This window comes from Protopterus annectens, chromosome 9.part0, assembly GCF_019279795.1.
Source record: "Protopterus annectens isolate FY-2018-M chromosome 9.part0, PAN1.0, whole genome shotgun sequence".
Lineage (NCBI taxonomy): Eukaryota > Metazoa > Chordata > Ceratodontiformes > Protopteridae > Protopterus > Protopterus annectens.
Window position 1 is genome coordinate 1,425,704,777 of NC_056743.1, and position 72,089 is coordinate 1,425,776,865.

At 39.7% G+C, this 72,089-nt stretch overlaps 1 pseudogene; it reads right to left on the reverse strand.

The window, feature by feature from the left end:
• Window positions 1-11,594: 11,594 nt before the first annotated feature.
• LOC122810693 lies at window positions 11,595-48,878 on the reverse strand (annotated as a pseudogene).
• Between the last annotated feature and the right edge of the window lie 23,211 nt (window positions 48,879-72,089).

Sequence of the window (72,089 nt, forward strand, 5' to 3'; positions counted from 1 at the left end):
GGCATCTAGTTCTTCCTGAGAGTGGAACTGAGACTCTATTTTAAAGAGTTTATGAAGGTGCCAAAATTGGCTAGGCTAACATAATCTGCTCCAATGTGACTTTTCCTTCCTCCTTCGTAAAGGCTTGAATCAGGTAGTCATGCAGGAAACAGTAAATATGGACTCTCTTTGTCCTTCTATAGGAGTGCAAAAATGGTGCTAAGCATTATTTTAATAGCTGGGGAGTAGTGGAAAGCACAAAAGTAAACCAAAAGTGCTAAGACTCTGGCAGGAACCTTAGGAACTTGTGTGTTCTTTTGCAGATGAGCATATGAATATAGGCATTCTTTGTATCCACATTGACCATGTTGACATCTGGTAACAATAATAGGAGCAGAGTCTGTAGAATTAATACTGTTAATGTCAGTAATTTGTTTAGTCTGGACAGTTCCAAAAAAGGACTTCAAAGGCCATCTCTCCCTGGAACTAAGATATGAAGAATTAGTGTGAGGATTCCACTCCTATAAGTTGTTTTTGGACAGAGGAAGTAAGCAGGGGATGCATTCTTTCCCCTTTGTTTGCCTCACATTTATAGCCATCAGCAAAGAAAGTAAGGAATTCAGAAATTCATGAATATAGTCAGGAATATAGTGTTGAACAGAACTCTGTACTTTCTTTTTTTTTTCTGGGAAGACTCTTTCAATCACATATGATAAAAGGAGCTGTCTACTAGTGGACTTTGTTATGGTAACTTGATCTGGGAAAACAGGAGGTATTATCATGAATGGTGGAAAGACCATGCATTTGATTTGTATCTGGAAGCAGTGACCTCTTTTACCAAGAGGACTGTGGCAAGTTTGAACCATCTGTGCCTGAAAAAAAATTAATTTTCCTCTTTGAATGGGAGAAAGTGATGAGTGATAGATGGAATAGGGTTATTCAATGAAAACCGAGAGGCATTCTCTTGGCTAGGAGGCATCCCCCCTGCCTCCTCTCAACTGGCTTTTTTCAAAGGCCTTCCTTTGTTTCAACTGTTGTGACTCTGACATTTTCCTAATAAAGGGTTACTGTTTAGTTTTAACAAAATCTGCTTTATTTTGGAAAGGGGAGTGGAAAACCTGCTTCACTGTTTGTATAGCTTTTTCCATTTCATCCAACGTACTGAAGATTTTTTGACATGCATCCCTAAATAACAGGTGTTGTCTAAGCTTTTTTCTAAAGTTACGTCACTACTTCTCATTAAGCTGCAAGTGGTCAAAGCTTCAGCTGGATAAACAAAATAGGTTAATCTCCAACCAAATGCAAATCACATAAAAAAAGTATTTTTTTTTTGTTTTGTTTTTGTAAGATCTCCCTCTGCTGTTAAAAAAAAACAGTGAGATGTATTTTCCTAATATAGGGGCTTTGCTCCCTTTTCTCCTTACTGCAACATATTACCCCATGGCCGCACAACTGCAGAAAAAAAGTCAAAGAAAAGAAAACCCAAAAAACTCTAAATCTATTATTTGGTACAATTTGTCTTCCACTGACATATTTGTCATTTTTTCGGGGGAAGGGGTTAAATTCATTATTAAAAGCTATTGATAGTACAATATGAAGAATAATAAAGATTCCCAAAAAGGGTACTTATCACTCTACAAATCACATGGAAGGCCCATACAAGCAGAAAGACTAAAGGCCAATTGCTTCTTGCAGGAAGAAATAAAACATAATAACATAACATAAAATAAAATATGAAGATGGAGTGATAGCTCTTCCCTATTTTCTTGCATAAGTATGACTTAAAGCTGTAAAATACTGAGTTGAGACCCATCTACCTTAGTTGGTGATGGTTCAGATGGATGTAAAACATCAAACAACACTTAGAAAAATGAACAGAGGGATTTTTATTAACATTTACATTAATTTTATACCATTAAAAAAACTTTAAATCAGTTATTTACATTCTCAGTTTTTTACAGTCATACTTATAATTATTTCAAAGTTATCACCACAAAAGAACTTAACAATTCTATTGCTTTCTTTCGTTTTTCTTTATCCCACATTTTTTCTTCCACAACCACATTCTTATTTCAGCTAAAATCCTCCTCTTCTTTTTTCTTGTCATATAACAAATTCCCACGTCTTCTTTTTCATATCACCTATATTGTCACAAACAATACTTTATTCCATTTATCAATATCATATTTCTGCATCATATTTTCTGGATATTTTTATTTTTTATTTTAACATTTGTTTACCAGGAAAGTCTGACTTGGAACGAAGCATATTTTCAGTGGAGGCCCGGGGGGAAACACTCCACATGCATGTCTTTGTAACATGGGAGGAAACTGGAGAAAGCAGAGAAAACCCACATGAATACAGGGGGGACATGCAGACTCCACACAGAAGGCACTCCCTATCTGGGGATCGAACCAGAGAACCTCTTGCTGTGGGGTGGCAATGCTACCGCTGCACTACTGCGCCATCCAGTCATACCATATTCATATTTATACATTTAAATAATTCCCATCCATACTCATTTTTAAACTTTACCCAATGTTTTACTCTTTTTTTAAATAAAAAAAAAGTTTTGTTGTCTATTCATTACCACATTTAAACACATTGGCCCTGATTACAAAAGACTTGCTCTTAGTGTAAGTACTGAGAGTATGCTGAGAGCAGGTGTTTTGGAATCTGGTCCCCATAGTAAGCCTGTTTATAGATAGGCCTTACACCGAAATAAACCACTTACACCGAGAGCAAGTCTTTCGCCATCAGTGTAGACTTACACAGAGAGCAACTATTTTAGAATCTATCCCATTTTCTTTCCTCCATCACTTAATGTTTCATATCCCCTTTCACTGCTAACTTGTTTAATAAAATTCTTGTCTACTTAATAAAACATTTGAAACCTTTTTCTTCTTTCTTTTGTTGCCTTTTTTCTTCTTCTTTTAATTCTCTGGCCATACAAAAAAATCTAAAATCATATTATTCTATTCTTTTCTTTTTATTTCCCATCAACCTCATTTACTTTTAACTTCCATAATTTCATTTTATTCCCATATTCTTATCCTTTGATTTTCACCTTTTTATTTTCTTCTCTATTTTTTCTTCCCATACATTTTTACATTTTTCATATAACATTTTGGCTGGTATTTCTTTTTGTCATTATTTTACCTTTCTCATTACCCAAAATAAATGCATAAATGCTTAATGCACCACTGTTTTTTTTTTTAATTCAAACCGCCATCATTTTATTCTATAGTATTCCTCTTCTAACCAGGTTCAACCGTGAGCCCCAAGTAAAGCCAAGCATATCTCTAATAACTATTTTTTTCCATTTGAGTGGGAAACATATATTATTCTCCTAAAACATAAGTATTTGGTATATATATATATATATATATATATATATATATATATATATATATATATATGTGTGTGTGTTTACCCTGAAATGATAAATAAAAACTTTTCCACCATGCTAACAATATTTTTATTTGTTCCAGTATCTATTTCCATTGACTTATCATACTTTCATACTTAGCAAATGTCACTCCCAAAATAATTTTCTTCTTGTGAGATATATTCTAGTTATTTTTTTTTATCTTGCCAAAACTTTCACATCTCATTTTGTTTAACTGTAGACCAGCTTTTTAAACAACTTTTTGACTTCACTTATCCATTCCTTGGTTTTGTTATTAGAACTAAATCATTTGCAAATGCCATTCATTCTAATAATATAATATTTAATTCTGTCTCCCATACTGCCTCTCTACATACAAATATACACTACTGAATTCATTACAGTATAAATAAGTACATATTTATTGGGCATCCTTGTTTTACTCAGCTTTTAATACTTGTTTTGTCCATCCATCAGTTTATCATGACATGTATCCATGAATTTTCATAATGTTTCTTTGTTACATTAATATTTTCATGCTATCAGTCTTACTTTTTATTTTCTTTCAGTATCATCTCTACTTCTTTAAATATAATTTATTTCACCTCTCTTCATGTTATACCATATATCCATTCTCCTACTACATCATCCAATACTTTTTCCATTTTTTGTTGTAGTATTTTCATAAATACTTTATAGTCAATATTCCCTAGTGTTATAGGCCTACAATTTTTATATATTTTTTTCATAATGTTTTTGTGAAGGCTGCAAGCCCAGCTAGCTGGAATTTTCTAAATAATTCTATACTATTTGTGAATAGTAATATGGTTTGCATGCTTATCTTACAAATGTAAGAAAACTGTATGTTATGTCCTGAGCTTCAAGAATGTAACCACAGTGTACCTTACTGGAAAACAGCAGAAATGTGTATACATTATATGCCTGTGCAAATGTATGTTTTCATGGTAGAAGTTGGAAAATAAAGAGTTAACTTGTAAAACTCTGAGAAAATAAGCTGAAATTGTTTATGACTGTGCTATAAAGTTAGTTAATGCAAAGAGACAGAATGTCTGCAGCTAGAAATTCTTTCTATTGTCTGGAAACAGAAATAATTACAGGTTTCAAAGGTAGAAGTATTTAAATGTTTTACACTTCCAGTTCCAGGCAAAAGTTCTAAGAGATAAGTATTTTTGACACAGAGGTGTCAAATAGTAATGTTTTCCAGCTAACCCAGCAGTAATGGATATTATTAACTTAAGAACTATCTCTCAGAGAAAGTCTGTGAATTTTGTATTTGTCATTGGACCTAGAAACATCCATTCAGCAATTGCATTTGCCTGTCTCTGTAAGTGAGATTAGGTATAGTGTTTCTCTTAGATATAGATAGGAATACAGTAAAGAATAGTTTAGATGTTTTCTGTATTTATGTGAGACTGTCCTGCAATGTTGTTTTAAAGTATTTCCTGTGATTCTGAAGTCTGTTGTCACTGTGTTGTGTGTATTGTCTTCCGCTTTTATTATTTATTATTAAATATATTTAAACCTTTTAATTGTGGCTGGTTTGTTTAGAGATATTTGAGCTCTTAGAGTACTTGCATATGTATTTGGTGAAACTGTACAGGCCACTCTTAAATAGCCTTAAAGTCTTGGACACACTTACCATTTGGATAACAGTAACATTGCACAGTAGAATTGGTCACCCTTTGTAAGGGTCTTATAGTAGCTGATAAAGAATTGTTGGTGGCAGCTGGTACTACCTTTTAGTCTGGGCAGAAGGGGGCATAGCTAGTAAACCTGTGCCAGCCTTTCCAAGGAGTGTGTGTGTGTTTGTATATAAATCAGATCTCAAAGTGTGTGTGTATCAGCTACTTGGGCAGGGACATGAAGCACTGGTTGGACAGAGAGGGTGCTGGAGGTTTTGGTTTGACCACTCGGCTGAGATCTTAACCCTATAGCTGTGCCAGTGGGGAGTCTTATTGGGGATCTGGAGAGAGAGAGAGAAACCACCCCCAGACTAACTGTGATCTTTGTGTGCTTTTATGGGAAATTGCACTTTACTGTGTGTGTACTTGTCATCCTCCGAATGTGCACGTCCCTCACTGGTGTTAGTGCTGAGGATTGAGGCTCCTTGATTACTGGGCCAGTGCAGGGATGTCACAGCTTCCATAAAAATTTTATGACTCCATCACATGTCTTTTTCTATTATATCTTCATTCATCTAGTATTTAAAAAATCTTTCATATTATTCATTTCCTTAGAATACTCTTAGCTTTTACCATCCAATCCTGGTACAGATTCATTCTTACTTTCTCACCTTCTCTATGTCTTCTATTGTTACATAATTTTCTAAAAGTTTTTTTACTTTTCTGATATTTTTTCATTTAATACTTTTTCTCTACAGAATTCTCTACTATCTCCATAATATCTTTTTGTTTGTATTGTATGTCTCCTTTGCAATCTACAGTAGCATTAATTCTTCCAGCTCTCATTTTCACTTCTTTTCCTAAATAACTGGAAATCTCCTCTTTCTTTCCTTTACTTTCAGGAAAAAAATCTTTGCTATATGACTTAATTTTTACCTTATCTCGGTTCTGCTCATACACCTGTCTTTCTATTTCCCTTTTAATTACTTTATTGTTTTTCTTCTTCTTCTTCCATTAGGGGTCGCCATTTCTTCCTGTCCTCTGCATCTTGCTCTGTCACACCAACCACCTGCATATCCTCTCTCACCACATCCATAAACCTTATCTTAGGCCTTCTTTTCCTCTTACATGACAGCTCCATCCTTAGCATACTTTTCCCAACATATACAGCATCCCTCCTCAGAACATTTCCAAACCAATGCAATCTCACCTCTCTAGCTTTGTTTCCTAACTGTCCAACCTGAACTGACCCTCTAATACACTGATTCCTAATCCTGTCTGTCCTTGTCACACCCAGTGCAAACCTTAACATCACCTCACCTGCCACCTCCAGCTCTGACTCCTGTCTTTTTGTCAGTGCCACCGTCTCCAAACCATATAACATAGCTGGTCTCACTACCCTCTTGCAGACCTTCCCTTTCACTCTTACTGGTACCCATCTGTAACAAATCACTCCTGACACTCTTCTCCACCCACTCCATCCTGCCTGTACTCTCTTCTGCACCTCTCTTCCACATTCACCATTACTCTGAACTGTTGATCCCAAGTACTTAAACTCATCCAAATTCACTAACTCTACTCTCTGCATCCTCACCATTCATCAATCCTCCCTCTCATTCACACACATATGTTCTGTTTTAGTCCTGCTGACCTTCATTCATCTCCTCTCTAGAGCTTATCTCTACCTCTCCAGGGTCTCCTCAACCTGTTCCCTACTCTCACTACAGATCACAATGTCATCTGCAAACATCATAGTCCACAGGGACTCCTGTCTGATGTCATCTGTTAACCTGTCCATCACAACTGTAAATATTAGAAAGGGCTCAGAGCTGATCCTTTATGTAATCCCACCTCCAGCTTTAACACATCCGTCACTTCTATCACAGACCTCATCACTGTAACACTACCCTCGTACATATCCTGTACCACTCTTACATACTTCTCCACCACGCCTGACTTCCTCATACAATACCACAACTCCTCTCTAAGCACCCTGTCATATGCTTTCTCTAAGTCCACAAAGACACAATTCCCCTCCTTCTGACCTTCTCTATACTTCTCTATCAACACCCTCAGAGCAAACATCGCACCTGTAGTGCTATTTCTTTGCATGTAATCATACTGCTGCTCACTAATCATCACCTCTTTTCTTAACCTAGCTTCCACTACTCTTTCCCATAACTTCATGCTGTGACTGATCAATTTTATCCCTCTGTAGTTGCTACAGCTCTGCACATCACCCTTATTCTTAAAAATTGGTACCAAAATAATACTTCTCCACTCCTCAGGCATTCTCTCACTTTCCAAGACATCACTAAATAATCTGGTTAAAAACTCCACTGCCATCTGTCCTAAACACCTCCATGCTTCCACAGGTATGTCATCTGGACCAAAAGCCTTCCCATTCTTCATCCTCTTCATACCTGCCCTTACTTCTTCTCCTCCTTTGGCCAACAGTAGCCCAATTTCCACCAGCACCCTGTTGGCTAACAGTAATGGTGGTAGTCGTTGTTAACCTGGACCTCAACCGATCCACTATTCATCACCATCCCACAACCTTTGTCAGCTTTCATATACCTTAAATGCTTATAGCTTCAGAGCCACTTTCTGTAAAATAGTAATATTAAATAATTACACAGAAGCTTTAGTATTACTTAATATATCAAAATCAACTTCACAAACTTTTGAAAAAGCTTGAAGTGTCGGATTTAAGGCAGGGTTAAATGTACTAGGCTTTCTGATATTGTTTTCTGGCCTAGAATTAATGACTTCAACTTGATTTAAAATATTTAACTTTCTAAAATACAGTACAACTTGAAGTCAGTAACTAGATTTGTATAATTAACCCGATTCATGGGTACAAATGAAAAACCTCTTGCCAAAACATCACTTTCTTCCTTTGAAAATAAATGTTCAGACAAATTAAAAATCAGACTAGCATTGTTCAATGCCCTCTCCCTTTGCTTCTTCCTTTCTTCTTTATGGCATTATTTGCTTGATGATTCCCTGAAGAATTCATTTTTGGTCTTGCTCCCAGATGAAAATAAGAAGATGAATTGGAACTCAATGGTTGTGTAAGCTCGACTACTTTTACGTTAGTATTCAAATTACTGTCATTTGTGGAATGTGAAATGATGTGTCCCTTATCACTGACTTCCTTGGTGAAATTTAAGGAATGAATAGAATTAGTTAGAGCAATGGTAGTCACAACAGTAACACTGTCTGAGACACTCCTTCACCTATTGATACACTCTTAACATGCTGACTGTTAACATTTTTATTACCAAGGTGTCTGACATTTTGCCTGTGGCTTTTCTGTATCACCAAGGTTAACTAACATTAATGGTGATTCTCCCCACATATATAACTTGATGAATGTCTTGATACAATACAACAGCATGATAACCAAGTAGATTATGATAAACTGTATGAGAATTATTTGTCTGAGGTGACTGGCTTTGAGAAGGAAATAAAGAACAAAAAGCTTAAAAGTGTTTAACCGAGATATGGGTGATGTTAAAAACAATGTTGTTTACTCTTGGAAGGCAGCAAAAATATCTGTTAGGTTCTCAAAACCTGCTAATAAACATTATAAACAAAAGCATAAAAGTAATAGATCAATACTCAAACCTACCAGAGCCATTGATTTGACTACTGGTTCTAGTACTTCTGATTTTTCCTCAAACCCCCCCCCCCCCAAGTACTGATACTGAGGCAGAATGTTTGGAGGAACAAATTTCACCTCTACATAAAAGATCGAGAGGTAGAATGGGCCCTTTAGAAGAGGAGGATGGAAACATCGGAGGCAGGCCCGGGAGCAACATGGAACAAATATTCAGGGACCTTACCAAAATGTAGAATTAAATGCTTACCCAGACACGGATGATCTCATAGTCAACTTACCTGACTATGTGTTAACACCTCTTGAAAAAAGTGTGCTTAATAAAGGATCTAGGTTTGTATCTTCTTCTTTTGTTTCTGAATATGATGTATGTCTTGATGTAAAACAATTCTGTAAGAATTTAAATCTTAGATTTTTTTCAGTAATAAATCTGATACTGAAAATGTTATTAATACAGCTGATTTTTTTGACACTTTTCATTTCAGAAAGTCTACTTTTCAGCCACTATACCATCCTCATGTCAAATTATTTGAAGATTTAGTTTTACATGATTTACATATGGGACAAAATTCAATATTTAGGGAATTTGGTGATAATTTAACTAAACAAGAAAGACAGGCACTAGCACGTCTCAAAAATAATCAAGATACAATAATAGTTAATGCTGACAAAGGGGGGGCGGTAGTTATTTGGCCTAAGACAGATTATTTGATAGAAGCTCACAAACAATTGAGTGATGTTAGAATTTATTACAAACTACCATTCAATCCTGCTATGGACTTTAAGAAAAAGATTGATGAATTTTTGTACACTGGAGTAACAAATGGAGATATATCTGATTCTTTGTGTAAACATCTGATAGTTGACAATCCAAAATCTCAGAGCTTCTACATCTTTACCCAAAATTCATAAACCATAAATAATCCCCCTGGAAGACCTATTGTATCAGGACCAGGGTCCTTGACAGAACCCTTGGCTGTTTATTTGGAACAACATTTAAAACCATTATTGGGGCTTGTCAGAGCTAGGCATAAAGATTCTAGTGACTTTTTGTGTCTTATGGATGATTTACAAGTTGACCCCGATTGTTTTCTTTGCACATTTGCTGTGCAATCATTATATACCAATATTCCACATCATAGTGGTATATCGGCTCTCAGGTATTGGCTTACCTTTTATGGGAAATATACCCAAACCCATATTGAATTTTTGATCGGATAATTAAGATGGTATTAGAATATAATGTCTTTTATTTTTGTGGAGACTGCTACCTGCAAATGAGAGGAACTGCTATCAGCACCACATTTGCACCCATCTATGCAGACCTTTATATGGGGTATCTTGAGTGACAACTTATATACTCAGATAAAAATGTTTTTAAGAAGGATTTGGTGATGTGGCATTGCTATTTGAATGATTGCTGGGGTGTTTGGTCTGGGAACTTGGAAACCTGGAAGGATTTTGTAAAATATCTTAACTCTAATGATTTTGGATTAAATTGTACTGATAGGATAGAAAACAGTGGCGGATTTAGGCATGGGCGCAGGGGCGCGCGCTGGCCCCTTTTTAGAGTTTTTTTTTTTTTTAAATGCATGTCTTACAGAGAATCCTGTCAGCAACGCGCCTAATACTGTACATTGGAGATGTGATTGGAGGTGCAATCAGATGACACGATCCTCCAACTGCATCTCCATTTTAATTTAGGCACATTGGTGACAGCTGTGATAACGAGTCAAAGTTATTTACCTTGCGACGGTCAGACTGTTCAAGACAGTTTAAAACCAGACAAAAGACTTTAAAACTGCTCTTCCAGTGTGAGGGAGTGAGCTGCATTGAGGTAATTTGCTATTTTTCATTGAAGTACCAATTATTTTCAAGGCGCCAAAAAAGCGGTAGCTGAAAGAGTGCTGCATTTGGCACGCTTACAGCATTAATTAATATATAACTCGCAGAACTTTATTAAGCATTTGTTAGTGATGTTTCTGGCCTCCGTGGTAAGACTTTAAATATAAAATAATGGTCTGTGCCACAGATGACCCAATGTTTGTTTTCGGATGCTGCAGACATCTGCAGAGTAACACCTGGCAGACACACAGCAAAAAAAGTAATGTGCACAATTCTGCAATGATCTGGCCACTCCATGCATGTAACCGCATCATTCGTTAGGTCCAGGATTCCTAAGTGTCAAGAGGAAACTAAGTGAACTCAGCAGGTGGGTGGTTATCATTCAACACTTCTTGCTGAAGGCCCGGACAACCATTACGTGGAAGTAGAGTCCCTAGGCTACTAATATAACACTGAAGTACACAAGTGACAATAACATCCATACAGCCGTTTTTAGTTAGAATTTCGCAGGATGTCCACATTTTGTGTCATATTTTTGTATGTTCCTCATAAAATGTGTGGTTTTCTGGCAAATTATTGAGAATTTAAGTGAGTAAACAGTGACAACTTTTGAGTTTCTGTGTTCATACATTTCAGAAAATGAGTGTGAATGCCAAACCTGTTAGTCTATCAACTTTTAAAATTTATAAGCGCAACATTTAAAATCTGTTCCTGATTTGGAGTCTTTGTCCTTTCTTACACTTTTTTTTTTGTTTTATCCTGAGTTCTTACTCTAAGAGGTTAATTGAAAGTAGTGTACAGTATAATGCCCAGGGAAGTCTTAGCCATCGTGAGGCTCCAAAGCGCCCTCATCCTGTCATGTACGCTACATGATTTGGTGTCTGTCAAAGTCTTACAGACAAAGCTGATATTCTTCAGAATAAGCTTTGCTGCAATGCCAAACTGTGTTGTTGCTTATACAACTTTAAGAATAAAACAAAATTACTTAAAATTCAAAAGCACCTGGGTGGTATTTTTTCCAACTGTTTTATGTAAAAGTTTACAGAATACTTTATGCTACTCTTTGTGGTTAGTGGGAAAGCTCATACATTAGCACTGATATCTAAATTCCTACCTGTCAAGAAGCAAAAAATTAGGCTGGGCTGATAAGGCTCCGGTTACTGGGATTCCGTCCTCCCATAAACTCATCAGTGCAAATGTCGCAGTCGTCAGCGTCTCTCCAGTCCCAGTAAGGAATGGTGAAGTTTTCATCTCCAGTCACTTTCTGGAGCTCGTGTTCCCAAAGAAGCAGTTAAGCTCTGTGCCATGGAAGGAAACCTGGCGCTTTGTGCACAAAGTCTATATTTCATCAGATACGTGATTTTTTTACGAATGTGTCCCAGTAAGAGTAGTAATGCATCCAAACAAAGAGATCATAAATGTTTATGTCCCGGAACATTGGTGTAGTTCCCACCTCAATAACATAGTCTCTACTAGGAGTGTGCTTTGCAAGACTGACATAGGCAGGATACTTGTCCTTTTCAGCTGTAGTAAGCTGTAGTATGTTCTTTCTAACTAGTAATTTCCACTCATTGCAGGTAGACCCTGTAAAGCAAAAGAAATATTCTCCACAGTTGGGTCTCATGAAGCTTGCAGCACATTTGCAAGTCCTGTTATAAAATACTGTTGGCCATTCTTCTCCATCATCTACGCCAGCAAAGGGGAAATGGGGGCCATTGATGGCATCAGTAAGAATTACATCTTGATAGGAACCTATTCCACTGATCTTCCCACAACGGGATCCATCCCCAGCCCAGACTGGACAACATTCCTTTCTTATAAACTATCATCAGAGCTGCAAGCTCTTGGAAATTGTTTGGAAAAAGCAATCAAGATTAGGAAAATGCAAAGAAGTAGCGCTAGATGCAGCCTCTGTTTCTTCTCTGGGCATACAAACAAGAAAGAGATGCAACCTTTCTTTAAAACTTTTTATTGCAGGAATTGCAAGTATTTTCAAATTAATATGACCATCACATGTTCAAATTATTTCAAAGGAGTTCTTCATCAAGGGAAGCTGCTCTAGGACATTAAAGTGCAATCGGGGGCAAGTAATCGCTTTAGGGTTATTAACTGTACTTTTTTTTGTGTGGACAGTCCTACTTAGGTAGTTTTATCAAAGAAACACACACTCAATTTCCTCATAAATGTATCATTCTAAACTTTATTAAATGAGACATATAATATGTTTAATTATAACTAAACTTCAATCAATAGCAGTTATTACTTTTACAAAAAATCTATATTAGCGGTAGTTATTTATTCTATAGCATAAAATACCATTCATTTGTGAGATGGGAATTTTTCATGCCCTCTGTAATAATTTTTTGTTCCTTATCCACTCACTTGACACACATACAGACACACCCAGGCACAAAAAGCAACCGACAGACAGACAGACAGGCACAAGTCTTTAGTCATATGAGGGCAAGGAGGAGAATCATTTGATTGCAAGATGTGCATGTGTGTGTGTGTGTGTGTGTGTGTGTGTGTGTGTGTGTGTGTGTGTGTGTGTATCATTTTAGAAGAAATATGGCTAAGTGTATTTATATGGTACGTGTGACTTTATAATTTGGAAATAATCTTCATTCTTCAAACACAGGGGTACCCCTCAGCCTCTTAGCGCAAGAAATCTAGACAAAGCCTAAAATAATAGGGGTGTGGGGGGGCAAAGGCCCAAAATATGAACATATTTTAGATAGTATTCTTACAGGCTTAGAAAGTTGCTAGAATAACAATATGTGTTAGCATGCATTTTCTGAAGGGCATGAAGCCTGTAACTGAAATGTATGTCATTATTTAGTGATTTCAGTCCTCAGTGACTTGCCAGAAAACCACACATTTTATGCGGACCAGACTGAAAATGTGAGTCAAAAATATACACAGTATGATGGAGATAAGGCCAGAACTCACAAGTGACATGGCCGCCAGTGAGATTGTGTGTTAATGCTGTACAAATGATAAATTACGAGCCCCACTTGGTATAGCATGATTGTTAAGTTAATGTTTATTACTTCATTACCTTTCTCCACAGACTATTTTTATGTAAGTATTGGATCACATTTTGTTTTCACAAAGTCCTCTGTTTACCCCAATACTGTATCACAGTCTCAGTCAAACTGAAACAATGAGTTTGAGGTTGATAATTCTCATTAGTTTTTTGTCGGCTGTGCTAGAGGGATTTGGAGTTGAAAACAAATACAATTTGGAGAGCTGTATACAACTTTCTACAAAGGCAAGTAATAAAGATAATATTTTCAAAGTTATTGAAATGAGTATTAACGCATACACTGAAAATGAATATAACTATATTTGGTATATTTTCAGCGATTATAAAAAAATACAAAACAGACTCGAGATGTTACGTTTCTAGTCAAATTAATCCCATCTCTATATTGCAGTGTGCACAGGTATACACACAAATGCATATTCACACACAAATACCAGTACACGTAAAGAGTAATGTTTTCACCGTTTATTAGGAGTAATGTAAACCACGTATCCTTTTATTAAATTTGTATAATATATCTTGTTTGCACATTCCCCCGATATAAACAATTTTAAATGAATATAAGTAATTCATCCTCTGCAGTTTTAAACATACACCCCATCATTCTGTATACAGATAAGTGGTACATTCCTTTTATTTTTATTTATTTATTTTACATTTTTTGACCGGGCTAGTCTAGCTGGATATATGTCCATTTTTAGTAGAGGCCCGGGGAGAAAAGCTCCAAAGTATTAATACATAGTTTAATAAAAAGTAACAATAAAAGTAATAACAGATATAATGCTGAACAGGAACATGTATTTTTTTTTTTTTTTTTTTTTTTTTAAGACTTGGGAGATTTATAACACAATAGTCTTACACATATGTGAAATATACAAACCCACATACTATGTGATGTGCATAACACAATACTCTTTCCAATATAATATAATCTAAAAACATTAATGTATGAGATGAAGATAAAGTGTGAAAGGAGATGAAGGAAAGATGGGAAAGGTATCAGAGATAGTATTGGTTAGGATTTTGCTATTTCTAATCCAGTACAGCATAGATACAGTTAACTAATACCAAAACAGACATATCTGGGCCTCCTTCCTTCTAGAGGTTAGCCTCATGGACTGACAAAATGGTAATCTTTCTTTTACTTGCCTGTAACTATGATGATAGCACTAGACTTCAAAGATATGCATGTAATTTGCTGGTTGTTCAATATATCTTCATTCCAGTGTATGTAGACTGCAATGTCACTAAGGATTATTATTTTATGTCTAGCTAACTATGAATAAATGCATTTTGCCAGTGGCTGTGCTGTGCAATTCATTCACGTTTTGAATGTATGTATCGGTGTGTGTGTGTGATACCTCACAACTGGTTAGAGTAAGAAATCTGGACAAAGGCTAACATAATGGGAGGACAAAGGACAAAAAATAGGGACATATTTTAAATATTGCTCATATAAACTTTGAAAGGTGCTAGAATAACAGGTTTTATGCTATGATGTATTTTCTGAAGGATATACAGTGTGCATCTGAAATGTGTGTCATTATTTAGTAGCTTCAGTAGTCAATGATTTGCCAGAGAATTACAAATTTCTTGAGGAACAGACCAAAAATATGAGGCAAACATCTGGACAGTCGAGAGATATGGTGTGTGTGTGTGTGTGTGTGTGTGTGTGTGTGTGTGTGTGTGTGTGTGTGTGTGTGTGTGTGTGTGTGTGTGTGTGTGTGTGTGTCTGTATTTGTTTCTGTGGGGATGTCCTTTATAATACCAAGGGCAGTAGTTTACCATTGCTTTTACAGGTATCCTCCTATCCCTCAGTTACTCAGTTCACATGGTATTAAATCCAAACACTGATGTGGCATTTAACTGTGTTAAAGTAGTCACAGTATGACCACTATAAATACTATAAATACTCATTTGTCAGACATTTTATAGGTTTGGTCTTGAAAGTGTTCTTTTCCTTGTTTAAATTAACTAAGTTATCAAGTAAATTGTGTATATCCCTACTACAATCACAGCAGGAGTGCAATATTCAATTGTGTTGCCCAATTGGTCAAGAAGGTGCAAAAATGATAAAAGGATAATAAAGGGAATAGACGCCACTGGGTATAAAACATATTTTCATTCTTTTTTTATTCTTGTTCTTCTCTCTTTCCTGATTCTTTCTCTCTCTTCTTCTGCTCTCCTTATCACTGTTACTGTACTGCCTTTTCTCTGTTTAATAACTCCAGTATATTTAAATTGTATACACAGCAACAATTACATGTTCCATTTCTTGTAAAACTTTGCCTGTTTCATGTAACAGTTTTTCAGTTATGTAACTGTTTTATATCTGTTTGAGACTTGAGTGCATTGATGATATGGCCGATTCTGGCACCCGACAAACAACTAACCGTGACTTTCTCCTTATCCAGCCTGGTGAGGGGCACATCTGTGTGTCTCACAATGGAGTCTCCTATGACTAATAAGATGGGTTTATGTTTAGGCCTTAGTGGCTGTGCAACACATGTGTGAGTACTATGTGTGGTGTGGTGGGCTGTGTAGTTTGCATACGTTTATGCCTCGGAAGTCTCTCTTGTTTGGGTATACTTTTGTTGAGGGCCTACGCATATGTGGGAGTGTGTGGTCTAGGTTTGGGTGGTGTTTGAGCTGTGGTATTCATGTTGCCAACATTCTCAGTGCCAGATATACTGGTTTGTGGGGGAGAGCGCAATGACACTAGGTGCATGACATATTTACATCTCTTACAAATTATGTTTCTAGGTGGTAGTAGTAGAGGGTTGTCCAAGTACACCAGGCAGTTGCTACACTACAACAAAGACCACTTGTACGGACAGAAACTGCACAGCACTAAAAAATGAATAAAACCACAAAAATAGCCAGCATGGTGGAGAAACCTGCATTTAATACAGTTACTACACTGTCTCAGGATGCCCATACTGATAAGACTGGCAGGAGAAAATGTAAGAAATTGTCCATCCATATTTGTCAGAAACTGAAAAAGCAAAGAGGGTAAAGGGAGGAAGGTCTAAGAGTAGTGCTACTAGATGATAACACAAATGCTACTAAGGGAAAACTTGAAGATGGGATATCTCAAAAGGGTTAAAAACAATTCATGTGTCTTTCCACACATGATGTCAGAGCTTATTAAGGTAATCTTTTCACAACCACCAAACTCAGTGTCTCACTTTCCCGCTTTCACCCAGTAGTCAACTAACCAGACTGCGCCCCCCCCCCCCTTTGCAAATTCCTGGATCCGCCACTGGAACAATATCGATTTTTTGGATGTACAGGTCACTAAAATGGTAGATTGTACTATTAATACTGGCCTCTTCCATAAACAGTTTACTAAGAATGCTATACAGGAGGCGAGCAGTTGCCTTCCGAAACATATTACTCATAATATACCGAAGTCGCAGTCTTGTAGACTTAGACGTATATGTAATGTACAAGAAGATTAGAAGACGGAATTGAACAACATGAGTGATAGATTTATTAGAAGAGGCTATGATAAACGTAACATCCAAATACAAAAATCGATGGCTTTAAACTACTCCAGGCTATATATATATATATATATATATATATATATATATATATATATGTATATATATATATATATATATATATATATATATATATATATATATATATACATATATATATATATATATATATATATATATATATATATATATATAGGTTACCTATCGAAATCTAGAAGTGCCTTCCATTGAAAGGTGCTGCAGTGCTGCATTGAAGTACAGTTTCAAAGGGGCTACACATCAAATGGAAATGTAGTGAATTGGCATCATCGAATATTGAATGACACATGTAATCCAATGGCCAAATTTCTATAACAGCGAATGTCGGACCACTGATATTTACAAGGTTTGACAAGGGCGGTGAAAAGATACTTTTATTTATGACATTCTGGTTCAGCAACTTGACCATTCGATGGAAGACACTTCCAGGTTTTAGTAGTAAACTATATATAGATATATATATATATATATATATATATATATATATATATATATATATATATGTGTGTAATTTCAGTGAAGCAACTAGGACCCATATATATATATATATATATATATATATATATATATATATATATATATATATATATATATATATATATATAAAGAGTACATAAATTAAAATTTATGAAACTTCCTAGGTAAAATAGAAGCTAAAGACTATAATCAGTTGGGATTTTGGAAAAGTATTAAAATAACTTTGATGGAAAGCAGAAAAGAAAACAAAAAAAAAAAAAACCTACAAAAGGAAAGTAACATTACATGGTATAGCTGCAGGAAATAAAGTGATGTAACAAAAAGGGAGGGTTGACTAAGCAACAAGAACAATGACTAAGAAGGAACAAGGAAAAGAGGAATAACCATGTGGATACTTTAAAATAGTTTAAGAAAACTGCAATTACGCAAGCATTTTACTAGAAAATCCCTAGACCACAAAAACTGTTGGCATCAAAAAATTAGACAGGAAAATATAGAAAGGTCAGTATACAAGCTTGGACATCTTAAAATGAGAAAAGAAAAGCAACAGAAACCATGAAAATTCTAAGGGAATGTTTTGGATGCTTATAAAGGGAGAACGAGTTGCAACAGGATAAACACAGTGGTGAGGAGAGGTTTAAGAGGAGTCTGCCAATGCTTTTAGAGGAGGCATGATGACTACAGTACAGGCTGCATTCATTAAGGTACTACAATGTCTACACTGAGGTTCAAGCACCCTTACATGATGCTGAACAGTCCTCCAACACAAACACAAGCACCACCATGAATGGGTGGTCCTGTGGCCATGCTGAATGCTACTGAGGCATTCAAAGGGGAGAGGCATATGCTAATTATCCAGAACCACCTCCAGGAAGGCATCTTCATGGCCAAGCCATTCAAGAAAACACTCATGTACATCTGAATAGCCACTTCCACCTCATCACAGTATGAGAACTGAACATAAAAGTGACAAGAAGGAATCACTAGATACCGGGGCTTACTTTAAAAGTGACATTATAGCTCTGACATTAAAATAGGGATGTGGGAACTACCAGATACTAGGGAATATTAGCATGGGGATCAGGAGGTGGGGGATATACTAGACCATTAGGAAATAAGTGCTGTAATGATACCAATGTTATTTTGGGGACTGGAGGAACAATCAGATATCAGGACTTTAAGTGCCATGATGACACCAATGTTACAATGGGGATTGTTTCAGGGAGATGCACTAAACCAGGCAATACTCTTGTAAAGTGCCCAAGGTGCCGACATCATAACTGGGATCAGGAGGTAGGGTAATACACTAGACACCGGGGGGATTCTGTAAAGTGCCATACTGGCACCAAATAAAGATCAGGATGGGAGCATACACTAGACCACCTGGGACTCATACATACCTGCCATAATGGCAGCAGTAAAGTATTGGGAAGTGGGGGGGCAACATTGGATAGTAGGGACTGGTTCAGGGACTGCAGTTTGTGTGTGCATTCATGTACCTGTGTGTTTGTGTGTGTGTGTGTGTGTGTGTGTGTGTGTGTGTGTGTGTGTGTGTGTGTGTGTGTGTGTGTGTGCGTGTGTATGCATGTGTGTGCGTGTGTGTGAGTAGGAATGCCACTGCCTGCATAAGCAGCCTTGATCTGCACATTGCTGTAGTAACTGTGTTTCAGGAAACATGCAGCTTAGACAATAATGAGGTCTTACGACTAGCATGTTTCTGTATCACAAATGGGCATGTCGCTCATAAGCCATATGGCTTTTGCTAGGAATCTAGGATCTTTAATGAATTCCCAGGTAACTTGTAAGGAAGTAAAAGTCTGTATTCATAAGCAATCAAATGAGGAAACTCCCAGTGAAGACTGGCATTCCTACTGATGGGTGGGGAAAAGTTAAAATATGGTTTGTGCGACGTAATAAAATGAAATGGTGAGGGGTACTAGAATCTTGGAAAAAAAACAGATGTAGTATTAGCAACCAAGGAAGGCAAGGGCACAGTGGACCCTGCCTTGTAGAGGCCAAGTTTCAATTTTAAGCCATGAATCAAATACTTTATGGATTCAGTAGTAGACAGAATAGCAAAGATACTGCCAAAACGAATGAATTTAGATCGATTTCACAGAGGGTTGGCAGACACTGGATAACATATTTAAAACAACAATGATAAAGAGAGAAACTGAGCAAAGGGGCTCCCCTCTCCTGCTAGTGAGCCTGACTGCAGAAGAAGCCTACGACAGTGATGGCAAACCTTTTGGGCTCAGAGTGTCAAAAATTTGGAAAATGCCTAGCCTGACTCTGCTGGTGTCCCCCTCCCCCCCCGACACACACACACAAACAAAAGAAAAACAATTCTTTGCAATATTCATTTATTTAAAAAAAAGTCCAATCAGGTGTCCTGCTATGTATTATAAAAGTAAAAGAAAATTAGTGACTTACAATAGAGAAAACAATATGCACACTGCCAAATGGGCTTAAACTAGTGCACCAAATAATCACCCTACTTTTAATAGTAATTTTCAATTATCTGAAAAAATATGAAATACACTCATTTGATTTGATTAACATCAATGAATTACTTTTTTGTCGCTTAGTTTTAATACATAAGTGCAGGGTCACATATTTCTTGTATTTTTATTCATTCAGTTTCCTTGGTAACTTGGGTGTTGGTGAACACTGGTGTATCACCCAAAATATCATGGAGAGCCATCACTGGTCTATGACATAGTCTACCGGGATTAGCTTGCTATAAAGGTATAGCAAATGCTTTAGCAAAACATGGCTTATCTTGTTTAGAATTCAGGAAGTTCTCATTTTTTGCACTGGACCATGATCACAAAAACTTTTTCCGGTGACAGTTTAGAAGTCAAGAAATTAACTGGCAGCTTTTATTAAATGCCAATAAAAGTCCTAGGTTAAATGAAAGCATAAATATAAACAACTTACTAAAGATACAAAGGATATAATGTTTTTTTTTCTTTATTGGTGTTTCATTCATTGTACTTTTAAATAGTTGTATGTGAACTTTTTATGTGAATGTTTTTTTTTTTTTAATCTAGAGGATTTTTAAATTTGGTATCATGTGATTGATTATGTAATTAAGTAAACGTAGAAGTAGAACTAAGTGACTGTTTTGTATAGCTCTGAAGAAGTTCATTAAATGCTTGGACGATATAGCACTTGGCTTTGCAAAACTGGTTCGCTTACTGTGTGTTCTCTTAAAGTAAAGGGCAATTGAACAGCTATCAGACTCTGGTATTTAAACTTAAAAGTACTTTTATTGTATGTGCTTTTGAAGAAAAGGCCAGTTGAACAGCTATGAGACTTTGATACTTAAAAGTACTGTTGCCACGACTCAGCACTGTGGTATTACAGCAATTGCTTTTTTTGATTTTATGTTTTTTAAGCACTGTTCTGGGTTTTTGTGAAATTTGCACAAGTAATTCTATACATTAAGGAGACTGCAGAGGATATTTACTCATCTCGATGTTCCATACTGGAGATGCAAAGGTGAGGGACAGATTTTAGGGTCTCATCTATCTACTTACCCTACACATAATAGACTTCAATCCAGCTCTTCAGAATTTAATGGAACAACTGTTTCAGGAACAGTTTATATAACAAAGGATATAATATACCTGAGTTGGGTCACTGACCTTACAAGATCCCAGATAAAGCAAAGCTGCACTGCACATGCTGATTATGGCAGCCAAGAAAGCAATGAGAAAGAGATGGAAATCAAGCAGTAACCGAACAAATGTAATAAACTTATGAATACATGGCAGGTTTTAGAAGCTAAACCAATGAAAAACTGCAACAGTAAATTGCATTATAATAAATAGCAACTCTGGAGCCAATATAACAAGCACAACCGCAGCGTCAACAGTGAAAAGGCCCATCTCCTAAAAATTACTGCAGGTTTGATTGATAGGTAGATTATAAAATTATTAACTATATAAATTGACTACAGATATGTACGCAGTATATGGAAATGGTTAGGACTTGCTAGCAGATTAAAAAAAAGATGATGCCTAAAGCAAAAAGGTGACTGTATTATGTTTGTAGATTTGTTATGAGGACAGGAATGGATGGATAGATCTTGCTGTTGAAAAACAATGTTTTGCCAGTCAGATTTGATATTTGCCTAAAAACAATTAGTTGTGTACTCACCATAACGATAGATGTATGTGGTCCATCTCGCCTACATTTATTACTGATGGGCTCGGAACCGAGAATCGGCTCCGACTCGGCCGCTATAACTAGCACGAAGTCTCTAATTGGCTGGGCTAAGCCTGTATCCCAGGATGCACCATGCCCAAACCCCCAGATCTTGTTTGCCACAATATAATCATTACACATACATAACCCCACAGGAACACACAGCAAGAAGAGGGAAAAATAATATCCTCAAAAGGGTTTAAGAATATAAATTTCCTCCAAGTCCACCAGGAAGGGGGAAGGTGGGTGGGTATGTAAGAATGTATGCGAGATGGACCACATACATCTATCGTTATGGTGACTACATAACTAATTGATGTAATGTGGTCCTATCTCGCCTACATTCATTACTGACTGGACAGCGTCCCTAGCACCTATATACCCTGGGAGGCTCATGGGAAAACACTCCTGAGCACCGTGGAACCAAAGGAACCCGGCCTCTAGAAGCCACGTCCAGCTTATAATGAGAAATAAAGGTGTGTGGGGAAGCCCAGGTGGCTGCCGCACAGATTTCATCCAAAGAGAGCCTAGCATGTAAAGCCACTGAGGTAGCCATAGCCCTGGTAGAATGCACCTTAACCAGGAAAGATAGATTTCTACCCGCCGATATGTAAATAAATGAGATACAGTCCTTAATCCACCTTGCCATAGTGTCTTTGGTCACAGGGCTACCAATCCTGTTCTCTGAAAAGGACACAAACAACTGATCTGATTTCCTCTCTTGTTTTGTCCTGTGCAAATAAAACCTCAGTTGTCTATGTACATCCAATTGGTGAAATTTGAATTCTGCCTTGTTTGAAAAGTGTGGGAAAAACACCGGTAACTCAATGGATTGGTGAAGACAGAAGGTAGAAGAAACCTTAGGAAGAAAGGAAGGGTTGAGTCTCAAGGATACTCTATCCTTATGAAAAATCAAATAAGAAGGTTTAACAGAAAGGGCTTGAAGCTCTGATACCCTTCTGGCTGAAGTAATAGCCACCAGAAAGGCTGTCTTCCAAGACAAATATTTTAATTCACAAGAGGCTGCAGGCTCAAAGGGAGAAGAAGTTATGGCTCTAAGCACCAAGTTTAAATCCCATGGCAATACTGGCTGTGAAACTGGGGTACAAAGTAACCAGGCTCCTTTTAGGAATGCTTTACACAGTTTATGGCCCATGAGGGAAGGCTCATATGAAACGTGAAAATTAGAAATTGCCGCCAGCTGAACCTTAATAGTGGAGGCAGCAGAACCTTGTCTGAAAAGAGTAGCCAAAAATTCTAAAACTGCCGTCACAGGGGCTGTGAAGGGATCTAGGTTATGTGACTGGGCCCAGATAGCAAATCTTTTCCATTTACTGGAGTATATCTTCTTAGTGGAAGGCTTGTAGGAAGAAGATAGGATATGTACCACTTTCGGTGTAAAGGAAAGCTGTCTGACTAAGGACAGAAGTGGAGAAGCCAGGCAGTGAGCTTGAGGGTTCGCAGGGATGGGTGGAACTGCCCTGACAGATGAGTCAATAGGTCTGGAACTAGGTCCAGAATCCAAGGACCGTCCATAGTATATCTCCGGAGAAAGGGGAACCAAACTTGATGGGGCCAGTGTGGTGCAATCAAGATAATTTTGCTTCCCAAGGAAGTTGTCTTCTGAATCACTCTTGGCAGCAGAGGAAATGGAGGGAAGGCATAGAGCAGACCGGGGGGCCAATTGTGGACTAGAGCATCCCTGGGTGACTCCCCCTGAGGGGGGATCAGAGTGAAGTAATTGCTGCACTTGGCATTGAGGGGACTGGCAAATAGGTCGCAGCAAGGTAGAGCCCCACCTGGAGAAGATCTGAGCTGCAATTCGATCATTCAAGGACCACTCATGAGGCATCAGAATAGCTCTGCTTAGCCTGTCTGCTATCACATTGGACTTCCCCGGAATGTGCGTTGCCACTAGAAAAAGTTGGGAAGACACTGCCCAATTCCACACTCTCATGGCCTCTCTGCAAAGGGGATAGGACTTGGTTCCCCCCTGTTTGTTCAGGTACCACACGACTGACATGTTGTTGGAAAGAATTGAGATAGTGCTCTTGGGAAGAGAGCTGTGAAGTGCTTGCAATGCTAGTAGCACCACTCTCATCTCCAGAACATTTATATGCAAGTGTACCTTGTGTTCCTGCCATGTGCCTTGGACTGTTCTGCCCAGATAATGCCCCCCCACCCTGTCTGGGAGGCATCCGTGGTCACTGTGGCAGTAGGGGGCAGAGGATTCAGGGATCTCCCTTTGTTCAGATTGGGTGAATGAAGCCACCAACACAGATCCTGTCGGCATTGTTCCGTTATAAGAATCGGATGAGACAGAGGGAGCTCTTGAAAGGACCACTGGACCGAAAGAAGCCACTGCAGTGCCCGCATATGTAGCCTGGCCAGGGGTACTAGTAGGATGGTGGCAGCCATGGAACCTAGTAACTGAAGAACTAGTCTGGCTTGGACCTTTTTCAGAGGTAATAAGGCCAAAACTTGAGCCTGTAGCACTTTTATTCTTTCTGTAGGAAGGAAAGCCCTCGTTTCTATGGAATCTAGCTCTGCACCGATAAATGCAACACATTGTGATGGCAGCAAGACAGATTTTTGCAAGTTGAAAGTAATCCCTAGGAGTTGACCCAAGTTGATGGTGGCCTCCGTGGCTCGAACAAGTAGATGCCTGGTGGGGGCGGTGAGAAGCCAGTCGTCTAGGTAAGGAAACACCTGGAATCCTAGACGTCTCAGGTGAGCAGTCACAACTGCCAGACATTTGGTAAACACCCTGGGGGCTGTGGTGAGACCAAAGGGCAGGGCTCGAAACTGGAAATGACTGGCTCCCAGCCAGAAGCATAAGTGATTCCTGGAGGTCTTGTTTATCTTGATGTGATAATAGGTGTCCTTGAGATCGATGGAGCACATCCATAGTCCTTTTTCCAACAAGGGAAAAATGGTTTGAAGAGTGACCATTCAGAACTTGGACTTCCTGACGAAGCGGTTTAAACTGCTGAGATCCAGGATGGGCCTCAAGTCCCCTGTTCTTTTGGTCACCAAAAATAACCTTGAGTAAGTTCCTGATCCGATCTGGTCTGAGGGGACTGGTTGCATGACTCCTTTTTCCAGCAGCTTTGAGACTTCTAATGCTGCTTGGTCCATTTGACTGGGTGGAACATCTGGGACTCTCTTGGGTGGCGGAGGGGGGTGAGATAAAGGGAATGGTGTAACCTCCGGCAATAATTCGAAGCACCCAATGATCCTGAGTGATGTTTTCCCAGGCTTGCAGATGCTTCAAGAAACGACCCCCAACTGGCTCCGGAGAGGCACAGTCGGGCAGTCCCTCAGGGACGTTGGTAGGAGGAACCATGAAAGGACTCGCAGTCTCCTGAGTTGCAGGGGCCTCCCCCACCCCTAGGGTGACGTCTTCCAGAGTAATTCCCCCCTCCTCTGCCTCTGGAGGGGGGGGTCACCATGATGGTCAGGCTAAGACTTCTGAGACTTCCTGAACCACATCTTTCCTCCCCTCTGCGCCTTGGGATAAGGTCTAGAGAGAAGCAAAAAACGGGCCCCAACGGCAGACAAAGTCTTACCCTCTTGCTCACATCTGGTGAGAGTGTCTTTCACTTTGGGTCCAAAGAGGGAGGACGCGTCAAAAGGAGCGTCCATGAAGGAAGACTTGAAGGCCTCCGCGAAGTGACACAGGCACATCCAGGATTGCCTCCTGAGGGCTACGCCTGAGCTAGCTGCCTTACCCGCCCCCTCGGCTGCATAGGATATGAGCCTCATGGACGAGTTAACAATAGAAGACAGGGTAGACAGCTGGACATTGACAGTCTGGTTCACCACCTCAGGCAAGTTACCCGACAGAGTATCTCCCAATTCCTTGAGGAGATCTCTTTGGAGCCTCGTAAAATGACACAGATAATTCAGCGACCTCAAAGTAAAGGTCGCTGAGGACAGGGTATGCTTTCCATAGCGATCCATACTCCTAGACTCCTTGTTAGGAGGATGAACGGAAGCAGAAGCCTCTGCAACTTCTTGCTGAGTGGCAGATGCCACCACCATGGCTTCTACAGGAACTCCTTTCATCAAAAATTCTTTCCGAGGAGGCGCAGACAAAAACTTGTTGGGGTGGCTGGGAACCGGTTCCACGGAGTCAGGGTGTTCCCACACCCTTCGACAAATAAGGTCCAACAGTTCATCGAAGGGGGAAGACACCCAGGAGGCAGAAGGTTGGGCTCCGAAGGCCTTGAGGAAGACTGACTCCTCCTCAGAGGGGGTTTTGGAGGGCCAGTCGCCTCTCTGTCTCAAAATCTCCAGGATGTCGGAGAATGAGACATCATCGGAGGATGACTTTGGGGACCCCTCTGCATCATCGAGGTCAGTGTCTGAGGTGACAGACTCATCTGGGGAGTATATGTGCTTCCTCTTACACAGCTTCTTTCTGGGAGGCTCTTCAGGCAAGGACTCTGAAGGGCCCTCAGAAAGCAGGGGACCACGCATGGGGGTATCCTCAGGCCTTTGAGCCCCGCTGCCTGCAGATAGGGGAGCATCAGAGGCTCTAGTCGCAGTGTCCGGGAAAGGAGTGGTTGACTCGAGTGATGTCACCGAAGACCTGGCCAGTGCGCTCCTCATGGCCTCGAAGGCTAGTCCACCTGAATCCGAGCAGCGACCCATCTCCGAGACCACAATCGGAACAGGGGTTCCCCCAGCCAAAGCACCAAGAGGGAGACTCGGAGCCGAAGTCTGGAGCCTCGATGCATCCCACTTGGGTCCAACCCCCGAAACCCGAGTGCTGAAACCATCAGATGTGACCGAAAGGGTTGGAGCCGAGGTCGGAGCCGAAAAACTCAAAAGGGGTTTCGGAGCCAACCCAAGGACCTCACTCGACTCAGAACACTCCGGCTCCGATGACACAGAGGTGGTCAGAGGAGGAATTATCAGAACCGACACAAGGACAGGCTCCGGAGCTGACTGGGCTGGAGCTGAGAATAATTTCGTTAACACTGGTGACTGGAGGAGCCTCTGCACCACCCTATCCAAATCTGAATCAGACAACCTGGAGGACTTGGAGGACACAGAAGGGGGCCGAGAAGTCTTCTCTAAAGGATCCAACGCGAAGCTAGGAGAATGGCTCCGAATCGGTTCCAAGACAATTGGAGCCGAGGTCGGCTCCAACACAACAGAAACCTCCTTCGGCTCCAAAGGCAGTGGAACCGAGGAAGCCGTCTTCGGTACCGACAGCATCTCCTGCGGCTCCGAGACCAATGGAGCCGAGGAAGGTGAAACAGTCTTCGATCTTTTCTCCGATGGCTCCGACGAACTGGATGGAGCCGGAGATCACTTTTTTGTTTTAGATTTCCCGCTAGGGGGAGAAGACGCCAAAGCTTCTTCAAAGGCAGGTTTTACCAGGCCCTTGAGAATCAGCTTATTTTTTCTCTCTTGTAAGACCCTGAAACTAAATGAATGACACACACTGCAGGACTCTTGCAAGTGTATACACAGATGGCATGGCCATCAGTTAAGACATCTTATATGAACATTTGGTGCACTTTTTGAACCCAGAAGGCCTATGTTCCTTCTGATCTTTGCCTGACATTTTTAAAGCCACACAAAACGAAACCAACACGAAGGGAGGAGAAGGGACTCTAACTCAAACTCCCCTAAAAGAAACCAAGGAGACACACAGAAAAGGGTTAAGGCCCTCTAACTTAAACGGGTCTAGCCTGCCAAAACACAAGTATACCACAACTACAATTATCAAAGGAAAAGGTCACAAAAAACACCCAGACACAAAACGTAGCTATTAAAATAGCTTTTGGTTGGAAAATATTTCACAGAAAACTAAGTAAATAGTTCAATAAAGTACTTGGCCACAGCCAAGCTCGAGACCATGTCTTCACTCAACGAGTGGCAAACGAAATCTGGGGGTTTGGGCGTGGTGCATCCTGGGATACAGGCTTAGCTCAGCCAATTAGAGACTTCGTGCTAGTTATAGCGGCCGAGTCAGAGCCGATTCTCAGCTCCGAGCCCGTCAGTAATGAATGTAGGTGAGATAGGACCACATTACATCAGTATTTTTGTTTTTAAAACTGCTCAAGTAAAATATCAGTGTTGGAAGATGTTGGTGCTTTTCAAATAGAGTATTTTTTATTAAAAATAAATAGGTAAATCTAGACAGAACTGGAAAAGAAGTTACATTTGAAAAAGTTTCTACAAGCATTACAGTCTCAACATAAAGCAGTGATATGCACAAATAATATATTAGTACAGAATATCAAACAAAATCCCAGATAAATGGTTTTTATTATCAGGATAACTGCAGAAAAATTGGAAAGAAACTCTACTGATGGATCAAAAATATGCTCGCAAAAAATTGGCAAAGAGATATCCAAATCAGATCAGGAAACTAATAATACTAGTAACAGTGACGTAGTCAGGGAACCAGTCTTAACAAATGACTTAGTTAAGACAGTATTTTTGTTATCTTAAACCTCTTCAAGCAACCTCCTCCCACAGCAAACCCAGCAAACCATAAATGTATCCTTTTTCATTCAGTAGATTCCTACCAGTGCATTCTGCTAACCATAAGTATAATTTTATACTGCATTTTTCACTTTTAAGCTGCATTTTTGCTAAATTGATGATTTTTTTAAAACTATTCCACTATTCTTGCAGATTTGTTGCACTTATTGTTTGCTGTAGCATGGACTAGATTCAGACCTGGTGAATCTGGTTCTGTTTCTTAAACTGAGCGCTAAACTAGGCTATCTTTTGTTGGAGAGCACTCCACCTCTGCACCCTTGTGGCTGGAGAGTGCAGTTTGGATTTATCTGATTGAAAACTGCTGGCACAGGGTCAGTTTTGAGCTTTTTTATTGATTAAATTGTTTAATTCAGTGTGCTCACTTTTGCTACATAAACCCTGCATTTGCTCAGGTTTGTGCTTGTTTTAACAAAGCTCCATAGAGTTAGGCAACCAGCCACTGCTCTGCTGTACTCATCTGTTTACACACAGTGTACTACCATGCACCATCACGCACTATCACCCAGTGGGGATAACAATTGACAGTTATAGATGTGAAAACTTCAGTAGATAAATAGATAAACTTTTCCATAGTAGCTGCCCATGATCCAGCTAAGAAGTCCTCAAAATTGTGCTTAGCTGCTCAGAAAGCACCTCAGCTGAACTTTTGCCCCTTAAGCAGTCCCAAAACCACCAAATCTGTGATAATATCATACCATTTAGAGAACCCCTACTAGTATAAACCCTTTTTAGAGCACCTTATTAGTATAGACCCCACATAGAGCACCCGGTTATATCACACACCCCCATTTTCTCTCCCCACTGCGAAAACAGGATTTAACCTAGCATTATGAATGGTCGATTTCCGTCAAGTTGTGCTACCAGCCTGAGTGATATGGGTATCCTAAGGCAGTGTACTAATGGCCTCATGTACACTGAGGACCCTCTACTCCTAAATCACTCAAATACAATTTGTGAGAGATGCATCTACACTAAGAATCTGGAATCCTTGCTCTCTTGAGCACAGAACAGTAACACTGAACAGGTTGTCGGCTCACATACTACACCTCCTTCACAAACCATGCACTCAACACATAAAACATCATATGTGGAGGTACCCATCAGAAATCGGGTCTATATTATGTAATCGAACAGTGAAATGTTCGAACAAGTAATAATCGACTCCTAAATGTCGAACCGTCGGAATGTCGAATGGTTCAATGGAGATCTCCGTACAGTGCGGACATGGAAGTTTTCCATTGTCTGCACTGTAGTGCAATCTCGGAGTTGGCATATTTAAGCAGCGGGGGGTGTGGGTGGGCCTGCCCCCTGCTTAGACCGTTTTTATGGTTTGTTTGGGTGTTTTTATGGGGTTTTTTTTTTTTTTCTTTCCGTTTGACATTACGCCGTTTCAACATTTAGGGGTCGATTATTATGTGTTTGAACATTTCACTGTTCGCTCACGTAATAAAGACCCCCAGAAACCTTCCTAAATATCAGAGACCTTCAAAACACAAACATGCTACACCTAATACAACACCTACAGCATTCATTACACATAAAAACACAAGCATCAGTATCTCACTAAATAAGCCCTTAAGGCAAAGCACATCTAAATCAAATTTTTTAGCCATAGGTAACTCCATTGTGAGATACATATATGTCTTATTCATCAGGCTGGATAAGGAGAAGGTTATGGTCAGCTGGCTATGGGATGCCAGGATCCATCAGATCACACATGCACTCGTCCCTCAACAACAAGTACCATTATGACTCCGTCATAGTTCATGTTGGTGTGAATGATTTGAGACATACTTTACTGGACTATATGAAAAGAGACATGATTGAGCTCTCTGAATATGTGTCCCAGGCAGGTATGTCCCCCTAGACTTCAGCAGCATTCTACCCTCACTTACGATGATACCACAATATAAACAAAAAATGATTGACTTCAACAGTTGGCTTAGTTTCTGATGTCATTTTAAGGGGATCCTGTTCCTGTCAGCCTGGGATGATGTGGTTGATAGACCACGGTTCTTTGCCAGAGATGGTCTTCACCTGACACCTCTTGGCTTTTGGTTACTGGCTAAGGCACTTGCCTCCCCCTTTTTAGGCAAGGTCTCAAGAACAAAATTTCCAGTGTGAAAATATCACTCACAAATAAATTAAAGGTTATGCTGCTAAACACTAGGAGTTTAAATCAGAAACTGCACTCTCTGGAAGCACTCATCACCCTGGAGGATGTTGACATCTGTGCAGTCACATAAATTTGGATCAGGGCCACAGAGAGTACCTGGCCTTGCAAGGCTACAATACCTTCCACACTTTCAGATTACAAAATGAACATGTGAGAACTAAAGGAGGAGGACTATCTATCTTCATCACAGATAAATACACCTCCAGACTGGTTAGACAGGAAAACTCCATGGAGCTACTCCAAGTTCAACTAACAGTGGGTAATATCCTTGCTTCAAGTCATTGTTAGCTGTAGGACCCCTTCAATGAACCAAGATACCCACTCTGCTTATTTGGTCCTACTTGAGTCAATCAAATTACAACAAAACACTCTAGTTATGGTGATTTTAACTATTCCTCCATTGACTGGGAAACATACAAGTATCAACATGCCTGCACAAAGGTTCCTGGACTTTGTTAACACTAATGCCCTGGAACAAATAGTATGCAACTCCACAAGGGGCTCAAATATTCTCAACCTGGTCCTCACTAACATGAGTGATCATTGCACCACCACAAATATAGGACTTTCACTGGTTAAATCTGATCACAAATCAGTCACATTTGATGTAACACATAGACCCCTCTTAGGTGAAATCAGGCTAAAAAATGGCATCAAAGCTAATTACACCCTCCTAAGGAATGGAATAGATAATTTCCAAGCTTCTGTCCCTACAGATGACATTGACAGCTATACTAAGGTATACACAAATGCCCTGTATAATCATCTATGCAAATGTACTGACACTGCTGTACCTGGTAGGATCAAAACAAGATCCCCTAGAAAAAACAAGTCTCCCTGGTGGACATCTAGCATTAATAATTTATACAACAACAGGAAGAAGTTGCTGTCTAACTATAAAACAGAGAAGTCCCGGCACTGGAAGAACACCCTCCTCTGCTTGAACAAACAAATAAGACAAATAAAACAAATAAGACAACTTGAGAAATCCTCTAAGGGCAGATTAAAAAAAATATAGCAACCATAGCTAATGATAACCATAAGCCATTCTTCAGCTATATCCGTAACCTAAAAGGTAGGACACAGACGTGCTGAACTATCTGTGGATGGCATCACACACACTGACCCTGCAAAAGTAGTTAGTCCATTAGCTGACAGGTTTGGTGAAAATTTCACCCTCCCCTTCCATACATTCCACAAAGCATTTCCTCTACATCTCCCCCACCTTGCATCTCCAAAGAGCAAGTCATTATTGCTCTCTCTAAGGCCAGAAACACAGCCTCTATGGGTCTGGATGGCATCCCAAGTTGCATTTTAAAAGGTCTAAAACACGAGTTAGCAACTTCATTAGCTACTCTCTTCAACCACAGCCTGAGTACTGGTCTTGTCCCTGCTGAATGGAAAACAGCACCCTTCATACCCCTTCATAAAGGGGGTACAGCAACAGACCCTGGGAAGTACAGACCCTTAAGCTTAACCAGGCTTATCTGTAAGGCCATGGAATGAATCACCATGGACCTTATAAATAAGGATATAGTTGGTCTCCAAACCCTTGATCCGACAGTTTGGTTTTGTCAAATGCAGGTCATGCCTGTTAAACCTGGTGGACTTCTTCAAAAATGTCACTTGGGCCAAAGACGAAGGCAAATCTGTGCATACAGTCTACTTTGACTTAGCCAAGGCCTTCAACACAATCCCACATTTGGGAATCAATGATAAACTTTCCAAGCGGAATAGCAACCCTTATCTCATCAGGTGGGTTGCTAACTAGCTCACTAACAGATAACACTCAGTCAACGTTGGGGACATTATCTCAATCAGCAGACCTGTCACCAGTGGGATTCCACAGGAGTCAGTGATGGGCCCCCTATTGTTTAGAATATACTTTTCAGAAGTTCAGGCCAAACCAGAGGGGCTGCGGCTAAGTTTGCTGATGACTGCAAATTAGGTGCATCATTGAATCCCCAAATGATGTCAATATATTTCATGAGGGACTTACACAAAACAATGATAGGTGCCAAAGCCATGGACTTAACCTCACTGCTAAAAAATGCATTATCATCCCCTTTGGTAAAAACAATATCCCTGCAGACTATCATATAAATAATAACCTAAATAACAACTCAGTAGTGAGAGGCTTGGGAATGCAAGTTGACTGTAGCCTAAACTTTGACCACCATGTGTCTACTGTGGTAAGGAAAGCATTCTACATCGCACACCTCATTAGCAAAGGCATTGCCTCAAGAGTGAAAGAGGTCATAACTCCCCTGTATTCAACCCTCATCAGACCAATAATTAAGTACAATGCTCCTTTTGGTATGCACCTTGCCAGGCACCTGCAGCAACTTAAGAGACCTCAGATTTTTCTAACCAAGAAGATTTGGGGTCTGCAGCACATGTCTTACATTGACAGACTGAAGTCACTATCACTGTACTCAGTAGCATACAGACTACGTAGAGAAGGCTTGTGCCTGGCCTACAGAACAATCTTGGATCCAAACCTAATGGAAATGCTGTTCATCTATGAGTCAAATGAGACGATGGTCACCCGCTCTAAGGACCTTAACCTGGCCTGCAATATAAATAGTATCTGCTGGATTGCCATTCCTCTGGAATAAGCTACCAGTTCACATCAAACAGAGCTCATCTATGATCCTGTTTAAGCATAGCTTAGATGACTGGATGGGAAACTGTAAATTCCTGCCGGGAATTTCACCAATGACCCCCCCCAAGATGTGGGTAGTCTTTGCTAATTAAGATCTCGAGTTTTGGCAAGATCCTTTATATTGGGTTTCTCTAGTATTATACTGGGTACACACGGCTAGGTTGGCTGGGTTTATAAAGACATTCCAATCAATATCCCAGTAACCACCTATGAACTTGAAACACTCATTTCATTAACTGGAACTCAAAATGTTATTAGTTGTCTTGCATTCTACGTAAGGGAATCAATCAAGATGATCTAACCCCAGCTTTTTTTTTTTTTTTTTTTTTTTTAGTTAAGCAAATAAAGATGAACTAAACCAGTACTTTTTAGTGTACAAAGAAATAACTTACAAGGGACACTTTCCACATAATTCCCTGCTGGCTAAAATAATGATGCTTCCAAAACTAGGGAAAGAAAAAAAAACTCCCCTACAAACTATACACCTACACCCCTTCTGCAGCTGGATCTTAAGATTTACACCAAAGTTTTTACTGACAGATAAGATCATATTCTCCAACTGTTTATTCCAGGAAACCATCAGGGATTTATTAAGTGTCATTTATCTTGTTATCTTGTTGCTGAACATACAAAAAGTACAACAGATGAAACAATCATGTGATACAGCAGCTTGCTTTCTCACTTGACCTAGTTTTCCACCCATGGTAATATTTAGACACTGTCCTGTCAACCTTTCAATAATTCTCACATTTCACAGGGCCAGAGATTAATACTATGAAAACTATTTGTTCCACTAACTGATAAGACTTACAACGCTCTCCACTGGCCTAACAAGATCCCTCTATCCATAAGTAGCAAATGTACATTCTTACATACTCACATCTCCACCAAATTGTCCATAAATTGAAGACTTTAACATCCAAATTATACTTTTAGAAATTCTAAATAAAAATTAGTCAGTAGAAAATGTTTGTCCTTTTCTGACTCTCCTCAAAATCTTACTCCTTCCGCAACACCTGCCTCATGGTAGTTTCTCAGAAACAATGGATTCAGTGTAACATATCAGGTTTTCTGTGAGATTGCAGAATTGCTAGTATTTCTTCCTGGAGCTAAAGGGGGTGATAGTCAACCTGGTATCCATCGTATAGTGGTATTTTAACTCATGCTGCTTACATTAGCTCATTTAGTTCTGGGCTAAAGTTGCTGTCATTGAATCACAGTTTGTTTACAAGTCACACTCTCCTGACAAGGTATAGGTACCTTGAGGGGGTTGGAATACTGACTGGAATGTAGGGACTAGAAGAATAAGATCACCAAGTGGGGAATTTCTGTCCTTCAAGGACATGGAGTAATCCAGCTATTTGCTTAGACAATAAAACATTAATTTGGTAGGACTGGATTAAAAGTGATATACTTCACTATTCTTGCTGTATGGGACTGTAGAGCAACATGAGTACTCCTAATTATATACACTGCACAAGTTGCATGATTAAAAATTCTCCTTATGCCAATATCTCCAGCTATGGTCACTTAACAATAAACTAAATCAAGCTCTTAGTTTCTATAATATCTACGTTTCTGTTTGGCATTATACATTGTCACCTCACAAAATTTACAACTACTAATTCTTAAGCTGAAATCTCTGAATATGGAAGCTTTATGTGTCTCCTTCATAGCCATTGTGAAATTAAGACACAACTAGTCAGCATAACTGGGTATCAGCATTTCAGACTGTGATGTCCAGATAATATCCCAAGGAACTGCCACCAAATAATGTGATGTCCCTTATTATCCTGGGTCAGCAACTAAGGAGCTTCAATCCTCACTACTGACTCCAATGTGAGACTGTAACTTAAACAGGAGTAATATTTCACAATTTTTCCCTAAGAGCACAACAGGAATATGCTCTATAGCCTGGGACTGGACTGTATACTTCTGTCCACCCCTAATGTAACTCCTTATTACACACATCAGAGCAATGTGTCCCTGTTTAAGACCTCTGATACACTCAGACTTAAATAAATTAAATCTCACACATCCAAACACTTCCGAGAAAGCCTGATTCAGATTACCAGCTGTGTCCCTCCCCCAAAATAATACAGTAATGCTGCCACCAATCAGAGTGTCTTCATGCCCTTCTAAAGGGGTGTCCAATTATGAAAATTAAATACTAAAATAAATAGTACCAAATGACTTAAGCAGGCAGGCTTTCAGAGTGGCCCTGGGAATTATCAAAGCAAGTATAAGCACTCTCAAATCACTAAAGGAAAATGCTGATTGACCAGCCACAATGTAAGTTAACTAAAATATTTAATATTGAGAAAAATAATTAAAAATATAAAACAGTAATTTCCAATAAAAAAACAGATAGAAATTCAACATTTAGAAAAACTCTAACCTGATCTAACTGATTAGTTATAATTTTCCTTTTGACTAAAAAACACTGTCCTTGATCTAAACTAAATTACTAAAACAGAGCAAAAGCAGGCTTACGGTTGAGTCCTTTTGGTTATTCACTGCACAGTACATCTGTGAACAACTCACAACTGGCAACGTAACTGACAACTGACTGTTAAATGTCGTTAGCAGGCTATTTTATAGACTATCCTAACTATCACAACTATTCCGGATCTAATTTTCATTTCATATTTTGAAAAACAACAAACAGCTGTTTTTCTAAAAGTTTCTTCCTGTCATTCAGCTTCTGACAGTGACACATATCAACTGTCAGCATTCCAATGACATCATCTGTAGATCAGCTGAATCTGAAACAGCTTGCCTTTATAGTCTTTCTTTATAAAACATGCACAGTTAAAAATGTAAAAGAACACTGTTCAGGTCTTTAAAAACATTCTGTTCAAACAGATCATAAATCAACATGTAAGAACCTATTTACAATATCATAGCTAGTCATGTTGGCATATAATACACAAGTTAATCAGAAATTATGTACAAAAACTCAGCCAGACATGCTAGCACATGTAACAGTGCCTAATTTCTTCACACAGATGATGACTGGAAACGTATCATAAAGAAATATTAGAACAAGAAAACACTCCGGTTTAATTTTTTCACAACCCAGATTCATTAATACATAGCAAGATTTTCTCTCAAGCTCAAATTTTGACTGGAGATATGAAAAGGAGCACTTCTTAACTTGGCAAAACCAGACTGACATCTCATCAAACACACTCAGTTGGTTATAATGTTTTGGCAGTTTGGATTAGTTCCTGAAAGCTTCTATTTGCTTAAAACTTAAACCTTGGTCATTGAAAGTTATCCTTACTGACTGGAAGCTATTTTTTTTTTTTTACAAAGGACATATTGAAAGAATGTTATAAAAAAGATGAAACTTCATATCATTTTGGTAATATGTTTGTTTTCTCACAGATTTCATACAAACACAATTCACATATGTGTACATATATTATCTGATTCTGACTATAGTGTGATAGTTTTATATATTCAGTAACTGACCAAACTACAGATACATTTTCTTCACATCACTTTACACATCATAGCTGCAGATGTTAATTTGGAATGCTTGCTTTGTTAAGTTAAAGCTTGTGTTTTCTATAAGGTTTTGATATGCATTGCTACTTAATGTTTTTTTTTTACATTTTTTATAAAAGCTGTCTCTTGTTTATGTGTGTGTACTGCAGAAAGGGTTACAGAAATGTATTTCTTATGGAATGATGGAAGAGTTTAGTAACCTTGGATGCAAATAGCTTACCCAATCTATTTAAGAAAAATAAATTATACAAATGTTATGTACTTACCATTATTCTGGATTCTTTTCATTCTAATCTGTCCAATACTATTGTTGGGTATTAAGTCACTTGTCAGACATGATCAGGCCATCTACCACTGTACCTTGCCCGAAACACTTTCAGAAAATCACCCTGGGCACCAACTAATAAGATCAAGTTAGTTGCCAAGGAAGACCAGGACCAGGAGACAGTTTCATGCTTATGACTAGAAAGAACAGAAAGGCTTCAGGATGGACTGCCATCTCCTTATGAAGTGGTGACAATTTTGAAAGGAGAAAGAGGGAGGTATTGTCATATGAAACAGACTATGATGAAAAGGATCCAGGATTATGGTTGACTATATCCTTTATGCATCCTACTACATCTAGCCTGATACAACTTTTGGGACAGAATCCCAAGTTACCTGAATTTTTGGGTTGTATCATGACAGGATACCTCTAAGAATTGCAGCTCCGAAAGAAACTCTAGGTCTGGAAATTATATACAGTAATGCTTGGCAAAAGTATACAATGTAGACCATGTTGCTGCAGCCCAAATTTCATCCACAGTAGAGTTTCTGAAAAAGGCAGTGCAAATCAGGACAGCTCTTGTGGAGTCATCTCTTTATTTAGTTGGTAATGATTTATTTCTGGAAGATTATGTGAAATAAATGCAGCCCGACAGTCATCTGGACAGCTTAATTCAGAAATCTTCTGTCCTAAACTGTTTGGAGCAAATTATGTTAAGAACTAACATATATGGAGCAAATGATGTTAAGAACTAAGCATCTTTCCTTATTATTTTGGTTTTTCGAAGGTTGAATTTTTTATGGGTGTCCAGGGAGTGTAAAAGGTACTCTCCTCTTTTAGAATGGTTAGGGAAGGAAAGAAAAGGAAATTGATTGGTTGATTTAGATTATACGCTGACACAACTTTTGGAATATTGATGGGTTGCATCTCATGGAGACTCTGTCATTGTGAAAAACTATATATGGAGGAGTTTAAGATAAGGCTTCTAACTTTGAAATCCTCATGGCTGATGTAATGGCAACCAAAAAAAAAAGTTATGTACTTACCATAATGTTCCATCTGTGTTGTTGAATTTTCATTCCTCCTTGACTTATGGGTTTGGATCCAATCCCTCGGATCTGACTTGTTCGTTGTAAAAGCTTGTGGCAACCTTGAACTCTCAAGCTTCTCCCTTACCCAGAATGCACTAACCCCCATTACCTCAGATCTTGTTTGTAGATTATAGCAAAAGGCTAACACTTTACTCATAAAGATAACATTTCTAAGCAGAAATATAGCAGATACTGTAGCACAAAACTATATATGGACTTATGGAGCCAAGGTAAAGACCCTAAGACTGGCTCTATCCACTTGCTCTTCAAACAACATTGGATGGGGGTTAGTGGGTGGAGTGTCGAGGAGGAATGAAAATTGGACAACACAGATGGAACGTTATGGTAAGTACATAACTTATCTGATGCTGTCAATTTTCATTCCATCCTTGACTGATGGGACAAAGTCCCCAGCTACTGTAATCCCAGGGTGGCCTCAAGGAAGGATATTCCTGAGCACCACTGAGCCAAACAATGCCCTAATTCTAGATACAAAGTCTAACTTGTAATGAGAAATGAAGGTGTGAGGTGAAGCCCAAATTGCTGCTGCACAAATATCATCCATGGATACTCTTGAATGAAATGCTGAGGAAGCTGCTATGGATCTTGTAGACAGAGCACACAATTGCTTAGTTAAGGGCAAATTCAATTTATCATAAATGAAAGAAATACAGTTAGTGAGCCATTTGGCTAGGGAAACTTTAGATAGTGGCTTGCCCAATTTCTTTTCCAGAAAAGAAACAAACAACTGATCTGTTTTTCTGAAGTCTTTTGTTCTGTGTAAGTAGAAATGTCTATGCACATGTAGTGAATGCAGCAAATGTTCGCCTTTGCTTGTAGTTTGGGAAGAAAACTGGAAGGTTGATACATTAGTTAGTGTTAGATTCTGAAACAGCATTGGCCAAAATGGATGCATTAGTTTGCAATGTAACTCTATCTTTATGAAAAATTAAGTATAGAGGTTTCGCCGATAAAGCCTGAATTTATGAAATTCATCTGACCAAAGTAATGGCCATCAGAAATAGTCTTCCAAGATAGGAATTTGAGATTGCAAGTATTTGCAGATTTGAAGGACAGAAGAACCAAAGTTTACAGTACCAGATTTAAATCCCACTGTAGAGTAAGTTCTTTAACTGGAGGCCTCAACAGAAGCTTTCCACACAGAATGGTCTTACAAATTTTATGTGAAATAAGGAAAGAGCCATCAAGACAGATAAGGAAATTGGAGATTGCTGCTAACTGAACCTTTACCATGGAAGATCAAAAAACAATGACAAAAGTCCAGGATAACATGATTCGGTGCAGAAAAGGAGTCCACATTATTTTCAAGTGCCTAATGCACAAATCTTTTCCATTTGCTAGCATACATTTTTCTTGTAAATGGTTTGAGGGAAGATAAAAGAATTCTTTGAACCAGCGAGGAGAGCATATGTTATCTGGCTATTACTGGAAATGGAGAAACCAAAGCATCAGCTTGCGCTTTGGAAGATCCAGATGAACCATTTCTGTCGGGTGAGACAGAAGGTTTGGACCTGGATACAGTATCCAGGGTTGATGGATCTAATGAGGCCACAGGAAGGGGAACCAAATTTGTCGAGGCGAAAAGGAAGCAATGAGAATGACCTTGCTCTTCAATCTGGCAGATTTCTGAAGGAATTTCGATATGAGAGGGATCGAAGGATAAGCATACAGTAACCTGGTGGGGACCAATCGTGAAGTAGAGCATCCCTCAGTGGCTCCCACTGTGGGGGGATAAGGGCAAAGTAGTTGCTGCACTTGTTGTTTAGAGGAAACGCAAAGAGGTCGCACTATGGCTGACCCCACTTGTGGAAAATCTTGTCCATTACTTTCTGTTTGAGGGATATGCATTGCAAAGAGAAAGTGGTTGGAAGAGCTTGCCCATTGCCACACTCATAGTGCTTCTCAACACAGGGGGTATGATCTGGTTCCTCCTTGTTTGTTGATGTAACAAACCACTGACATAGTGCCTGCTTGTATCACAATCGTTTCCAATGGGAGAGCATCTTGAAAGGCTTGGAACATTAAAAGCACTGCTCTCAACTCTAGAATGCTGATATACTAACTGGCTTCTTCAGGGGACCACATGCCATGGACCGTCTTTCCCAGGTAATGACCCTCCACCCCAGCTGGGAAACATCCATGGTCACTATGGCCTTGGGATGAGAAGGGACAAACAGATGGCCTTGTAGTAGTTCTGATGGGATCCACCACCTCATTTCTCTCTTGCACAAGGTGGTGATTCAAACTGGGGTAGAGGTAGCTGAAGTATCAACCATTGAAATGCCAACATCCACTGAAGAATCCTCATGTGAAATCTGGCCAGCAGAACAAGGGGTATCACTGCTGCCATTGATCCCACCACTTGTAGAACTAGACAAACAGGGGCTGTGGTACTGCAAAGTATCTTGCTGACTTGCAACCTTAAGGTTTGGAATCTGGAAAGGGGAAGAAAAGCTGTTGTTGCCCTTGTGTCAAGTAGTGCTCCATGAGACGGCTGAAGATGTGATTTTTTTTAAATTTATGGTTATGCCTAATTGTGCACAAATCTGGATTACTTTTCCTCTTGCCATGATAACTTGATGCCTGGTCAGGGTGGAGATGAGCCAGTCATCTAAGTAAGGAAACACCCTAAATCTGTGCAGTCTCAAGTGAGCTGCAACCACTGCCATGCATTTGGCGAACACCCTGAGGGCTGTGGCGAGACCAAAGAGCAGTGCTCTGAACTGGTAATGACTGACTCCTAGCCAGAAGTGTAAGAATTTCCTGGATCATCTGTTCATTTTTATATGATAGTATGCATCCTGGAGGTCTACCGAGCACATCCAATTATCTTTCTCCAGAAACGGAAGAATTGACTGAACCATAACCATCCAAAATTTTGTCTTCCAAACAAAGTTGTTCAGGTTGCTGAGATCCAGAATTGTTCTCCAGTCCCCTGTTTTCTTTGGCAGTAAAATAAATCTCGAGTAAGTTCCGGATCCTCTCTGGTCTGGGGGGACCTGCTGGATGACTGTTTTGTTTAGCAGCTTTTGTATTTGAAATGCTGCTTGTTCCCTCTGTCTAGGTGGAACATCAGGGGTTTCTCTGGAGTTTGAAGGACAAAGGAAAAATGGAATTATATATCCTCTGGATACTATCCACTGCACCTAGGTATCTTTTGTTATTTCTAGCCAGGCTCTCCAGTGCAGGGACAAATGACCCCCAATTGCCTCCAGAGGGGGACAATTGGACTTCTGTTCAGGAGCGCTGAAAGGGCTTGCTAAAGAAGGATTCTCTGGACCGTTAGTGTTGTGGACCTCCTCTACCGTGAGGGTGGGGTCTACCATTTGAAATTCCCCCTCTGCCTCTGGGGGAAGACCCTCCATGTGTGTCCTGGACAGATCTTTGTGATTTTCTGAACCACGTCTTTCCACCACCTCAATGAGTTCTAAAAAAGGATCTTTGAGGGTGGAAAAATGTATGCCCATGGCAGAAAGGGTCTTTTCATCCTTCTCACACCCAGACAATGTATCTTTTACTTTGTATCCAAAAAGAGAGGTGCCATCTAAAGGGGCATTGATGAAAAGTAGACTTATAAGCTCCATAAAATCACACAAATGCATCCAAGTGTGTCTCCTAATGGCTGTGCCTGAACCAACTGCCCTTGAAGTTCCTTCTGCCACATTAAAAATAAGTCTCATGGATGAGTTGGAAATCAGTTATAGGGTCACCACCTGAGAAGTGACTGAATCCTTCACCTCTTCAGACACGGTTCCTTTGAGGGTACCTGAAAGTTCCTTAATCACATCCATCTGAAGTCTAGTAAAATGTGCCAAATAGTTCAGAGACCTTAAGGCAAAGGTCACTGAAGCATAGGCATGCTTCCCAAATCTGTCCATCGTCCGCAACTCCTTGTCAAGGAGAATGGACAGAGGTACTTTTGTCAGCAAGTTCCTTTCTAGTGGCTGCTGCCACGACCATGGCATCAACAAAACAACCTTTCAACCAAGGCTGCTTAGATTCTGGCGGGGTCATAATCCTATCTGACTTTTTGGGAATGGGCTTAAAGGAGTCAAGTTTATTTTATTTATTTTATTTTATTTAACATTTGTTTACCAGGAAAGTCTGACTTGGAACAAGCCAATTTTCAGTGGAGGCCCCAGAAGAAATGTTCCAGATGCATGTCTTTGTAACGTGGGAGGAAACCGGAGCACACGTAGGAAATCCACATGAATGCAGGGAGGACATGCAGACTCTCCACAGAAGGCACCCCAGTCCAGAATCAAACCGGAGAACCTCTTTCTGTGAGGTGACAATGCAAACTACTGCACCATCCAAGTTTCTTCCATGCCTACTGTGAAACCAACTCCAAGAGCTCATCAGTGGGTAGGACCACCCAGGTAGTAGACGGGCCAGTATCAAAAGCCTCCAGTAGTAACAGATTCCTCCAACAAAGGGTTGCTGTACTTCCAGCCACCTCTCTGTTTTAGGATCCCAAGGATGTCTCTGAATGAGACATCTTCAAGAGGTGACCGTAGGGACCCTTTGCCCTCATCAAAAATCTGTGTCCTTGATGATGGATTCAGGGCAACTGATATGCTTCCACTTGCATGTTCTCTTCTTAGGGACCTCCTTAGTGGGGTAGTCCCAAGAGGTATCAAAAGAGGAGGTGAAACCCTGTTGGGAAATCTTGGGTTTTGGTATTGGTTGTTCCTACAAAGAGGATAGCTGAAACTCAAGGAGCAGAGGTGGAACAGATGCAGTCTGGGGAGGTATCAGAAGAGGATGGGAACCCTGTTAGGAAGTCTGGGGTTTTGGTATCGGTTGTTCCTGTAAAGAAGATAGCTCAGCCTCAAAGAGCAGGGGCAAAACAGATGAGGGTATAGGATCCAAAGGGGTAGGCATCACCTGAGTCAGAGTTGTAGACAGAGCTCTATCCAGAACCCTAAAGTGAGACTGTCCTGGATAGGGAAAGGAACTCAGATCCAAGAGGTCATGTCTCTGATCCCTAGTCCAACCCTGCTCAGAGGACAGCTGCCTGGAGGCCAAAGTCAGACCCAAACTGACCATCAACATGGCTCCAAAATGCAGAAATGGCTCTGAAAACCTTAGAGTTGATTACAGCACCTTGGACCCAATGGGGTAGAGGGTATAATTGGCTCTGAGAGATTTCCAGATCTGACTGAAATGAAGAGCTCACAGGAAGTCTCAGATCCAGGGATACCAGAATCTTCTGATCCAAAAAGGATGGTGCCAGATTACTCAGATCCAAGGGCTCTGAGACCTGAATGGGAGTCAAAGAAGGAGTAGTGGATACATGGAACTCCCAACCTGATGGGTTAGGAGCCAGGAAAGGGGCAGACTAGCTCTGCACCAAGAGGATCTTTCTCACTAACCTCTCTACACCTTCTTCAGTGAGACTTCTGGATGAATGAGTGGATGGTAATGGAGACTTGGATCTTTCTAAAAATGGTGAAGGCACTCTAGATGGGACCGGGTCCACTGAAGGGGAGTACCTCATTCTAGGCCAAATAGGTAAAGATGATATCTGATTCAAGGTCTTTGGATCCGGTGAATCTTTCATTGGCAGACACTTCAAATCCAAAGAAACTGCCTGATCTAAGGGCTTAAATTTGGTTTTAGACGGATCTAAAGAAAGTGTAGAAACCAAGAATTTCTGCTTCGTCTTCATATGATCTGAAGAAATTGTGGGATCTGAAGAAGTTCTCGTAACTGAATTTTCTGAGGACCTGGAGGATACAGAAGAGGTGCTCAGAGAAGTAAATGTTGATATAGTCTCATCAAAGGAAGAAGGCAAAAGATCCTTAATTATAAGCTTGTTCCTATGATCTATAAATGGCCTAGGATTGAAGGCGTGACAGATCACACAATTTTCCTTTAGGTGGAGAGGACCTAAACAAAAGACACACAAGGAGTGCAAGTCAGACATCAGGATCTTCTGACCGCACTTCCACCAGACAGGCTTTTTTTTTTCAGCCATCAGCAAAAATAAAAGGCCAAGCACAGTCAGAACCACAAAAGCAGCAGCGGTTAAATAAGTTAAAATTTAAATAAAAAAAGTCTCTTTTTATTTTATTTTTTTTTAAGAACAACAGAAAGGAAAGGAAGAATGGAAAGAAGTACCAACAATTGTACTAAAGTCTACGGTAGATATAGAAGAGATGAAGATGGTTACTAATGGTAACACGGAAAGAAACAGACTGTTGAACAGTAAGGGAGAAAGCCTAAGCAGAAAACTTTAAAGTAGTTTAAAGGCAAATAAAGACTAATAGTTGTAAGAGAGAACAACAGACCACGTCTTTTTGCTGGAAGCAGCAGACGAGACCTGAGGTAATGGGGGTGGTACGTTCTGGGTAAGGAAGAAGCTTTAGAGTTCAAGGTTGCCATAAGCTTTTACAATGGCCAAGTCAGATCCAAGGGATGAGATCAAAGCCCATCAGTTGAGGACGGAATAAAAACTGACATCAGATTTATAGTTTCCTAAGACAGAAATTTTAGGTCTGAGGATGGGGCTGGCTCAGAGGTGGGTTTAAAGCTACTAGTACAAAACTGAGGTCCTGGGCTAGGATCATTTATATGAGGAAGCAGATGGAAAATTCCTTTCAAAAAGGCCTTGCAGAACTTGTGTGATTTAAGATAATGGTTGCAAAAAGCACTGTGAAAATTAGAAATGAATGACAGTTGCATCTTAATCATAGAGTAAGTTGAGACAGTCTCAAATAAATTTAAAAGTAATTGTAAAATCATTGCAAGAGAAGCAGAAAAAAGATTTACATCTTATCCAGTAGACCATATGGATAATCATTTCCATTTCTTCTTATAAAGTTTATGATCGGATGGCTTTTGTGAAGCAGAGAGAATGCAAATTACACTCTAGGATTAAGAATCACTGGTCACTAAGGAAATTGGAGAAACCATAGGGTTGTTTCTGTAAGTCTAGATGGGGAAACAAAGATTTGGAAGGGGATTTAGAGGCTATGGGCACTTCCTTTGTTGAGGCTTAAGCAATGGGAACCAGATTTGCCTGGGCCACAATGAGGCAATGAGGATTACTGTAGTTTTGTATGTAGCTGCTAGCTGTAAATAAAGGAACCAGGAGGAAAGGCATATAGAAGCCTTGGGAGCCACTGACATCCTAGAGCTTCTCCTGGACACTGACTCTTTGGGGAGTTGATGACAAAGTAGCTGCTGCACTTGGTCTTGGATGAAGACACAAAAAGGTTGCAGCAAAGCTGCTCCTAACAGCTGAATATTTGCTGAGCTAGTGAAGAAAGTAATAACTCTTACTTACCCGTAACAGTAGACGTTCAGATTCCTCACTGCCTCAGTGACATTTTGGGTTATCTGCCAAAGTAACCTAGTACTAGCCAGTTTTCAAAAGCTGAGACCCCTCTCCCCTTCTTCTTATTACAGTTGACTGCCTTAACATATCCTGAAAAGGAAGCTTTCAGCTGTCACACAGCATGAGTGTTCAGGTTTTTTTCACTTCCACAAAGGAGACAAGTACCTGAAACTAGCATCATTTAGCAGGAGTAAAGTTGCAGCAAATCACAATATGATATAAAGAACAAAACCAGCAACAATTGGATCAAAAAGGTTGAAACTCACCCCAACTATGCACAATCTAGGGGATGGTAGGTGGGTGCTGACACCAAGGCAGTGAGGACCTAACTGTCCACAAGAACTTTAATCCAGAAGCCTTTTAAAATAACAGCATGTTTTAAAACATAGAAAGATAAGCACTTTCATTCAAAAAATACATGAACCTCATCAGATAGCAATGCTGGAAGTATATACTCATTTTAAAGCTTTTATGTTCAATCACATGATCGCCAAGCCCGAGGAATTGAAACATCATCTTAAAGGAGACACTGAAAAGAAATTCACAGTGCATAGCACTGAGTCACTAACTGCAACAAAGAATAACATACAAAAAATAGAAAAAATGCATTCCCCATAAAATAAAAAAAAATAAAAAATAAATAATGGCAAAAGTATGTAAATATATGCCTTATATTTAGGGTTCATCTTTCCAGTGCTTTTAACTTAAGCAAACACGCTACTGAAACGTTGATTGAGTCAAAGCCAGTTATTGGCATTCAAACGCAACTGCCAATATAATACATGTTTTTCAAGTAATAAAATCCATGGACTTTCATTACTATTAGAAGACATTTTAAAACATGTTCTTCAGTAATATACACTCATCACAAAAGGCAGCATCTTCTGTGGTCATTCGGACTGCCCATGCAAACTGTCCCTTGACCACTGCCCTTTTCTCTGTTATAGGGTACAAACTGTCAAAACAGAGAAAAATGTTCAAATACATGGGTCTCCTATAGATTTTGGAGGTAAATCTTCTGTTTGTATTGTCCTTGGCCAACCATATGCCCAGGTTAAGCTACATTTACGTCATTACTCTCATGGGTGAATGCAAGAAACTCAGTTGTTTGATTAATATATGACAAAACACGGGGGTGTCATAAGCTTCACCATCCCACAGGATAAAAATATCATCCAAAATGTGTGTGTAGAATCTACATGATGCAAAAAAAAGGTGAGTTAAATAAAACCTTTTTCTCCCATCGTATCATGATAACGTTGGCAAAAAGATCCCCACACGCTGCACCCATGGCTATCCCTGCTTATTGCAAGAATAAGCCACCTACAACGTTAACAAAATTATTTTTCAGTACAATGCCCAATAAATTGACATAGACATTAATTTGGTTGTATGGTATATTTTTCTCCAACAAAAATTAAAAAAAAACATTCCAGTCCTAGGTTGTGGGGAATGACTGAATACAAGTCCTTGACATCCACAATGATAAAGATATGTATATTTAAAGGGAAGGACATTCATTTTTGTAGAAATTCCCACAAATCAGGACAAACATGTGGCTCCTGGGTGATTAAACTTTTTAATCTAGTGTCCTAAAATTTGGTCAAGGGATGGTGATAGAACCACAGCCATCAACAACTGGTCAAATTGGTGGTTGTTCTTTATTTTTATGTATCTTAGGCAAACCAAACATATGGGAGATCTTAGGATGCAGCATATTTAGATAGTTATAATAATCTATCAAAATTTGTTGGTCAATAAATAAGTTATTGAGATTTCCCTTTATCTTATTACATGCAACATTGCACTCATTCACAGATACCTCCTTGTAGGTGTCATATGCAAAAATGGACCTCATTTTCATGTTATCGTCACACTCATTCATCACAACCAACCTACCCTCTTTATCAGGTTGCATGGCCCTGATTTATGTGTTCCTTCGTAAATCACTTAATCTCACTCTTTCTTCTCTGGAAAGATTAATTTTTAAAGTGTGATTTCTTACCTTTCGATTCAAGCATGCCAAGTTACGTATATCCAGCTCAAAGATTTTTTTGAAACAGTTAATCACACGGTGAATTGGGGTATTATGACTGCTGGATATCCTTAATGGTTGCGTAGCTGATCCAACATGTTGAAACATCACCATGAAATTTAATTTTCTGGAATATTCCTTAAGATCCATGAGTGTGTTTGCAACATCTATATGCCTATTAGATACAAAGGTTATACCTCAAGCAAATAAATCCCCATGGTAAGCATCAATATTAACAGATGAAAAATTATAGACAGTAAAATCTCCAGTGGAATTCATCATGGTGGTAACTGGGGGTAGAATAGATGTAATAACATCAGGGACTGAACTTAACTCCATTTCTTGTAATTCTGATGCCCATTCTGTATCCTGGCTCTCCTCTCCACTTTTGTTACATTGTATTAGAGTTCTGCCTGGGAAGATTCCTGTTGTGCCATTGATTGCTCTGAATGGAGTACTGGTTCCTGATCCTTTTTGACCATGGAAGAACTGGAGTGTTCCCATGTCCTAAAAAATCGTCCTTGTTTTCCTCCTCCAGCAAATCTTCCATCACATCCTGTCTCGGGTCAGTTTGCTCATCACCCGATGCATGAGTATTAGCACTGACATTGAATCTGGTACCACATGCTTGTGATGGTGGGGGGAGGGATGCCTTTTTTTCTTTATATTGACATCTATCCTTCTCAAGCTTCTTAACTGCATGGGAACAAATATTTTGGATCTGTTCATCAATGCTCTTGAAAATGCAGATGTGCTCATACTTAAATGATTCATATTGTAAATCACGACTGATTAAATTATTCAAGATTTCTATATCCACCATGAGTATATCAATTAATTTATTATTGTATCTTACAAACATATCCATATACTATATCCCATGTCTATCAAACATATTCAAGAATTCATGATGCAAATCAGAGTTAGGTATGAGTCCAGTTGGGAAGTGCCACATACATAGCCCTTTCGGTACTACATGTGCCTTCATACATTCTTTAAAATATGTGTTGTTCAGCTGTAATTTTTTTTTTACTTTCAGTAATTTATAGTCCAGTTCTGTCAGTTTTTCTTCAATCTTGTCATCCCCCCCCCCCCCTGAGATTCCACAAACAACACTTTAGAACATAACCAGTCACCCAGTAAAGGGGGCTGAGACAAAACCTGTCCCTCATAGTTTAGAGAACCGGAAGATTCATTAATAATGTTCTAAGGTAATATATTTGAAGTGTTACCTCTGTTTGATAGTCTAGTGTTGTTAGAAGCTGAATAAAAGTGATCAGAATTCAACTCCAAGTTCCTGGTTGCACCAGGAAGTTCCTTCTGTGTTGGCTGTACTGTAACTGAATTTAAACGAGCTGCTGCAAGATTATCCTTCTGTGAGAGTTGTTGGATGATTAAAGTCAAATCAGCCACAGTTTGTGCTGTCTGTAAGTTCAACTCACAGGAAGAAATTTGTGAAGAAACTGCTGTTTGTGTTCCAGCGGCCATAGTGCAAAACAAACCAGGCAAAAAAGCAAACTGAAGAAATACAGGTGAACCACAAATGGAAGGCCCAAGGAAACAAACTGTTGTAGATAAAATCCACAAAAACTTTGATCCAGAAGCCTTTTAAAATAACAACTTGTTTAAAAACAATGAAGAATAAGCAATTTCATTCAAAAAAATATATGAACTTTATCAGATAACAATGCTGGAAGTATACACTCATTTTAAAGCTTTTGTGATCAATCACAAATCTGTGAGCTGGACATATGTAACTTGACATGCTTGGATCAAAAGGTAAAAAAAAAATACTTTAAAAAAATCATCTTTCAAAAGAAGAAACCATGAGATTAAAAGATTTATGAAGCAAAGAAATTAGGACCATGCAACCTGATAAAGGGGGTGGGTTGGTCGTGATGAATTAGTGTGACTATAATATGAAAATGAGGTCCATTTTTGCATCTGACACCTAAAAGGATGCATCTATGAATGAGTGCAATGTTGCATGCAATAGGATAAAGGGAAATATCAATGACTTATTGTAGATCAATGTGTGTGTATGTACCTTCAAGAAGCTATCCAAGGGCTTGCACAAGTGTATAAATACTGAGCACATGCGAGCCTGACTGCCGTTTTGTAGTAAGCTGCTGAGATGTAAGCATGTATGTATGTAAGGTATGTAAGCATGTATGTATGTAAGGTCTGTCTGTTAATCAGTTTGTTTTACATTTTATGATGCTTCTATCCATCCTGATGTGTTTCTGTGTAATAAAGAATCTAAACGAACTACCCCGCCTGCTTGTCAGAAACATTTGCTAGTGTGTGTAATGGTGGAAGGCTTGATTTGTCCAAGTGTGCGAAGCTTGTTGCTTATGGAGGTGTAGAAATTCAAACTGAAGGCTCAGTGATGCTTTCATGTTACTCTTCTGGGAGATGTTCCAACTTGTTATTTATGTAGTCAATAGGAATGTCCAGTCATTATTAGGGCTTAGAGACAGTTTGAAAATGGGACTGGTTTCATTTAACAAGGAAGTCCATCATGTTAGCTTAAAAGGCTACTACTATAATTTTGCCCAGTATATTTTTTTCTACCTATGCTGATCTCTTCGAAGACAAACTAGGCAAGCCTCCAGTTGTGCACTCCATAAAGTTAGATCCAGATGTCAGTCTAGTTATCAGGCCAGCTTGAAGAGTTCCAGTAGCCATGCAGGACAGAGTCAAAGCCACGTTAGGAAAAATGGTGCAACAAGGTGTGATTCGTCCAGTAGGATAGTCTAGCCCTACTGAATGGGTATCTTGCATGACTGTAGCTCAAAAGAAAAGCTCGGATGACATCAGAACATGCATTTATCCATGAGATTTGAACAAAGCACTAAAAAGACCTTATCCAATGTGCACAGTTGAAGAAGTTGCAGCTCTGATGCTAAATGCCACTGTTTTTTCTTTCATAGATACAAAGAGTTCATTTTGGCAAATTCAGCTTGACAAGAAATCCTCACTGCTAACTACTTTCAGTACTCTGGCAGGTACAGATGTTTGAAAATGACATTTGAGATAAATTCTGCAAGTGATGTCTTTCAACATGCAATGGAGCATTTTTTTGGATATCCTTGTGGTATTACAGTAGACAACATACTAGTAGGAGGTAATGGGGAAGCTGAGCATGACAGAAACCTCATAAAAGTTCTGGAAAGAGCACATCAAGTGAATATTAAGCTGAAGCCACAGAAATGAAAATTCAGGCTACAAGAAGTTACTTATGTTGGTCATTTATTTACTAGTTCAGGCCTATGACCAGACCCTTCTAAACAAACAGCCATTCTCGAGATGCCAGCTCCAGACAATGTTCAAGCCCTACAATGTTTTCTTGGCATGGTTAACTATGTAGGTAAGTTCATTCCAGACTTGAGCCAAGTTTCAGCACTGCTTAGAGAGCTGGCATGCAAAGATGTATCCTGGTTCTGGTCAGAGCAACACCAAAGAGCATTTGATGTCCTGAAACATAGAATTGCTAGTCCACCGACTCTCAGATACTATGATGTTCACAAGCCAGTCACTCTTTCATGTAATGCTTTGAAATTTGGTCTTGGTCCAGTCATTCTACAAGAGTGTCAACCTGTTGCCTATGCATCAAGAACTCTTACCCAAACTGAAATGCAGTATGCTCAGATCAAGAAAGAGCTTTTGGCAATTGTGTTTGCATGCTCAAAGTTCCATGATTATGTTCATAGTAGACGTATCCAGGTCGAAACAGACCACCAGCCTCTAGTCACTATCTTGAGAAAGCCTATGCATACAGCTCCTGCCAGATGGCAATGTATGATGCTGAGATTCCAGAAGTATAATTTCACTCGTCTACAAGGAAGGCAAACTTTTTTATTGTGCTGATAAATTATCCAGATCACCCAGAAACATTACTGAACAGCATGAGAATGAGAACCTTGATTTTAAAGTCATGGAAGTGAGAAATTTTTCTTCCACGTGTCTTGATGAGCTGAGAGATCACACAGCCACAGATCCAGTTTTACAAAGCTTCAACCACTTTATCAATCAAAGATGGCCGTCAAAGCAATCTAGTTTACCCCAAGAAGTGCAACCTTATTTTCCATACAGAGATGAGATTTTTGTCTGACAAAGGTATCATTATGAAAGGTCTGAAAGTGATTGTTCCAAAGTACTTGCAACAAGAGTGCATTAATTCGTGGTCACCCAGAAACAGACTCTACCAAAAGAAGGGCAAGAGGTCTAGTATTTTGGCCTTCTATGTCACAAGATATTGAGAGAGTACTTTCATCTTGTTCTGTGTGTAATAGTACTAAGCCACATCAACAGAAGGAACCACTTCATCCAAACCAGATTCCTTAACTACCTTGGATGACAATAGCTATGATATTTTCGAGTGGAATGGTCAATATTACTTGGTAATCCATGCAAGCACAAAGCACAGCACAAAACTAAAACACCAACACTGTTCCAAGATTCTACCTTGTTTTTCTCTTCTGGTCTAACATTATTATTACTTGTGTTTGAATAAATCTTTTTTCATGGAGCCTGGCTCGTGCACATTTTTGGAGTGGATATTACATTTACATGCTCTTCTGAACAGAAGATATCGAAGGAGGGATAGCCTTCATTGATACCTGGAACAGTGTTGGTGTTTTAGTTTAATATTACTTGGTGTTAGTAGACTCTTGTTCAAATTGATTTGAGACTGACATACTCCCTAATCTAGCATCCAGTACTGTCATTACTAAGATGAAGCATCATTTTGCAGTCTATGGTAGTCTGCACAAAGTTATTTCTAACAATGGCATGCAATTTACAAGCCAATAATTCAAATGATTTGCTGAAGAGTGGGACATTATTCATGTTATAAGTAGCCCAAAGTATCCGCAGTCAAATAGTTTAGCAGAATGTGCAGTTCAAAGTGCAAAACAGTAACTAGAGAAATCAAAACGAGACAATAACGATATTTTCCTGAATCTCAGAAATATTCCTCATGATAAACATCTTGGTTCACCTGTTCAGAGACTTCTGTCATGACAAACTAGAACCACATTACCAATCAGTAGTCAATGATTGTGAAAACCAATCTGTTGAAGCGTTTAACCCAGAAGTCTTACTACGATAAGACCAGCAAACCACTTAATCCATTACGAGAAGGAGAAGTGGTAAGGGTGCAGACATCCAAAGGTTATGATCAGATTGGAGTCATGAAGAACATTTGCCCAGAGTTGAGATTGTACATTGTAGAATCACAAGGAGTAGAGTTTAGGCAGAACTGGAAACATTTGACGCCATTGTCCGAGCCTCCACCACAGCACATAGCCTGTGAGAAAGACTCTCAGAGTGAGTTGGCCAGTGTTCCAGTTCCAGAGGAATTTCCAGAAAATATTCCCATTCCTGTGATGAATCCTGAAGTTCCTGATATGAGTTGCTCACCGAAGACTGTCTCTATTGCTAAATCCATTCCATATTGTTATGTTACCAGATCCAGTCATGTCTCCAGGCCATGTAATAGATACACGGCAACTTGGACATGAACATTGTGCTTGTTTCTAATATCTATAATAATGCATGTCTAACGCCAATGTTTTTACTAAGGGCAATCTTTTTAAGAGGGAGGATGTAGATCAATGTATATGCTGTACCTTTAAGAAGCTATCCAAGGGCTTGCACAAGTGTATAAATACTGAGCACATGCGAGTCTGACTGACATTTTGTAGTAAGCTGTTGCGATGTAGGCATGTATGTATGTAATGTTTGAATATTAATCAATTCATTTATATTTTGTGATGCTGCTATCCATCCTGATGTGTTTCTATGTAATAAACCATTTAAATGAACTACCCCGCCTGCTTCTCATCTATGTTAGAGAGGGACGAGTGACACTTACTGACCAAAAAATTTTGATTGATGACTATAACTATCTAAATGTGACACATCCTAAGATCCCCATATGTTTGGTTTGCCTAAAATACATAAAAATAAAAATCTACCAATCCGACCAATTGTTGATGACTGCGGTTTTATCACCCACCCCCTGACCAAATTCTTGGATGCCAGATTAAAAGGTTTGGTCACCCAGGAGCTACGTTTGCCTTGATTTGTGGGAAATTTTACAAAAAAACTAATGACCTTCCCTTTAAAGACACATATATGTTTATCACTGTGGATGTCAAGGACTTGTATTTAGTCATTCCCCATGACCTAGGACTGGAATGGTTTTCTGAATTTTTTTGGGGAGAAAAATATACCACATGACAAAATTAATGTCTATTTCAATTTCTATGAGATTGTACTGAAAAATAATTTTGTTAAATGTGGAGGTGACTTGTTCTCGCAACAAGCATGGGTAGCCATGGGTGCAGCATGTGGTGGTCTTTTTGCCAACATTATCATGATTCAATGGGAGAAAAAGGTTTTATTTAACTTCCCTTTTCCTGCATCATGTAGATTCTACACACGCTTTTTGGATGATATTTTTATCCTGTGGGATGGTGAAGCTCATGACACCCCCCTGTTTTGTTGTCATATATTAATCAAGCAACCAAGTTTCTTGCATTCACCCATGAGAGTAATGACGTAAATATAGCATACCTGGATATTTGGTTGGCCAAGGAGAATAAAACAGAAGTTTCACCTCCAAAATCTATACGAAACCCATGTATTTGAACAGTTTTCTTCATTTTGACAGTTTGCACCATATAACACACAAAAGGGCAGTGGTCAAGGGCCAGTTTGTAGAGCAGCCCGAATGACCACAGAAAATACTGCCTTTTGTGAAGAGTGGATATTGCTGAGAAACATGTTTTTAAAATGCGCCTATCCTACAACATTTTTTGACAACTTGATGTAGAGGTGATTAATAAATGTGAGTCTCATCATTTTGTGCCAATTTTGGGAGGTCCTTGCATGACTAATATCAGAAGCAAGGTAGTCCTAAATGGTGGGTGTAGAATATCAATGCCACCCATAGCTGAGACTACAAAAACCTTCAGGAATTCTGCGGTGGTGGTGCTGCGGTAGCGTTGTCACCTCACAGTTAGATGTTGCCCGTTCGATTCTCGGTTAGAGCGTCTTCTGTGTAGTGACATGCGTGAATGGGCATTCCTTCATTGAAGGTTGTGCATTAGGCTCAGCAAGCCAGTACATAAAAAATCTACTGCCAATCATTAGCAGACCGGAGTTCCGCTGTGGCGACCCCTAACCGGGAAAAGCCGAAGACAAACAAACAATTCTACTGAAGGTCTCGCCATGAAATCTGTCCTGGAAAAGAATTGTCATCTTCTCCTGCAAGGGAACAGCATTTGTGATTATGTGGGGTCAGTTCCACCATTGGTGTTCAAAAGGGGCAGGAATTTAAAAACAATATTAAAACACAGATGATCCAAAGCCCGACACAGACAAAATATTGAATTTATGGGGATGGAAAAGTGCAATTGTCCCTACTGCCCCAAAATTCTGGTGTGCCCTGAAATTACTTTGATCAACCAGATGGTCACTATAAAAAACAGATTCAATTGTTGTACAACAAAGGCAGTATATTGTGCATTGTATATGTTCTGCCCCTGTTTCTACATAGGAAAAATGGAGAGGAGAATGAGGTACAGAATCTACAAACGTTGATATAAAATCAAAAAGAGAAGAGACTAACACCCTCTATGAACACATACAATGTTACCAACATCATACATTCAAATTTTGCATTGTGGAACAATTGCCTTCTAATAGTAATAAAAATCCATGGACCTTATTACTTGAAAAGCATGAATTATATTGGCAGTTGTGTTTGAATGTCAATAACTGACCAGTAGCATGCTTGCTTATGTTAAAAGCACTGGAAAGATACTTTTGCCTTTATTTATTTATTTATTTATTTATTTAATGGGGAATGCATTTTGTTTCTGTTTTCTATATTTTATTCTTTGTTGCAACTATTGACTCAGTGCTATGCACTATGAATTTCCTTTCAGTGACTTTTCTAAGATGATGTTTCAGTCCCTGGGGGCTTTGCGGCCATGTGATTAAACACAAAAGCTTTAATGTGTACTTCCAGGTTTGTTATCTGATGAAGTTCATGTATTTTCTGAACAAAAGCACTGGTCTTTCATTGTTTTTAAACAAGTTATTTTAAAAGGCTTCTGGATTAAAGTTCTTGTGGATTTTATCTACAGCAGTTTGCTTCCTTGGGCCTTCCATTTGTGTTTCACTGTATTTTTTCAGTTCATTAGTTTTTTATTTTTGTTTGTTTTGTTTTTTGCTTTTGCCTGACTTATACAACTGTACTATGTTCATTCCCACTGCCTCAGTGGCATTTTGAGTAAAGTTTACACTACTCGGGAGTTCAAAGGATAAGGATCCAGCAGTCCTTACAGAATGTTTATTCTGGACATTGAAAAGGAATCCAGTTGGCAGTGCTTTATGAAAGTATAAACAGGGGATGCAGTTGCTGCCTCTGCAATGCTTCTAGAGGCCACCCCTTTTTGGTAATGCCATCAAAGAGGAAAAGATCCTGTTCAAATGACCCTTCACCTTGCCTGGAAAAGATTTACCATGGTGGGTGTAAACAGAACACAATAGCAGAGGGCAACCACTGTGCAACAGTGTGTTTGAGACAGGCTGACCTTTCTTAGTCCACATATAGGAGACACTGTTCAGCATTACTAAAGGGCTCTGTTCTGTCAAAGTAATACCCGAGTTGTTAGTGTGCAATTAAGGTATTTAGAATCTTTTCTCCCTTGTTTTTTTAGCACAGGGTAGAACACTGGGAGGCATGGCTTGGTTCAAGATAAATTCAGAAACATCTTATAGGCATGAATGATGGATTAATGCATAACACAACTATGTCATTGTGCAAAATTGAAAAGGATTGGCCCACTCTGAGAACTTACAGCTCATTGACTCACCTGGCAGATGTCAGAGCAATGAGTAGAATGGTCCTCGAAGTAATGTGCTGTAAATCAGCCCAAGAGGCAGGCTCAAAAGGAGGCAAGGACAATTTTCAAGAACAAAGCTAAGATCCCAGGGAGAAGGAAGAATTTGCTTTTGAGGTCGTCTCACATGCAACACTCCAAAAACTGTTTCACCACAAAAAGAGATGAAACAGGGGGATCCATGAGCAGACAAACTGATTCTGGTTGGAAGATGCACTTTGATAGAAGTATATGACAAACCATCTCTAAGAAGTTCACACAAGTATTTCAAAACCAGAGGAGGTCAGTCAAAACCCTTTTCAGACCTCTATTATTGGCTAGACACCACCTAGAAAACCTCTTCCACTTGTACACATTATATTTTCTAGTAACAAGTTGTCTTGCCTCCATAAATCCCTGCTGCACATTCTCATGGAAAAAGTGCCTAAAAGGTATCAAAATACAATCATCCAGGCTGTCAGCTGTAATTGCTCTGAGCTGGGTTGTACCATTCATCCTGATACTGTGTGAGCATTTACAGGAAGCTTGTAGCAATAGCCCTTGGCTAATTCTATTAAAAGGGAGAACCAACTTTGTCTGGGCCAAAATGGGGTTAGTACAATGTTCTTTGGTCATCCTTTCTGAATCTTTAGAAGTAGCTTTGGAATCAATGGAAAGGGTGAAAATGATAGACTGTCTGTCTTCCAGGAATGGCTGCAATGTCTACAACAGAATTTCTTCACTTGTCTGTTTTGAAAGAAAGGTGAGCAATACTTGAGGTGTTCGATTTAGTCCTGGAAGACTTCTGCATGGAGCTCCCACTCATAAGGGTCTATTCAGGATCTGCTTAGTCTATCTGCCACTGTGCTTTGCTCTGAGAAAACGTATGAGGCCTGAAGGGTCCAAGAATGCTGTACAGCCAGCCCCAGGCTATCACTGCCAACTGGCAAACAGGGTATGACCGTGTACCTCCTTAATTATTCAAATATTGTTGTCTGTAATCACTAGAAGAGGATCCAGAGTCCATAAGTGGTAAAGAACATTTAAAGCATGAATCACTGATGACTTCTATTTTACATTTATGTGCTTTGATGTGACCTGAAGACCTCAAAAGCCTTGCACTTGAACTTCCATGGACACTGCTCTCCATGCAAAATCTCAATAGTCCATTTGGACAAATTGGACTGGGGTCAAAGGACAGAAAGGGAGTCCCAGACTCAGAGACAGTTGATTCCTACACTACAGTTCCTATTTCACAAATCCCAACATCAGTACCTGGAAATCCAAGGGATGAAGGTACTGGGTCTAACAATTCTTTACGTACTGTTGAACATGTTCACATGTAGTCTGGCTAGTCTGATGCATTTAGGCCTACAATTCTGAGGAACTCTCTTGCTGAGGTCATATTTAGGAGAGAGAAATTAAAAAAAATGCCCCGATAACTCAGAACTTTATGTTCTGGTAGGAAGGCCACTCCTCTTACTGTGTCTGTCCAACACCCCAGGAAAACAATGTATTGAGAGGGTGTGGGGAAGGACTTTTGAAGATTCAATTTGAAGCCCAGGTGGGAAAGAAGGAAGGTGATCCTGCTTAGGGCACCAAGCACCTGGAAACAGAATCTGTATAAATTAGCAAGTCATCTAAATAAGGAAAAATGTGGATGCCTAGGGTTCTGCAATAGGCAACTACTGGGGCCAGACACTTTGTAAATACTTGAGGTGCAGTAGACTTCCCAAAGGGTAATGCAGAAAACTGCTACTGTAAGCCAGACACAGGGAATCTCAAAAATTTCCAGAATCTGTGAGCAAAAGGAATATGATAAGTGTCCTTGAGATCTAGAGGCATTATGAAACGATGGTCTGAAAGCTACGCTAGCACCAACTACAAGGTCAGCATTTTGAATTTTGGAATGTTTTATTACAGTGTTTAGAAAGAACAAATCTAGGTTGCTTTCCAGAAGTGCTCCTTTTTTGGTACCAAAAAGATTCTAGAGGAAAATCCTTTGCCTTTGTGTATCTCAGGCACTGGTTCTATGACTCCTGCTTCTCCCATGTGATGAAGCACTGGAGGCAGCTCTCTCTGGTCTGGACGGTGTGAGGAAATCCCACTGAAGAGGATTTTCTATCTAATTCCAAGTGCATTCTCTCCAAACTATTTGCAGAACCCATTTGTCTGGGACTATTTGTCACCAGGCTGGAGGGCTGAGAGAGAGAGACAGAGAGAGCCAGGGGGAAGGAGGAGGAAGAGGAGGAAGGGCAGGGGGAAGGAGGAGGAAGAGAAGGAAGGGCAGGGGGAAGGAGGAAGGGCAGGGGGAAGGAGGAGGAAGAGAAGGAAGGGCAGGGGGAAGGAGGAAGAGAAGGAAGGACAGAAGAGGGGGATAGGAGGGCTCTGTGACTAGCAAAAACATTTCTTTGCAGGGGGTTGTTTCTTTTTTGGAAAGAAACCCCTCTTGTTTGGTTTTGAAGAATTATCCTCCTACCATTTCCTTTTGGATGTTTGGCTGGGACTTTTGTTTATTCTTCCATTTAAAGGATGACACCTCGTTTGCAGAGAACTTGGGTATGTGAAACATCACAGACACCCCACACATTAACTTGCATCTATCATCCTACTGATTCCTGCTTCTCCCATGTGATGAAGCACTGGAGGAGGCAGCTCTCTCTGGTCTGGACGGTGTGGGGAAATCCCACTGAAGAGGATTTTCTATCTGATAATCTGTGTAAGAGAGGGTCCAAGCACAAATTCAGAACTTAAATGTGCATTCAAAACTTTGGTTTTTAAATCATGAGAAAAGTTCTGATTATGTAAGCAGACATACTGTCTTGATGCAACAGTAGTTGCAGCAGCATTTCTTGAGAATTTATCTGCATATTCAAACACACCTGTTAAATGATATTTTGAAACCTAAATCAGATTAGAAACAATTTAATTCATACAAGACTTTCGCTCCTCAGGTAAGGATACAGCAAAATCATCCAAACTTTACCCAAACTATAAAATAGATTTCCACATATAGCCTTGCTAATTTAACATTTTAAAGGTGAGATTACTGGAAAGAGACATCCTTTTGCCCTGAAGATCTAACAATTTTCCCTCTTTATCAGGGGGATGTTGGATTAAATGAAGGCAAGGACTTTTTATTTGAGCAAGCAACTTGGGTGACCGCAACTGGGTCTGCAGAGAAATGGGAAAAAGAGACCCATCATATCTGAGGAGATCCTATGCATTCTCTGAGCATTTTTAGAGATTGCTGGGATAGATGCTGGTGTCCTGAATGCAGGCTGGTAAGAGAGGTGTGATAGCTACAGAACTGAGCATCTCCATCCTCTGTAAGGTCATATACTCTGCATAGCACTGGGGTAGTTCCCAACAACTCCCAAGCAAAACCATCACCAAATCTGGCAATCATCTGAGGAAATGTAAGCACTTGTTTGGATGTAAGCTAAGGTTCACCTTTCAAAGAATGAGACTGACTGGACTCCGTGTCAACTAACCATTGCCCTCATCAGATTCCTCATCATTCTCCATAACAGCAAAAAATCCATTAGCCAAGCTAGCACTAGAGCTACATATGGAAACACAAGCACCAGAATTAGCTGTCTGCAGAACACTCTTGGCCAAGGAAACCACATCAGCCTTATAAACATCTATAATCTGATTATTAGCTGCAAGGTTAAGCTTCTGTCTCCTTTTCTTATGAACTTCACAACTAGATAGATATAATAGTCTGTCCAGAGGTATTTATCAAGGGTCTCTTACCCTGGACTCCTGCACCAAAGGATTTTGTTCTCTCATACCTGCACCAGATACTGGTACAGACATAAAGGATGTACCTAACCCCCATTCTATAGTGGTAAGCAAAGCTACACTACAGGGAGATTAGGCAATAGACAGGTGGTCTGTGGGCTGAACAATGGCACTGACAGAATCACTACCTGTAGACTGAGGCATAATTTTAATTAGTTATTTTTTTTGTTTTAGGTGCAACTGGGTTTGATGGAGGGTGGCACCAGAGTTAGAATCTATCAAGTCAGGGGAGAGAACACCAGCCAGAATAATAAACTGACAGTATTGGATAATGTAGCACAATAAGCAGCTGGAAGTTTATTATGGTCCCCACATAAATAAACTGTGCTATTATCACTGCACGCATGCGCACACACACACCCACCCACCCACACACACACACGCACGCAAACGCACAAGGTTGAAATTTGTTCAGAATTCTTTTGCAACTGACATAACTGAATTTCCAGTATATAAAGTCAAAATACAATGTGTTAAACCAGTGTTAAAAATTAGCTTCACACACTTTATCCATATTAAACTGCCATAAAATAATGTATAATAGCAACTTAAACTATATTTATTTATCAGAGTGAGAGCAAAATCTCCACAATACATTCAATAACTTCCTTCAGGTAAAATCATGATCTGATGGTAAAAACACACAGAGAAGAGTCATATGTGTTATGTGTGTAATTGCTGAAAAATCCAAGGTCTGTAACATTTTCCTGTCAAAAGGTGAAAATAAAGCAGTGACAACAGTAAAGACAGGGCATACTCAATTCATGGTTCTGACAGCACAAAACAGCCCCTAGTGTCTAACAGGACACATACACATTGTACTTCTGAGAGAAATACAGAAAGTTTCCTAAGAAACAGTAAAAACAAATATTTGTCAAAGACAGAATCCAAATAAACACTGCCGCAAGAAGAAATTCACACAGGAATTATTGTAAACACTGACAAAAGTAAAATATTGAAATAAATATATTTTTATATGAACAAAAAATTAGAATAATAAATAACAATAAAATGAGAGGAAGGGGGTACCAAAATAGGACTTAGCTGAGCAGAAAGCTGGAAAGATCAGTACTGGATCCTGTGAAGAGTCAGATCCATACCTCTCAACCTCTTAGAGCAAGACATTTGGACAAAGTGATAAAAGTGGGACAAAGGCCCAAAAATAGGGACAGTTTTTAAATATTGCTCTTAAAAGCTTAGAAAGTTGATAGAATAACAGGTTTTGTATTATCATGAATTTTCAAATGTATGAAGTCTGAAACTCAATTGTCTGTCATCATTTACTAACTTCAATCTTTAATGATTTTCCACTAATTTGCCAGAAAACCACAATTTTATGAAAAAACAAACCAAAAATAAGAGGCAAAAATCTGGGCATTTTGTGAAAATCTGTACAGTTCAGAGGTATGCAGATGACTTTTTTGGATGGCAGAAAAAGTCTGAACACTTCCTGCGACAGCTGTAGGCTTCCCTCTTAGGATATGCTCTGCCAATCACCAGTCACAGGGAGAGAGGGAAGTAGAAATGATGAATATCTGAATGATCACTCATGAGTCATCAGGATAAATCTGCTGAGACTGTTCACTAGGCAGGCTGCCTTTCACTGGAATTTGCATTCTGACTAGAAAGTGATGTACAGAAATTGCAAACTTGGCACACCCTCATGGCATCTCTATAAATGCCATATGATTTTTTGTTCCACCTTGCTTGTTAATATACAATATAACAGACATTTTTTTTAATGAATGATGTTTACCAGGGTGGTACACTGATCACAACAGACCGTATGCAGGTGAAGAAATTCACAAACATGGAGTAATCACAGAAGTTAGAGAATCCCATTGACAACTGAAACTATGTAAATATTAGCAGAGTTAATAAGTCTGTATAAAAGGCAATTCCTCCAGGAGGAGGGACGTCCTGAAATTTCTGCATTTCATGGACAACCACTGTCATCTCTAGGATGTTGATATGTAGATTGGCCTCCGAGTTCTTGTGCCTTGGACAACTCTCCCCTCAAAATACATCCCCCCAGAAAGGAAGTGCCCACGGAAACTCTAGCAGATGGCGGTGGAAGAATGATTTGCACAAAAATACTTCTGGGGAAGTTAAAACATTTGAGATGAGGTCTGCTTACCTGGGTTGATCTGAGAGTTGAGACCACTGAAGATGGGAGAACTGATTGGAAAATTCTCATGCAAAAATGTACATAAGTACAGGTCTGAGGAAATGAATTCTGTTGGGAGAAAGACAAACTGTGCATTTTGTCACGGCACCAAAGAAGGGTAATGACTTGAGTTGGTTGAAGGTGTGACTTTTTGTAGAACTACCTAAAAACATGTAACAAGTAATATCTGACAGTTACTAGAGACACTGGTTGTAGCAGGAAGGAGCTAATTGTCTAAGCATGAGAAAATTCTGATCCCATTGGTCCCAGGTGGGTTGAGACTTCTATCATGCACTTGAACAACTGGTGGGGGTATGGCAAGCCCAAACGGCAGGGTTTTGAACTGAAAATTATTGGCTCTCAGCTAGAAGGGTAGAAACTGCCTAAATGCTTTGATATTCTTGATATGGAGGTAGGCATCCTGGAGGTCTATAGAGCACATTCAATTGTTTGCCTTCAGCCAGGGGAAAATTGCTTGCACTGTGACCATTCTGAGTTATAAGTTTGGGCTACTGAGATCCAGGACTGGCCTGAAGTTGCTGTTTTTCTTTGGAGCTAAAACTAATTGAGAATAGATTGTAGAACTTATCTGGTTTGGTCTGGTGGGACCTCCTACTAGCTCTTTTTTCTAAGACAGCAAGAAGTCCCATAGGTTCTCAAACCTTAACAGTTCCTCAGGTAGGAATGCCATTGCAAGAAATGTCTGGATTCCAAAACTTCAATATGGCCTATCAATTATCTGCCTACAACACAAAAAAACTACAAATTATTGGAAATAAAACTGGTAGGTTTGCTTTCTTGGCAGATACACATAAACATCACTACTATGTCTTGCAAAAGTTCAACTGGCTACCTATTCTCAACTGTGCCACACTCCTCCTTGGCTCCCACCTTTTCAAAACCATAAATTTAGATTACTGCCATCCTTTGAAGAAAAATCTACTACCCATAAGGGAGGCCAATTACTCCCTATGTACCCTCGTCCTGAGGGTGGGTGTAGCTACTGCAGCACTGCATAATTTGAAAAATTTGTCATAACAACTGTACAATAGTCACCATTCACAGTGCTGCAGTAGCCTTTGGCTATAATTGATAATGCTTATACAACCAACGAGGAGGAAGCCCCTGGACAATGGTCATGGCAAAGCTACTGCCAGACCTGGAAAAGCAATCCAGTATGTAATGTTTTATAAAAGTATGACAAAGAGGGATACCTGCAAGTACACTTATCTAGAATTTTGTAAATAATTACAAGTCATTTGTGAATATCAATATGACGTGTACAGGATGCTTGTGTTACAAATGTATTAGAACTGTATGAAATGTGTATATCAAACTGGCTGAAGGGATTTGCAAAGTGCTGTTTGAAATGTAAACACAGTGTACCCTACTGGAAAAGAACAGAAATGTACATGCAGTATTGCAACTGTTTAAATGTATATATTTTAACAGTGGAAACTGGGATACAGGAGGTTAACCTCAGTCTAGTAAATTTTAGAAAAATAGCTGAAATTAAATTACTTTATAAGCTAGGCCAGAGACACAGAGTCTGTGCTGAAAGGCTTCCTGTATTGTCTTGGAAGTGTTTCATTGTTTTATGACTTACAGCATTTGCCAAAGATCTGAGTAAAAGTCCTTGTCTATGTATTTTTACAGACAGATGATAAATGCTACCAGCTGCCATCAATGGTTGTTGTGTGCCTGGGATAGAGTCAGATGACAAGAAATTATGTAATTCTGCAAGCTATCCTAGCAGTCATATTTGATATATTAATTTAAGAAGTCTCAGACAGATAAAGCATTCTGTATTCTCTTTGACCTGACAACAAGAACAACTAGAGAAGATCATTCACATCTGCCTTGCTCTGTAAGTTTCTAGGAATAGTAGCTTTCTTAAATATAGTCAGGAATATAGCAAAGCTTAGTTTAGATATTTTTCTTCATTAGTTTGAGACTGTCCTGCAATGTTGTTTTAAATATTTTCTGTGATTTTGAACTCTGATGTCACTGTAAAATATATTTAGTATTGTCTTGTTCTTTCATTATTATTAAATATATTTAAACATTTCATTGTGGCTGATCTGTCTAGAGCTAGTAAGTTCTGAGAGCACTTACATATTTGGTGACACTGTTTGCCACTTCTAATAGCCTTGCTCTTTGTCAAACTACCATTTGTATTAATAGTAACATTATACAGAAAGATTGGACACCCTCTGTTAAGGGCCTTAAAGTAGCTGATAAGGAGCTGGCTGGTGGCAGTGATAACTAACTTATAGTCTGGGCAAAATGGGGCCTAGCTAGTAAACCTGTGCCAGCCTTTCCCAGGTGTGTGTGTTTGTAAATTACTTAGGCAAAGAGGGTGGTGGCGGTCTTGGCTTGACCACTCAGCTGAAATCTCAACTCTATAGCTGTGCCAGTGGGGAGTCATACTGGGGATCAGGAGACAAGGGGAGAAACCAGCCCCAGACTGACTGTGGTCTCTGTGTGCTCTAAGGGAAATTGCACTTAAATCGAGAGTTGCCTCTGGTAATACTGTGTGTATACCTTGTCATCCTCTCAGTGTACATTCCTTACTGGTCCCAGTGGTGAGGATTGAGGCTCCTTGATTACTGGTTCAGTGGTGGGATGACCACATCACTTACTGGGATTCAGTGGTGTGGATATTGAACTCCTGTAGCCTGTAAACAGTGGTCACTAAAGAAGGCATTTGTACTCTCAAGCAGCCACACAGTGGACATTTAGAGTTTTATATCACAACAGTTTTATTTATTTTTGTTAGTCAGGGAGAGCAGGCAAGGATGTCAGCTGAGGAGTATGGCAAGCGGACAAGGAGCCACTTGGCTGAGATGTGCCAAGACACAGGATTGCTGCACGCCAACCTGACTAATGCTGAAATGGTTGCAGCCTTAGTCAGAGCTGCATCACAAACAAGGAGGCAACCAGAGTGGCCTTAGGGATGTAAAACTCTCAGAAAATGGACAGTTAAACTTTGCCTCAGAGGACTTGAAATCCATCTGGAGTTAGAGACTTGAACTGGTAGCCAAATGTTTGGAAATAGAATCAGCAGAGAGACTGCAGAGTTTGGAGGCTGAAGAAAAGGAGAAACAGAAAGAAATGGAATTAGAATCAGCAGAGAGACTGAGACATCTGGAGGCTGAAGAAAATGAGAGGCAGAGGCAACATGAAAAGCAATTGCTGACAATTCTTCAAGGTCATGGAGGTAACGGGGAAAGGAATACCCAAACCCCAGAAGCAACAAAGGTCAGTAAATTTCTTCCACAATTTACAGAGGGTGATAGTTTTATTCATATGTTTGAAAGGGTATGTAAACAGTATAATGTTGACCAAGGGCTCTGGGTATGGCTCCTGACCCTTTGCTCCATGGTTAAGCTGTAACTGCCATTTCTAAATTGTCTGATACTGATTGCTTAAATTTTAATACTGTTAAAAATTGTTTATTAGAGTGTTTTAAGTTAACACCTGAAGCTTATAGAAAAAAAGTTGTGTGAGCATAGAAGCAAGGCAGATGAAAGTGTGTGTGAATACATTGCTGAGTTAAGCACTTATTTTCATAGATGGGCGTGGGTGTCAGATCACCACTTTTGAAGGACTGGCAGACATTTTGATGAGGGAACAAGCCCTTAGCACTTTGCCTGAGGACATGAGAATCTGGTCAGTAGATAGGGAATGTAATACCACAGAGTTGGTGAAAAAGGGAGGCCTATACTTAGCAAGCAGGGCATCATTGCACAGGAAAGGGATAACCAGTGCTGCACATGGGTCTAAGGGAACTCATTGTGGGCAGCCTAATCCACCCCAACAAAGTCCGCCAGTAACAGGGGAAGCTACTAGGTCAGGTACATGGCCAGGATCAAGGGTTAAATGTTTCAAATGCAACCAGTGGAACCATGTACCATACAGATGTCCACAGAGGCAAGGTGGAGAACAAAAGGTGGGAGAGCAAGGAAGTGGGAATAACAATGCCAGCAGTAAGTTGTCTGGAGACAAAAAAGGTACCAAACTATCACAAGAGGTTATATCCTATCTTAGTAGATGGGAAATAGGTCACTGCTAAGAGACACAGTCTCTAACCTAACCATTGTGATACCTGCAATGGTTAAAGAGGAGCACTACTTGCTTGGGCAGTCTATTCCAGCCAGAGCTTTAGGAGGGATCCCATTCCAAATACCTTTGGTTGGGTTGACACTGTGACTGGGAGGGTGGAAAAAGAAGCAAGCAAGTAGGTGTGTTTGAGGATATCTCTGCAGATGCCCTGATAGGGAATGTTCTGATGATGCAGTACCTTGTGTGCATGCAGTTACATGCAGTCAGGCTTGCAGACAAGCATGTGGATCTGGTAGCCTGTGGGGTACCCAGACAGACTGCACACTTGAATCCAGGGCTGGTGAGGTGGCTACTGCAGGGAGGGGGCTAGCCTGTAGCAGTGAGACTGAAGGTGAGCCACAGTGATGTGGGTACTGATGTTCCCTTGGACAGAGTGACTGCAAGGGCAGACATGAGTTGTAGTACCCAGACTGGCAGTGAAGCACCACTGTCAGAGGATACCAGACTTCCTGTAGAATGGGAGCTGGGAAGGGTTACGAAGAGTTGAGACAGGCTCAGCTCTCAAACCCTACTTTAAAAGGCATGAGGGAAGTCACCAGTGAGGCACCTGATTCTCAAGGAAAGGGGGAGTCTGTATACTGCGACAAAGGATTACTGTATATAGAGTGGACCCCTGAGTGCTGGTAGTAGTTGGTAGTGCCCAGAGCTTACCATCTGGCACTTTGTCATTGCTCACGACATTCCCTTTGCAGGTTATATGGGCATAAAGCATACAAAGAGACATTATGCACAACTTTTATTGTCTTGAGATTTCCAGAGATGTGACTGGGTACTGCAGGACCTATGAGCAGTGCCAAAAGGTAGGCAAGGTAGAAGACAAGATGAAAGCTACTTTGATGCTTTTGCCTGTGACTGAAGAGCCATTTCAGAGGGTAGTTATGGATGTTGTGGAGCCTCAGAGTACACCAAGTTCCACAGGGAAGAAGTATATCCTAGTGGTAGTAGATTATGCTACCAGATACTCTGAGATGGTGGCCCTGTCCTCCATTGAGGCCGTAAAGGTGCCAAATGCTTTGTTAGAGATTTTCAGCAGGGTATGTTTCCCAAAAGAAATACTGACTGATAGAGGTGCCAATTTCATGTCAGACTTGCTGGTTTGTCTGTGGAAGCACTGTGGGGTGAAGCAACTAAAGACCGCCCCTACCATCCCCAGACTATTGGTCTGGTGGAGATGTTAAACTTTACACTAAAGACCATGCTATGGTCACTTGTAGACTAGTGTAAGAGGGACTGGGCAAATATTTGCCATGTCTGTTTGCTTACAGAGAGGTGCCCCAGGAAGCCACAGATTTTTCACCCTTTGAGTTACTATATGGGCATAAGGTGAGGGGACCTCTAGTTTTGATTTGTGATGAGTAGAAGGGTGAGTGTGAATCCCAGCAGGAGTCTGTTGTGGCATATGTCCTAAACCTTAGGACAAGGCTCAGGGAAATTATTGGCTTGGCCCAGGACTACCTGGTAGAAGCCAAACAGCAGAAAAAGGTCTGGTATGGCAGGAATGCTCAAACTAGTGAGCATGCTGTAGGGAAGCAGTTATGGTTCTCATTCCTGTCAGACACCACAAGCTGCAGGCAGCTTGGGAGGGACCTTTACAAGTGGTAAGAAAGGTTAGTGATGTTAAATACATGGTAGAACTGCTATGCAGGAGGCTGGGGCACAAAATATACCATGTTAACCTGATGAAACCTTACCATGACAAGGAGGCCCTTGTGCTAAGTATGTGCAGTAGAAGGCAGGAGTCATCTGAGGGGGATCTATGGCTACAGGGAGCCAGCCAGAAAAATCCCAAGTTACTATGGTGGAGCCTAGGGTTGCAGGCATATGACAGAACAGTGCAGCACTGTACTTGGGTCAGCAATGCTAAGGCAGCTGAAATCTGAAGACAGGGAATGGGGTACAGGGAATGGGGTAATGTATACCCAGATAGGCTCATCCCTCTCAAACAACATTTCTCAAGGGCCTCTTGAAAAACTAGCTTGAGTCTTCAAGGGGGAGGGGTGACAAAGGAGGATACTGCCAGCACAGCTATCTGGAATTTTATAAATAATTATGTCATTTGTGAATATCAACATGATGTATACAAGATGCTTGTGTTACAAATTTATTAGAACTGTATGTTGTGTATATCAAACTGGTTGAAGGTATTAGCAAAGTGCTGCTTGAAATGTAACCACAGTGTACCCTACCAGAAAAGAACAGAAATGCACATGCACTATTGTAACTGTTTAAATGTATATATTTTAACAGTGCAAACTCTGATACAGGAGGCTAACCCCAGTCTAGTAAATTTAAAAAAAATAGCTGAAATTAAATTACTTTATATGCTAGGCTGGAGAGAGAGAGAGACTGTGCTGAGAAGCTTTCTGTAACCCATCTAGTAAATTTTAGAAAAATAGCTGAAATTAAATTACTTTATAGGCTAGGCTGGAGAGCGAGACAATCTGTGCTGAGAAGCTTTCTGCATGGTCTTGGAAGTGTTTTATTGTTTTATGACTTCCAGCATTTGCCAAAGATCTGAGGGAAAAGCCCTTGTCTATGTATTTTTACAGATAGATGCTAAATGCTACCATCTGCCATCAATGGTTGTTTTGTGCCTGGGATAGAGCAGATGACAAGAAATGATGTCATTCTGTAAGCTATCCCAGCAGTAATATTTGAGATATTAATTTAATAAGTCTCAGAGAGAGACGGCATTCTGTATTTTGTTTTTGACCTGACAACTATAATTCACCATATCTGCCTTGCTCTTTATATGTAAGAGTTATTATTCCCTAGAAACTTAATCAGGAATACAGCAAAGCTTAGTTTAGATATTTTTCTTCATTTATTTGAGACTCTCCTGCAATGTTCTTTTAAATAATTCCTGTGATTCTGAACTCTGATGTCACTGTAAAAATATAGTTAGCATTGTCTTGTTCTTTTATTATTAAATATATTTAAACATTTCATTGTGGCTGATCTGTTTAGAGATATTTAATTTCTGAGTACTTCATATTTACTTGGTGACACTGTGGGCCACTCCTAATAGCATTACTCTTCGTCAAACTACCATTTGTATTAATAGTAATATTACACTGTTTGATTAGACACCCTTTGTTAAGAGCTTTAAAGTAGCTGGCTGGTGGCAGTGATAACTACCTTATAGTCTGGGCAAAAGGGGGCATAGCTAATAAACTTGTGCCAGCCTTTCCCAGGTGGGTGGGTGTAAATCTAACCTCAAAAAGTGTGTGTGTCAGCTCCTTAGGCAGAGACATGAAGCACTAGCTGAACAGAGAGGGTGCTGGAGGTCTTGACTTGGCCACTTAGCGGAGATCTCAATTCGTTAGCTGTGCCAGTGGAGAGTCTTACTGGGAATCTGGAGAAAGAGGGAGAAACCAGCCCCAGACTGACTGTGGTCACAGTGTGCTCTTAAGGGAAATTGCACCTGATGCAGAGAGCTGCATCTGGTAATACTGTGTGTGTTCCTTGCTATCCTCTCAGTGCATGTTCCCCACTGGTGCCAGTGGTGAGGAATGAGGCTCCTTGATTATTGGTTTAGTGGTGGAGCATCAGAAAAAAGTATGTACAGAGAAATAAGTACTTGCCTCTAGAATGCTTCTCAAGTCCACCCCATTAAAAAATGCCATCAAAGAAAATAAGGCTCTATTAAAACGTGCCTTAATCCTTCCTGCCTGGAATGTCTTTCTATGGTCTGAATAACAACAACAGACCAGAACTGTCTGAATTGACACCATTTCTCCTTTTCTAGTCTCACACTAGGAATTCCACAGCTGTATGGCTTTCCTAAAGGACTTGCTAATATCAAATTTGCAAAAGCACGTCCAAAGTATATTATTTTTCCTGTCACTCTAATTCTGAAAGAAATGAGGGAGACAGACAGCTAGATTCAAGGTACACTCAAAGCATTAAGGGCATATATGGGATTTTCTTCTACATATGGCCCTACATGCATGGAAAAGCAATAGGGTTAATCATGCATGAATAGCTGCAACCCAGATACTCTTGCAGATGTCAGAGCAATAAAGTAGACAGTCTATCGAAAAAGCCAGAATAGCTGATTCAAATGTAGACAGAAATAACTTTCCCAGCAAAAAGTAGAAGATCTCATTTGTGTCACCTGAACAACAGGTGGCCTTAACATATAGACAGAAAGAAACATTTTTGTATAGCAGCTTGAGCAAAGTCTAAATTGAAGAAAAGGATCCACTGGCAGACATTCTGAAATGGCTGACATATGATCCTTGCCATAGCAGTTAACAGGCTATAGAATAGTAACTCACACAAATGGTTGAGAACCACTGATGATAATCCCAGACAGTGGCCTGGTTATAGGTGAAGCACAAACTGGACAATATTCTCCACTGGTTAACATAAGATGTCCTAGTAACAGGATTCCTTGCCTCCTTTAGTACCTGCTGAATCAATCTCCACTTGTGCAAGTAGATCCAAACTGTGAGCATGCTTGTGATAAACTGCCCTAAGAAGGGAGAAACAAAGTTGCCTGGGCCAGAAGGGAGTCACCACAATAATTGTTGGACAGTCTTTCTGGATTTTTAGAATTACCCTGGATATCAGTTGAAACAGTGGAAATGCATAAAGGAACATTACTGATATTGGGAATGAAAATACACTTATTTTTTCAGGCCTGCCTGCAGAAAGCCCTGGTGCAGAATTTACTTAGTTGTCTGATTTGAAAGCAAGTAAACAGATCTCCTTGAGGTGTTCCCTACAACTGGATCCATTCCTTCAAGACTCACTCAATCAATTTACATTTGTGAGGATGTGTCCTGTCCTGGCTTGTCTATCACTACGTTTTGCTCTGTGTGTGTACAATGTTTGGAGTGTTAAACAGTGCTGTAGAGGTAACTCAAGTCATCATTGCCAGCCTGGAAATACAGTAAGACTTGGCACCCTCGTTTATGTACCACGTCACTGTAGTATTGCCTGTAATCACCTATAATGGTTCCAGGGACCACAGGTCAAGAAGAAATTCTAGAAAATGGGTCACAGCTAACATCTCTTTGGCATTTATGTGCTTTCATCTGTCTGAAAATTTCCCCACAGGCCTTATACCTTTACCCTATAGAAACTGCTCCTCAAGGAAAACTTAAGGCATCTCATTGTCTCCACCAATGTAGTTCTTTCTTCATAAGACCAAAAATTGGAATCTGAAAATCCGAGAGGATGAGAATGTTGGGTCCACTTTTTTCTTTTCTTTTTTTAACCACTGATTTTTTTCTTGCATATTACCTAGCAAGTGAAATGAGAATCCTAGAATCTCGAGATATTCTATGTATGAAGTCTCAGACTAATTGGAAAAGATCAAGAAAGTTATCAGATACTAATACACCTTTTCCTGTGTTGGGAATGCCTTTGCACAGATGTATATAAAAGGCTGTCTAAAAGCACAAGCCTGTAGGTTGGAGACGAGGAGGCGTTTTGAACATTTACCTGGAAGCCCAGATTGGTAAGCAGTGAAGAAACCCATGTTACGGAAACTGGACATCTGGCAAAAGATTCTGCAAAGATCAGTTTATCGTCTAAATAAGGAAAAAATGAGAATGCCTTCCAGTCTGCAATCAGCTATCCATTCAGTTAGGCATTTTATAAACACCCTAGGAGCTGTGGCTAACTCAAAGGGTAATGCAGAGAAATTATAATGTGACCCAGACACTGAATCAGTGAAATCTTTTGAAGTCTATG